Source organism: Hyalella azteca, unplaced genomic scaffold (genome assembly GCF_000764305.2).
Source record: "Hyalella azteca isolate HAZT.00-mixed unplaced genomic scaffold, Hazt_2.0.2 contig15124, whole genome shotgun sequence".
In the NCBI taxonomy this organism is placed as follows: Eukaryota; Metazoa; Arthropoda; class Malacostraca; order Amphipoda; family Hyalellidae; genus Hyalella; species Hyalella azteca.
Genome location: NW_025944985.1, coordinates 172,503 through 244,591, shown reverse-complemented (window position 1 = coordinate 244,591; position 72,089 = coordinate 172,503). Strand labels below are relative to the sequence as shown.

Below are 72,089 nucleotides of genomic sequence, written 5' to 3'. Positions count from 1 at the left end.
AAGAAATCCAATATATAGAAGCAAACTAAGCTCTATCGCCGACGCCAAACTCACGTTCGGTGTTTCAAACTCCTCGTAAAGTTGGCTTAACAAGAAGAGGTCGAGTGTGTGTCTTACAGATGAACGTGACCTGATGCCATCGCGTCTTCGGCGACATTGCTTTTATCGCAGCCTGGCGCCCCGCGATCGTACAAACGCCAACACTTCGCACTTATTTCCTCCATCGCTGATTTGTACAGGTGATTTAGAAATGAACTACGGAGGTTCTTGACTGCTTGACTGTCGCCACACAGAGAAATGAACGAGATTTGACCAAATCGCAGTGCACTTTTCACCCTTTTTTGGGACATTCAGACCCAGTTTGACTCGATAAACGGCGTACCAGTTCTCTTTGCTTGTGCTCTGAGCAAAAAAGTGTGTCGCTATTTGCACAATTTTACCCATTCATTCCTGGGCACACACTGCTTCAACCTCATCATAGAAGAGATAAAAATAGAATAAAAGTACCTTGCGATTTATGCTATATAAAAAGCATTTATTATGGCCTAACTATGACTCTTCATCCGTCTATGATATAAATTGAACAATTTCTGCATATAAAAAATCACTTTTATTCAAGGCAGCAGCATCGGTAGTTGCGAAGGCTCAGAGTTGCAGTTCAAGCTAAAAATTTCAACACTTTACCTATTCACACTTGTCCATGAGATTACCCCCGACAGGGAAATGAGGAGGCAGGAGGCAGGAGGCAGGAGGCAGGAGGCAGGAGGCAGGAGGCAGTCTGCCTGTATCGCCGCGATCGCAGCTGCAGTATCGCGCCATCGGCCGCCTCCCTTATCGCCAGCAGAGGCAGGCTGTTACCCTCCCCTCTCTAGGGGGCGGGGGCGGCTAGGGGGTGGAGGTGACGTTATCTGCACCCCCTGATGTGGGGGTGATGGAGGGGGGAAGGGGGATGACGTGATGGGGGTGAAGAGGGTAGGAGACGGAACAGGAGTGCGTGGTGACCGAGGCTACGAATACTGGAATTAACTATAGACGTTTCAGGAGAACGAGAAAATGGCGAGAAGGCAAGAAGAAGGCAAAAAAGGCGAGAAGAAAGCAAAAAGTGGACGAGAAGAAGAGAAAAGGAGGGCAAGAAGAGAGCAAAAAGTAGGTAAGAAAAGGGCGAGAAGAAGGCGAGAAGAGGGTAAGAGGAGGGTAAGAAGAGAGCAACAAGAAGACAAGAATAAGACCAGAAAAGAGCAAGAAGAGCAGCACAAGACAGAGAGAAGGATCAGCAGGATCGCAGCAGGGATCAGTTGCCGCTGTTATCAGGGGCGTATCAGGATTAGGGCTCGAGATAAGAGACCCGCGAGTCTCGTGTTGATGTTGCAGTTCTTATCGAGACGCGAGACATGCACCTACACATGCCCTGGGCTCTCATGCCCTACATACCCAGCACTCTCCCACACAAACATTGTATGCAATGTATATATATTCTCTAGTTTGATGCCCAAGCATACGCTATATGCATAATATATTCATGCCCCAAGCATACACTATATGCATAATCACAATATGTAAAATCATGCCTAAAGCATACACTATGTACACGTGTCCAAAGCATTCACTATTTACACACATAACATTCAACAATTCCATCTATAACATATCAACAATAATATCCCTAGTGTCAACCATCTTACTCATTTTTTTGATATATTGATGACAAATTAGTTGTACAATACAGTAATGTATTCTAAATTCTGCCATGTTTTTATTGCTTGAAAATCTAATTATTTTTTTAAGATACTAAGATCGATACTCATCAGTTTTTCTCCTGTTTTTATTTTATTATTATTTTGACTTCTATCGCATGATAGAAGAATCTATGATGACTAACCGCTTCAAGTTTGCAATTTTCGAGTAGCGTATTTCATCCACAAGGATGTACTACACCGATTCCTGTAGTTCTAATGACACGCTAAAGTTGAAATAAAAGCTATTATTTCCACATCGTAAACTAATCTCGTAAAATATCCATTGGCTGATATTCACATAATTTAACGACACAATAAATAAAAAAGCTATGAGTTGTTTCACTGTACAGGCCTTAAATTACCGAGTTTTTATCTCAGTAAATGGATGTGTTGAACGTATCCATAATTCGTGGTCTGTAGTTCAGCTCCCACTCGACCTACCTAAAGATTAAATAAAAAACATGACTCGGATTAAATAAAAAGATTAAATAAAAAACATGACTCTAGTTTATATCGGTGATGCTTATCACAGTAATTAAGCATGAGGCAGCTCCACAAGTGCCGTACTGTCCGCAGTTGCGCCGCCTGTCTCTTTTAAATGGCATCTATTTTATGACTTTATTCTTCGCTAAAAAACTTGCACTTCAGTTCGCAGGCACACCTTCTGCTAACTGTGCGAGAGCGCACTCAGAGACATCAGTGTGATATTGTCCTAATATCGAGGCAACTTGTGATATTTTGTGGGTCATCCTTACCTAATTCTGTCCGGCAAACGAGTGTTTCAGAGCTGCGTGCGGAAAGTGTGTCAATATATGCACAATTTGACACATTAATTCTTCTGGGTGAACGAACTTTATCTTGTGCGGTGTCCAAATGTGGCTTTTTGCCACCGAAGTCTTGATTTATAAGAGAATAAGATTACGATATTCAGGATCAAAGATTTAAGACGGTATAATTTCTTGTTGCTATGGATATTCTTCAGATATTTAATTTGCTGGAACATTGAAGACAAGACGAATTAAGGTTAACTAGAAGTCTTGATTTTAAAGTATCCCATGAGTTATGAGACAATAATGTCGAGCCAATAATGTCTTAGAGTAATAATGTCTTAGAGTAATAATGTCTTAGAGTCAATAATTTCTCTATTTGCTCGGTCTGTTCGTCAAACAATTCATTTTTTCAGGATGCCAAAGACGAGAAGGATTCAAGTTGGTTTTTAGCAGTCAGTTAGGAGTGCGATTCAGGTGGAGAAGAGAAAGAAACTTCATACAAATTTTGAAAAAGTTTGAATAAAATGGCTTGTGATTATTTTATTTTCGAGTAACCATTTTACTGCACAAATGATTTAATGTGAATTTGTTGAATATACCGAACGAGTGAAAACAGTAAATGGTTAAATGGTCAAAAATGGTTAAAAAAAAGGTTCAAAATTATGCAACGGATACTTACTAGTTAGTAGTAATGATCGTTATTACAAATTACAGCGCGTGAAGAGTCCTAGCCAAAAAAGTCAATCAACCACAACTTTCCATAATATAAGACTATTGATCAAATAACATAATGTGTATACCATCCAATAACTTATTTATGTGAACACCAACGAGTTGAGATAAGAAGAGCTCGTTTGATCTCGGTTCAGCCTTCATTATTCACCAGAGTAACTGGTTCAGAGATAATAGTGATCCCTCATCATCAGACTATGGTTCAGAGCCTAATGTACTGCTGGGACGAGCTTATCAGGATTTATCTTCATCTGATAGAGCCTCCTACACATAGTCCGCCGGTGCTCTGCTCTCGCCAGTCATATTCCAGTCCGGTATTAATATCGTCTCGAGAAAATGTTCTATCGAACACGTAAATTCCCGCCTAATGGGACGCTATGTATACCGAATTGATGACAAGGTATCTCTGCCTAAACTTGGTAAAAACGTAGTCGTTTCTGCAGTCGCACTCAAAGAAATGAGTGCGACATTTGATTAGGTCTTTTCTGGAAAATTTTCATACAGATGTCTTAATTCTATTGCACAAAAAATTATAAATTCCACTTCGTATTTTGATAAATTGATTGGATTTAACATTCTTATTCAGATCCAATGATAAAGATCGGTTGAAGCCTGACTGAACCTTACGTATTCGATTAAACAACATGGAGCTACAGTGAATCATTCTAAATAATGTGGAATTTAAATAGTTTTCCAGTTAGTTGAATTTAATAGAGAACAAACTTGTCTCTTCTCATACAACTTCAAAAAAATATTCAGGTCGCCATTGCAAGTGAATAATTAAAAGAAGTATTCATGAAATATCTAAAACACATCTCCAATTTTAATACAGGTTTTTACCAATAAAGTTTTAATATATTTTTTTACGAATATTCCAGGCATTCGTCATAAGTTGAATCTTACAATTTTTGCATTTTTTAATGTACGTTTCATTCGTCATGCGTCGAATCTTTCCATTTCATTAGTTCGATGTAATCGGACGTGGTCTGATAGCTTATCTCGGACGTGGTCTGATAGCTTATCACATCTGGCGAGGGCTCCTAAAGCTCCCTCTAATCTCCCAGCCAATCGCTGCTCATTATTTTTATCGGTCGAAGCCATCTGCCTGGCAAAGCTTATCGGTCGAAACCATCTGGCGAAGTACGCTTATCAGTTGCAGCTATCGCCAGCCTGGCCTTATCTTATCGCGCTCGAGCTGCAGCCCTCACTCTGGCCCTCTCTCCCTCACTCTACCCTCCCTCACTCTACCCTCTCTAACATGGCTCACGCTATCGCTAAAAAAATTTCTTTTCTCAATGAGATTTATCAAGTCAGGCGCTGCTTGCTGCAGGCGCACGGAAACGAGGAGTCAGAGATAAAAATTCGTCTCAATCACGATTTTTTTTCTGACGTTCGATAGTTTCACAACTCGAACATTTTAAAGCTCAGAAATACAATAGTTACAAAAAATGAAAAGAAAAATCAAATGAAAAATGAACATGTAATTCCTTGGCAGATGCATTTTCACTTGAGATTGATACATGGAAAAAAATATACCTCAGTACTCACTGCAGTGAGTGGCAGAGAGCGCATTTTCTCGTCGACGAAAACGTGAAGTCACGGACGGACAGACAGACGGACGGACAGACGGACAAACATGACGAGCACAATAGCGCCTTTTTCCATAAATGAGAAAATGCGCTAAAAAAAGAAAGAAAAAAACAAATTAAAAATGAACATTTAATTCCATGGCAAGCCTTTTCACTTGAGAGCGATACAAGGAAAAAAAGCGAATGGATTTGAAATTTCTTACTATTTCTTGCACATCTTTCATTCAAATATGCTTCTCATATAATTTCAAATAAGGGACGTCTAATTACGTTATTCACTCCATATAATTTCGCTTGCTAATGAATTATAAGAAGAACCGGTCTGGATATGAAGAAAACATTATAAATTAAAGTAATTATCTTGGAAACGATCGCAGCAACTCTTATCGCCCAAACCGATAACATTCATTTCTAAATATCATGTAGCAATTATATATTAGCAATAAATAAATATATTTTAATTAATGCATACAGGTGAAGTACGACAAGTATAGAAACAGAACGTATAAGACTTTGTAACACAAGAACTTCGTTATCTACGGTCTATGGAGGACATGTTTACGACGTCACATTTTGATATGTTGAACTTACGCGAGATTATCGCCGCGTGTAATCCTTTTATCCCATTAACAAATCTACATTACTTATGAAGGAACACCCGCTGTGATCGCCACAACAAAAAAGAATGCCGGGCAAACCTGCGTCCGGAGCGCGGGTGTCCAAACTTACTGAGTGAAAGTGGACACTTTTACACTTAGAATTTTCAGTGTAAGACGGATCACAATTTACACCCAACTATCCGTCCGCAAATGTTTAGATCTGATTTAAAATTCATAAATGAAGATTATAATTTGCTATGGATCAATTGGTACTATAGGGATTACTAGAGTGAATATAATAACTGGCTTTTATTCTCTGTGATTCAGATGAGAACAAAGTAGCCCAAGGGTTGTAAAGTTTTTACGTGTCATCAGATCGCTCCTACTGATCAACAACTCAAAATAATTGACCAGTTGTTTACAATAAACATGAGCAGTGTAGATGATTAAAAATGATGATGCTTGTATCATCAAATAATCAGGGCAACAGAAAACGAGCAAACTGTCATTCACAAGAAAAAAAACAGCTAGGATAATTTTAAAAGTCAAAATGAAGTTAGGAGTAAATGGAGTCAAAGAGATGTATGGAAGAATCGATTTGAAATGTGAAAGAGTAAATCAGTAAAAAACCAAGGAAGTATGGCACATGAGGGTAGAAGAATTAAAGATTTTGAGACGAAGAGAGGCTATAAGAGTGACAAATACAAGGCCTGGGTTGCGACACCCCTTACTTTCAGTGGATTGCTCATAATCAATTTTTTTATCAATTTTGTCATCAGTTGTTAACGTTATCAGTTTTGCTATACGTGGGAGTGGCGGGCGATAAGGTATGTCCCTCCTGGGAGGAGGGACATATCTCGCGATCTCTTTTAATATTATAATATGAAGAACATCAGCACAATATTTGCCATCGCGTGACGTTGGAACTGAAAATCAAATTTGCTTTGTAATTACGAAATTATTCAAGACGTGATAAATACAAACTTTGAAAAAAGTTTGAATGAAATGGCTTGTAAATATTTTATTTTTGAGTAACCATTTTATTGCACAAATGATGTAATGTGGATTTGTTGAATAACGAACGAGTGAAAACAGTAAATGGTTAAATTAATAAAAATGGTTTGTACTAGACATGATGTTTTAGAATGCATTGTATTAGACATGGGAAATCTGTGCCAGGTGGTCAAGTGTTTTATATTTTGGGAAATTTTTAGAAATGCTCTAAAATTTTGTACACAATTTTTTTTCCCTGAAGTCATCCTTTGCATTGAAAAATCTGATAAATTAATAATGAAATTAACATTTCATACTGATTCTGATTTTCAAAAGTAAGTGATAAATGCCATGAAGAAGGGCTAAGGAGAAGAGTAAAGGTGGAGGGGTTGGCAGTAGTGTGGGGAAAGGGAGTTGGGGGAGGGAATGATAAAGTGGATGATAGCGGCCCAAAGTGATGCGGGAGCGCGATAACGACGGAAGATGAAACAGCTCGATAATGGAGCTGATGAAGGCGAGGATAACAGGAGAATGAAACCAAAGGATGAATAAATTGCACGACAGACGCAACGTAAAAAGGACAAGACGTACGGCAGTGGCAACGCAAAACTCGATTGCGATGCCAGGTATCAGAGAGCGTTTAAGTTTCTAGGGTACGTACATAACATGATTTAAAAAAAATGATTTCATCACTAGCGTAACTAGAAGCAAGCTCAAATATCTAAGGAAATTCGTTTCCTAATTTTCGTCAAGTGATTGTGCGTTGGTTTCGCAATTAGTAGAACTAATGAAAATGAAGAAGTCTTAATAATTTCATTTTTAAAATATATTAATATATACGAGTATATAGAGCGCGCCTCCTACACGTGTGACGCAATATGTATATACCTCATTTTTCCACAATGACGAATTGTTGTGGTTACCAACTGAGATTATGTGCAGTAATGTGCAGCATTGAAATTGTCAGGTCATTCTGTATGGAATTCAGCTTAATAGTTTACATATCGATTATTTACAGCTGAGTTTAAGTTTCAAGTTATTTTATAGCAATGATTCGCAAACTTTTTGCAATGGAGTAGCGGATCGAAGTCCTGTAGAGTCGAAGAGTAACACCATGCAACTAACGTATAGCAGAAATGATGCACATCAGTCAACCATTTATTGTTATTGCATAACATGTAGCTTGATTTACTAACAATTTAACAATTTGTTCACGTTTGTAACCTTGGGCCGCTGAGGCCAGGTTGGTGGCTTGTGGCAACTGCTGCAAATTCGTGCCATATTATCTTGTGTGCAAGCTACTTTGGTATATAACTTTTTTTGTGCGTAAAAATTCTAAGCGGTAAATATTAAACGGTTAGCAAATTTGAAAGTGCAATCGATTCACATTTCAATTGAATAGATAACCGTATAGAATGCAGCTCTAGTTACCGGAGGGTTATTTGAATGCTATGCAAATTAAAAGAAGGTTTTGTGAATGAAATTCAAATTGCAGCAAGGCTTTGATTTTACATCTTCGGTTGCGAGGATGTTGCAACAATGCAGATCCGGTTGTGCTAAAATTTTCAAAACGCTGCACCGGTTGGATGAAGGTTAAGAGAATGCAGCCCTGGTAACATGACTGCTAGCTGATTAAGCTCCAAAGTTCTATCTCGCGAGAAGCTATAGAAGAGGCTGTGTTAGTCTCGAGCTATTTTGTGTGCGATATCATCAGTGTAACTGGCCGCGATAACGAGCTGTTAGGAAATAGAAAATGTTTAGATGGCGCCACTGACACTAACGACGTTGTCCGCGCTGAGCAATGTAGCTGAGCCGAGCCTCTCCCGCCCGCAGCCGATGGCGTCGCGAAGGCCGGTGGGGAGATAACATTGTTGAAAATATAGTAAAATCTGGAAGATTTTTAATAGCAGTCGTGCCTATTATATGTATTTTCAGACTATATAAATATTAAGTACATGTGCTGATCGAAGATATTCTGCAATGCACTTTCTTCTGGTACGAATAGGAATTGATACCTGCTTTGTTTTCTTCAACAGGTCAACAAGAAAATTCAACCCTTGAACATATAAACAGGGATCATTGTGAAATATCAGGTACATAATGAAAAAATGCATTGTTTTATTTTTAGTTCTTGTTTCACGTCAAATCTGATGAAATTTTTAACTGGAATTGATTCAGAGATTTTATAGATGGGAATTTTAATTTTATGTCCAAATTTTGGCAGGCCAATACGGCCAAGCGCCAAAAGTACTTCTCAGCGCATTATTATCGGGCTATATAATATACGTTATCATCTGACACAAAGATAACACAAGTCGATTCCCACGCATCATTTTCTCGTCGTCGCTGTATGATCGATGACCATCACCAGGCGTCGCTTTTACGTTGACGTTTTTCATGTTTTTCTTATTAAGAAGATGCAGGCGGCAGCGTCCACGCCATCATACCTTCGACACCAAAATCGGCGTTCCGACGCAACAGATTGAATTGGCGTCGCTGTTATCGAGTCTGCCGGTCCATAAATTCGCTCTATCTCTGAAATTGATGTCACCAAAATGATGGAAGCCGCGGCAAAAAGTCTATCCCGCTGCTGACCACGGCGGTAATGATGGTCAGGAAAATGGGTCGCGACTGACCGCTGATATCGGAAATACTGCCATCGTATCACCGCCCCAGCGGCCGCTAACTTACAAGCTCTGCGCGCGCATAAGCGGCGAATGTCGACTGTACGGCCTATGCATGCAATCAAGTATTGTACTGTATTGTGTGTACTCAACCAATAATTGTACTATATCAGACATTATCATCAAATATTGTACTATAATAATTTATACCTGACCAATCAGATATTAGCATCAAAGACTATATACTAATTCAAACATTGTATACTAATCAAACATTAGTGTAGTTAGGCAGAAGTTCTTCATTTATACAGGTTTGATTGAAGACCAGAGCATACTTTTTATTAAAAATGTTCTTATTGTTTTTTCAATATGCCAAACGAAGTTTCTTGCTGGTGCTTGGAGATCAACAAGCATGCAGATTACCAAATGACATTTCACTGGAATGCGACGTTTCGAATATATATCAATATTCATGAACAAACAGATGAAGAGTTATTACAACGCTTAAAGTTGAAATTTGGACACGAGATAAGTTCCTACAAAAAGTATCGTAGATACAGTTCAAGATCGAAAATTGAATTAACCCGAGAATAATTTCAACGTCCTGACGAAGTCAGCAGTTTGCAAATTGATAGCAGGAGACTCATCCTTGATGATGATCGGAGAGCCTCCGCTATCGAGTCCCGTAGCGTCGTTGATAATGTCATTTGGTGTCAAAAATGACATTTGGTAATCTGCTTTTTGATCTCTAAGCACTAGCAAGAAATATAGTTCGGCTTATTAAAAAAAAATGAGAAAATTTTAAATGAAAAGTATGCTCATGCAGATCTTCAATCAAACCTGCATAATCAAGCATTGTATACTAATCAAACATTTCATTCAACCAAACATTTCATTCAATCAAACATTTCATTCAATCAAACATTTCATTCAATCAAACATTTCATTCAATCAAACATTTTATTCAATCAAACATTTCATTCAATCAAACATTTTATTCAATCAAACATTTCATTCAATCAAACCATTCATTCAATCAAACATTTTATTCAACCAAACTTTTCATTCAAACATTTCATTCAATCAAGCATTAAATTAAATCAGACACTTTACTAAATTACACATTGTACCAAATCAATGTAATTGTCAAAAATCAAGCATTTGTTTATAAAAATTTTACTAAATAGAGAATTGTGCGCGAATAGAATATAGTACTACATATATCAAACAGTATACTTAACTACTTATGTAATAAAAGAGAAGCAGTTAGCATGAAAATATCCTCTTAATAACGAAAATTGCCATTTCTCTAGCCAATCGGGATTTACTTTAAATGAACGCGTCATGGACGTGTCTTGGTTTTCTATATATATATTTTTTGAGGTAAAATTCTCGTCATTACTTCCATGCCATTGTCTAGATAATTATTTTGTGCTAAATGTAATAATAAGCAAAAAAATGTGAATGATACGCATAAACGTAACACATTTATAATACGCACGTAGCGAGATATTACTCTTATTCATATGTAAAAAATCTTGTTAAACGAAAAGAATATTTAAATGACTAACATTGATCCTAATAATCAAACATTTCATGCAGAAAGTAGCGGAACTCAATAAAGCATGTTTTTTTAGTGGAAAAGTTCATAGTTTAATCAGTGCCTCCTAAAAAAACACTTATATAGCTATATATGTAACATATCTTACAAAAAAAAACAAAATATAGTTAGTCAACTATAAATACTCTTTCGATTTGAATCACTCATCATCATCGGAGGTTCCATTTTCTCACACAAAACCAACACATTCAAATTTATTCAGATTTAAAGAATTTTATGAAAACATCATAAATCTTCATTTTCCTTATACCTACATAAAACTGATATTCTGATAATGAGGATAGGATAGGAAAATTATTCACAATTAAAACAAGCTTTTCCGAAGGAGAAAACTTTATACGGTTGTCGGTGGGTACCGGAAATTATTATATGTTCTCGTGCACGAAAATTTTGGACAAATAACTAATGGCATTATCGGTCCATTATTGTTTATTTGTGATGAAAATTAATAATGGTTTCTAATGCAATTTTTAATATGGTCATCTGTACAGATAATTTTTCATTTATTTGAGATTAACTTTAAAGTAGTAAAAGGAATAATTGGGAGTCACTTCCAGGTTCAATTGCGGAAATTGAGACAACATTGTGAGTGACTTGGAGGAAAATTTCATGTACTTTATATTCTTATGGTGAATAACTAGTCTTTTTAATCCAGTTATTTCATGTACTATATATTCTTATGGTGAATAACTAGTCTTTTTAATCCAGTTTGCTAACACGTACAATATCTGACTGAGTTGTTATCAACAATTTTCATACACCACATCTATTGAAGATTTGAGTCATAATTAACCATGAAAAACCCTTATATTAAGGTTTTAAAACCATGAAAACCCCTTATATTATGGTAACTATGATATTATGAAGAACGTTTATTCACGGTAGCACATTCATACAGTGAAAAGTAATTTTTGACTCACGTTATGAATTGACTCGACATTTAAATAAGAAATGGAAGATTACCGTGGGCGTGTCATACATCAAATAGATCTGGGCACTCGGCATTTAGCTGCGGCGAAGAGGTCGAGTTTCTATTCAGCTGTGACAATCATACGTCCCATAATCCCCTGCGTACCGAGATTGTTCCTAAGCTTCAGCCATTGTTGGTGCAGCGGTAAGCTTTTGAAGGGCAGCCATAAGGAACTAGAGTAAATACCTTCTGCGTGATTGGTGGAGAACAAACTCAAGGGATGGGTGGTCTTTAACCCTTCACTGCTCGATATTCAACGTCAAAGTAACAGTGATATTCGTACCAGCGTCCTGGTATGAGGCTGGTCGGTGTCACTTGAGGTGGCCTTTATATGTTTGCACAATTATTCTGATAAGGATTCCTAAGCCGCTTAGCTGTTTGAATGTTGACGATGACTGAATCATTGCCTAAAGAAGTAAACAATTATCTTTTTTTATTACGCCTCAGTATTTCTTGCAGCATTTCAAATATATATTTTTTGAAGGTATAATAGTAATTAAATTGAGGAGACAGGAAGGTGATACAGCTCCATAAAGGCACAGTAAAGCACAATAGAGCTGTATCTAAATCTTACTACGTGGAAGACGTGAAATTCGCCGAGAACGCAGTGCCACTCGTCATAATAATAAAATATGCCATTTACAACAAATACATCATGAAATCGTATATGTGAATGTGATAGCAAACCCTCTTGAGATTTTGGTCAGAGGGTAAACCCCCTTACCAAAAATTAACTAACTAGGATACACAACCGCCACACTAGCAAAACCTGACACATTTGCCTGAAAATGCACTCAAGTTCACAAGACGCAGCCACTGCCAAGACGGCACGAACAAGAAGACCTCGCGCGCCGCAATATCAACAACACAAAAGACGAGCCAGCGTCGGAGGAGCCTTGCGAGTACACATATCTGATGGGCAGTCCATCCGCAGTTTATGATGAAGCTTATCGGACGAGCTATCCAAGCAACCCTGTCAAAAAGGGCGCCAAACTAAAAGGCATCTCAGGGTTGTAATAAATCATTAAGGAAAAAAGCTCAACTGGCAAGTCCATGGACCGCAGAGGAGATAAGGCCCCTGCAGAATGTAAAGGAAGGAGAGATAACCTACCGGGCTGGCACTATCAGCTTCACTTATCTGCAGTATTTAGTTTCTTCCTTAAAAATGACTACAATGATACGCATATACAACCACAAACGCTGTTTAGGTGGTTGTACGCTCAGGACCGCGCTAAATTGAATAGAAGTTTTAAGTGTCGAGACTGACAATGAGACTCCTTCTAAAGGCAACGCTTTGTTTGATTATCTTTTAAAAAGTTCATGCCAGTAAATTGTGACCCGTTCTTTGCATATGTGAACATGTGGGCCAGTCTTTCGCTAACTCTCCATGGTTTGTTAGGGTCTTAATCCTAGAGAAAAATATTTCAATTCTAGAATAAATTTCAGTGTCTAGTCGTTAAAATAGCAGTAAAATTGCTCTCTAAAATTTAAACTCCATTTTTGTTTAGCAAAAATTACTCAAGCGATGGCTCAATATTGCTTGGCATGTTTGAAATTAAACGTTCCCTAATTGGCAATAAACCTGCGATTTTTCACGACGATTGACACAAAAAAAGCTTCACCAGGTTTGAAATTTTACCTCATGAAACTCCAAACAAAAACCCTCTATTCGAACCATATAAATAAATATCATTGATGTAAATTCAAGTACCATATGCTTGACCAAACTTGAGGGATGGATAATAAAACCATTCGATGATTTAATGTGATTATATTGTGATCATCCCGCATGAAGTGCGCTGCAATGGCTCCGCCCATAGCTATTTACGGCGCATTAAAAAATAAAGATAATAGCATGGGAATGCGAGACGCGCCAATTGGATTGCAGGCGATAATTACGTGCAGGAATTGGAAAGCTGCAGTCAAGGAGGCTTGTCTTGATGGGCTGCAGCACTAAGAAAAATGCATGGGTCATATATATATTGTGCAAACAGTGACACACTTTCCGAACGTAGCACTGATCCGTTTTTTTCCGAGCTAAATTAGGCTAGGATGACCTACAAAAAATTATAAGTGCTTCGTAATTTGGACAATGTCACGCTCACGACATTGACAATGGACGAGTATGGTGTATGCAGAAGACACTTTGACCAGTACTAAAAGTGTACAAGTACATTATAACTTCTGTCCGCAATGCGATCTGTTAGACGTTAATAATAAATAATCTGGCAGGGCAATGTTGTTCATAAAAGCGGTCTTTGATTGGGGTTATTATTGACAGACGAACGTATGTCTGCAATCTCCTGTACAAGCCTTGAGTGAGAACACACGTTCCTTTCCAGCAAACATTCATGATCCAATCTGTTAATAGGTAGTTTAACCTTACCCTCTGGCAGGAATGGAAAGGAATTTCCTCGTTATTCTTACACTTATCCCGAGTCCAGGAAATTGTTCATATGAATCCACAAGAACATTTATGGATCGTAAAAATTTCTCGTTGCAGTATAGCTACAAGCAGTAAGCGGATCCACTGCGCGTGCCATACCGGGAAATAATTCTTAAAGTAAATTCAAATATTTTGGTGACGTTTGTTACTGCAATAGATAATAATTTAGTGACTTTTCCTATATAAAAACCTCGGCTACAATTTGTGTTTAGTAAGGCATGGGATGGACGCACTTAAATCACAAACATGGGGTGAGGTATTGATGACTTACAATAGATGATAAATTTTTTATTGATAGCCGCTCGGATTGCAGACGAGGAAAATGGTCATAGTTCCTGATATTTTATTCATTGACTTTCTTCTATGTTAAAAGATTAAAATCGGAGCTTCCATTAAGATGATGAAATATAACCACATCCTAACCTGCTGCTGCAGCAATAGATTATACTACGGGATTTATACCAACCGCTTTTAAATCGCATAAGAATCCCATAAGTTACACAGAACGCAATTGCATGATGCACCTCAGATTTGAAGCGAGATAACCAAAAGAGAAAATTGGCTTAACTGACGCATACAATTTGCTGCATGAATTTAACTGCGTTGCCCACCTGTACGTCAAGAACTGCATGGTGAAAGGCCGCTAAAATTTGCATGAACTCTCAGGCAGCTCACAGCTCTGATGATTCATGCTCAGTGTTGCACGAGTGCAGATATGATCTCTATTATTATAGTTTTTGAGAACGAGATAAGGATGGCATGTCACTATTTGTGATGCAGCGTTCTTAGCCCTGAAGAACAACATGAGCCTCCGATGGACCTGTTGCTTTCGTCTCAGCGATCAACACCTCGAGAATACTAATCCTAGAGCAACAAGCCAGTATTGTTTGATCGTCAAATGTTTCAGGGCTGCAGATTCCATCAGAAACACCGATAGAGGAAAAAACAAACATGAATTAGAGCGATGTTATCCAGCTGTAAGTAGTAGCGGCAGCTCCAGAGGAAAAGAGCATATTGGCTTCTTGGCTCGGCACCAGGCAACTCCTGCGCCTCTTAGGTAGGTAGATCTCTCGGTTGCAAGACTGCCTATTTGCCTTTATGATTTAGGGTGAAGACCAAGCAGTTATGGACCAAAGATGAGCGAGATTAGCGGTCTCGCTGTTAACGAGGTGCTCTGAAACTCGCCCAAGCATCGCGGCTGAAGAGAAGATGCCAGCCTCGCTGATCTGTATCTGAATCTTAGCGACTTTCAAAGACGGAGATGACCAGGGGGCGACTAAATGAGTGCCGGTGAGAACATGCTAGCCTTTGTTTGAAAATAAATTAAATTAACGATGATGTCCTCGGACATCTCACAAAAATTAACGTCTCAAATCATCATGACTGGCAAACATCGACTGAAAATTTACTATTTTTTTAACGGAAAACATGCTTTCATTCAAGTGGTGGGAAAATCTGGACGCATTTCGGATGGAAATAAAAATAAAATAAAGAACTTGTGGCTCTCAGCAATCCGTAGCTCAATTTCTGTGGGATGGAATTGCACCTCAACTTCTAACCGTATTAATTGCTAGTATAACGTTCCGTTGAGTTAAACGCAAAGTATTAACCATTATTGCTCATTAATATGTATGATTTACAGTTGAAACGTGTCTCAATAAGAAGTATTCAAGCCAATTTCAACGGAAAACATCTAGAAATAAAATACGTACAGAATGTAAAGTGGGGTTTAAATTTCAGTGCAGATAACCGATGTGAGGATTTAGAGAGCGCTGTTTTGTAGGCTTCATGTCGTCGAGAACACGTCTCGTAAGCTGTCATCACTGGCAGATATAATCTGAGCAGCAACACACATCCTTCTGGTGCTTTTTTGCATCTGCACACAGCGTGAAATTACAGACTTCGTGCCGCTCTTTTCTTAACTAGCCATACACGAATAAAAGCGCTTATTTTGAATGACGTTTGCGAACAGTTGACGCCGTGAGAGAACTGTAAAGTACTGAGTTTGATTTAAGTTTGCTAACAGTTGACTACTTACGAATTAACACACACTGCTTTTGAATGAACTCGTGCACGTGTTAACTTAACGTATACGTATGCATACAAACGTACACGTTCAAGAACCATGAAAAACATAGGTGAATGCTATATGTTTTTCGGCTAATATGTAATCGTAAATGCTTACTAGAACTGCATTTGAGCTTTTTTTCGGAGGAATGTATACAGAAGTTTTACCAAACGCCGCTCAAGAATGTTGTTAGTTGAACATTGTAACAAATTTCAGAAAGTGTCTATGAATATAACTCAATTAAAAAACCCTGCTTCTATAAGCATTTTCTTAAATTACGCTTGAGTCGAATGATACTAACGAATGATCGAATGATACATTCACGTAACAATGTGCAGATAATGTTAAAGAAGAATGTATGTAAACATATTCAAGAAGACTATTTTTTGAGGTGCATACTAGTTGAAAATCTATAATATTTATTCAAGAGATCGTATAATAAATCCTGAACCGATTTCTAAATTGGCCACTCGACCAGTTATGAAATCAGATTTGTGAGGCAATAGCGGCCACGATTATCCATCCTCTCAGTCAAACGTCATTTCAAGAGCGACTTTCTCACCTCATAACGCCAAATTTAGAGCCTATAACATTCAAATGAATCGGCATCTTTGGTAGGTCCTTCTGCTCTTAAAATCTCCCCATGTTTTTATTGCTTTGGGTCAGGCGAGAAATATCGCCGGGGCTCAGGATTGTAGGATGTCAGTACCCTAATTTAAGGGATAGTGATGTGGACCTGCCAAACGTACGTTAATTCAGCACCAATAAGTGATAACTATGACACTTGCTAGCACGCTCCTTCACACACGCAAACATCAGTGATCTTAATCTACGTACATTGTTCACTATTTCTACGCACTCGGAAGATTCTTCAGTTTACCTGAATATTTCCGACTGTAAGAAGATAGCTTCTGCTCATGCATGACCGACAAGATGATACGTGATAGAGACTTAATTTTTGTTCAACCTGACACCGTGTGTTTCGATGACAGCAACGTTTGGTGTCGGCCTCACCAATGATCTTCTTTTTAGCTTGTGGTAGGAGTTAAGCATCGATTGGTCTGTTCCTTTCAAGAACACGAGAACGGCGTACATGAGAAGACTCAATCTTGAATTTCGATCAGCATTGGCACCTTTGAACAAGTGAGCTCGAGCTTGGTTTACACGCCAGCATGATGGCCGCAGGCATCGACTGATGCTTGCCATATTGGCTTTGATCGAAGATTAACGAGAACTCAGTCTACCGTGTAATGGACACCTTATATCCAGCGGCTTTTGGCTAAGGTAATATCTTGACAAACGAATTGAGTTCTTCCATAGTTGCGGATAGCTTGTGCCATTCATTTGTATTTATCTTAATTCCTCACGTCATCCGGTTGAGGGTTCAAGAGTTTTTCGCAAATGAGGCATTATTTTTACTGTAATTTCAATCATGCCAGCATGATATCTCGATTTTCTCCGTCACCAGTAGAACATTATTCAATCTTGTTTCCTCTTGCCAACGAATTTCAATGAAAAAATTTTCTTGGATCTGCTCCCAACAAACTAGACCGTCAAGCCAAACTTTGATTTGTAGATAGTATACTATATACTTTACTAGAACCTGCTAACACGTTCGAATTTCTTCACGGTCACCATTCCAATTACGTAATAATAGTGATCCGTCAGTTATACACTCAAAGGGACGGTATTGTGTGAACAACGCACAAGTTGTCCAACGCCGAGACTAATCGAGACCATCTACAAAACCAAGAACCCCGGTAAAAACGTGCTATCTGGCATCCCATCAGCGGGGCCACGATACCATCAGATCGCTCTAGGTCCCAGCCGCGGCTGAGTTGGCTGCGGCAGCGAGAGGAAGATAAGATCTCGGCCAGAGTCGGGTTGGCGAGATACCATCTACTCGCACCCTGTCCTGCTTACATAGATGGGCTAAATCTGCGCATTCTCAGTCTACGTTTGTTCCTCTACTTATAATAATGAACGCGAAAACATGCAACCACATAACATTATCGCTTGGTACATAGATTGATTGTATGGTGTCGTTTAAAGTCTGTCAATTTCCACCGTCATACAGGGTCATTTGCCGACACTCATTATCGGCTCATCTGTTTAAACGTTTGCTGTTCTTTAGCAACAGTAGTGGTGGTATAGTTACGACCATGATCTTTGCAGAGTTTCCAGTCATTGACAAGTGTCGTCATTACCTCAAGATCAGGATTGTCTCAAGATCACGGTGGCATTTTGATTGGCAACAAAAATCTGTAACTCCATAGTATCGATCTTTACGCTATAGTGTCTATTTCATCGGATTTTGTTCCACAAACTCATCATAAACGTCGTAAATCAAAGGCGGTTGTAATCGTCACATACTTGTTTTTTTTTTTTGTTGCTCGGAAAAAATCTTCATTTCTATTTACGTTTTGGTTGGCTAAATGAATACTAAGTATTTTCTCATCTTCCGTGTCTTATAATTCTTCTTCCCGAAAGTTACTTCCGGAAGAAACACCCCTTCTGATATTTAAATTATATAACAAATAGCTTAAATGGACGTATTCTGACCTCTCAGGTTCTTGTTAATTACTTCAAGAATTTGTAGATTTTTTATCCAGTCTTGTATGGTCATTTGGTGCGGTTGGTTGCGTGCCGCCCCATAGCTGCTAACAAGCCAGGCACCGAGTCTAATGGCAGAGCAAACACTCCAGCCGGCTGTAGTTTCCCCTATAGTTTACCCGTACGCACCGTGGCTTCAATCACGATACTGTGTTACGTTGCATCTTCTTTAGCGTTATTTTTTAACCTGGTGATGAAAATTACATGCACCAAGTTTTCCTATTGCGGTTTATACGTATATCTGATGAACTGCGATTGAGCTAATTCACCTCACTTTTTCGATTCAATTCCTCAATTTCAACCAGCCGTAGGACCAGCCTCCATGAAGCGGGAAATTATAATTAGGTATTTAGAAGGATATCAAGGTTTAGTGGCGGTTAACCTCGTTTTTATTCGAAAGAATCATATAAGTATGTTCCTTAAAATGTAGACCGTATAATTGAAAATAATTTTTAGATGTATTCGAAATGATATAGCTAGATATTCATGTTATCAATATTATCAGAACCATGAGATTTTTACACTACAAGACAAATATTAATTCATCATGACAAATTTCAAGTCTATTTAAATTCAATTTGGTGCACTATTTATTCGTGAAATTTAATCTGCGCGTTTCGTTAAAGACATGCTCTGCATGATCCAATACCATTTGAAGAAACGTATGCAAATCAATATTTATGATAATGATTGATAATAAATAAATTCTGGCACTTTATAGGCCATAAAACTTCCATCATTCTTTTGAAGTTATTGATATTATTATTTTATTCTATTAATTTATCAAATGACTGCGAGAAATTCACAACCCTCGTTATAACCAAAACAAACCTTTGTTGATCAGCGCTGTTTAGTGGAAGGCAACCTGGCATTGAATACGTTCATAGTTACGAGCTCACTTGACAAGCTCTGGAAATAACTAGCAATCAGTCTGTTCTTCTTTGGAAGTGAGCAGAAGACGACGCAGCAAACGAACAAAGAAGAGCCGGGCTGAGAACGCAAAGTGGGTATCGAGTATCTCTTGCATCTTGACGTCTCTTCGTCAGATAACGAAGAAAGACGTGTTCCGATGTTACCAATGAGGAGCATGCATGTTCTGACGTCCATCCGTCCCTAGTGCAGCGACCAACTCGCATGTCCCACCGTGGCTGCTGGATGTGCTTATGTTCGTTTCAGCCACGCACGGCTTCTGGCATCGACACAATGATTGCAGGTTGAGTGTTAGTTTACAGGAACGACGTTCGGCATGCCATCGGCTGGCTGACTCCAATCTAGGCGGAGCATCACTGGATGTATCTTAGCCACGTTATGGCGCTTATTTTGTGCGATTTAATAAGCGATATATTTTTTTCTTGTCTCGATCTAACGAATTAGCAGCTTTATCCTCAATCACACTGTACATTTGATAATTTAAGTAATTGATTATGCCCATTCATCAAGAACAGACGTCCAACAGGAGTCGCTGTTTCACTGCATCCCCCAAATAACCGCTAAGTACCCCAAGAATAGTTCAATATCCGCAAAATATCTTCTAGATCTCCATTGTCACCAATTATTACTCTATAGTACCCGAGCCTTATGCATTACATTAATGTGTCTCAGGTTGCTCCAACGATAACCCTACAGTCCATCCCTCACCAAATCCCCGCAACCCTATCTTCCAATTCCCTATAGTCCCCTCCACGTCACCCTTCCCCCATACTCATCACCTCCGTAGAGATAAGATCGTGGCCCCACCGCTCATGCAAGTCATAGGTTCTCGCTCGCCCTCTGCTTATTTCCATATCTTCGAGAGGTCTAAACGAACTGCAAAGCTGCCACGTCTCGTCTACACCCTTATTAAAATGATAATCTGCCTCTAGCTCCGCTGCCTCTGCGCTGCTGATAAGGAGCCTTCTTTCTGCCTCTTCTTAATGTGATCATCACTTGACGCCTTCAGTGTCAGGAGCAGCTCATTCTTGCCGAGTTGGTCTGGGTGATGACAGCTTCCCTAATCATATGCAAATTTTCGTCCAATCGTAACGCCATTCCATCTTAACAAGGCTATAACACTGCCTAGGTGAGTGACGCAAGGTTCAGAAGCTCTGGGTCATGGGATTCAAGTTTACAAATAACACAGATCAAAAGCTTTGAAACAATAAAAAATAAAGGTCTGAGCTGTTGAAATTTGTCAAGAGAAAGTAAATTCTTTTAGTATCAATTATAGCCGCTTAAATTTAGCATGCGAAATTTAAAATTTATGATATATATTGAACTTTATCATGCATTAATTAGATCCTGTTATTCACAGCTACTTTGTATCCAGAAAAACTCCTCTATATTTTGAGAGGGGAAAAACACATAAATTTCGTAATTTAAAATCGTTAAGAAATTTCCCATTATCTATTTTAATCCTGCATTTTTCATAGCAAATCGATAGGACTAAAACTCGTCATAAGATAGGAGGTGAGAAGAGTACAATGAGCATCGTTCTTCTGTTATGTCGCTTGTAAGTCATCATAGAATGGCGTCGGTCGAAGCAAAAACCGCTAGCATTTTCCTAACTCAGCCAGAGCAGGGATCTAATGAAATCAGCGCTCAGGACGCGAGCTATGATTGATATTGGCCGATATGCCCGTTTGCGAAGGTGTTAATGGCAGTGCCTGTCGTAAAGCGTTCTCAGAGTTGTAGCTAAGTCCCTGTAACTGAGTCTTATCTACAGGGCGTCCCGACACTGCACCACGAACGCTCGCCCCCTTGTGTAAACTCGCTCCTCTGACGTCGTTCACAAAACATGAGTTGCGTGCCACCATTCAAACGAGACTCTGATGGATTGTAGTGCAGGCGTTAACTCTGTGCTAATATTTAAATAAAATAATTCATGCGATTTGCCCCATTCTCCGCCTAACGGAGCGAGCTGCTTGGAGCATAAAGACATGAGGCAGAATTCTCCTAAATCTTGCTGGCGGCAACGCCTACATTGTGAATCAGTTTCGTCATCGCATTTGTGATTTAAGACTCGATGCGCTTGGTAAGCATATCTCAACTCGAGCCTTATTGTGTGTCAACTCGCTTTTATAGGTACCCACAAAATCAAGAATGCGACTTAACAAAAAGTTTCCGTATGTTCATCCGTTGGACTGGTGAATATAATGATTATACATCTCAATGCCCTGACTCACGTTTTGCTGGAATAAAAACTTTTGAGAACACACTGAAATCATCTAGTGGTAAAAGCAATGTTAATGTGTATTCCCTGCATTTTCAAGTACACCATTCATCATGACAAGATGAATTCATGAGAACCAAGTTACTTTACTTCCACGTATACCCCAAATCTTGATGCGGCCAAAGGATGAACGTCGATCATGAACAAGAGTGGACCGCTCATATGTTCGACACGAGTCGTTCGCCTTTGTTTTGACGCTGCATGTAAACTCGCTTGTCTTGTCTTTTTAAGCCTTCAATATGCGAAGAGATAAGCTTGAGAGACCGAAGCGCCCTCTTCTCACCTCGTTGGAGGAGTTCATCACATCAGCGAGCTCATTGAGTCTCCAGCGTTGCAGAGGTTGCCGCGAGAAAATGACGGTCTTGAGCTGAACGGCCAAAGGTTCTAATCTGATAAGACGCTGTTTACGTTCCTTGTGGTCATAAGTCTTCGGAACAAATCGGTTCGCACCTACCACGCCAGAAGATAGCAAAATAAGCCCGATTCAATATTCGAAACGAGCCAAGTGCTGAAGTGTCGAGAGCTCTGTACGTTCAACACTTCATGCATATGCGTCGACATAATTTAATGTCGTGTCTAACAGAGATGCGAAAAAATTCGCACGAACATCTGTTCTTATCGCTAGCTGAACCATTTTCTTTTTCCTCCGTAGTCAGGCGTTCAGGATCTTTACGGCATCTGATTATGTTACGGAATTGAGCGGGAAAAAGTTCATTATCAAGTGCTTGAATTTTTACGATATACTTTACTGAATAATGTCGAATAAAGTTTAAAACTATTATGCCTTTGCAGTTAAAACTATAAAGAAAGTAATTTTGTCAGAAATTCACTTCATCGTTTTTCATTTCTTGTCGCAGCGAAAACAATTCATTCCTGTTCAGTTGAATCTACCATTCTCTTAAGATATAAAATCGAAATCTCTGGCATTATTTATAATTAGGTCTGGATGCATATTATACGTATTTATACGTATTAGAAACGTTATATATGAAAGTGCATGTGAACTGTTCACATAATTCATGTCTCGTTGGAAGAAGGAAGAATAAAATTTGTTTACCGCTTAGCTCTAAGCCTCATTCAATTAGAAATAAACCATGCAGTAAATGGCGACAAAAGATATGCTAAAACATTCACTAATCACTATTCAATCTTGGTGAAGCTAGTGGCAGGATCGGCCGGGGCTCGGATCATTACTCTCCTGACATTGAAGTCTCCAATTACTTAACAGAGAATCTGGTTCAACTTTTGATACAAAAGTGACATTAAATTTGATGCAAGCTATACTCGTGGTTACGGTCGTCATCTCCATCAAGAACTGGTGTTAAGTCCATGAGGTTACATAGAAATACGACTTCAGCTACATTTGAAATCGATTAGGGTATGATACATCTTTCGACAACACAATATGAGCGAACTGGAAATCCCTAACACTCTATTTCGTCCAAGATCCACTCGACGATGACGCAAATTACGAACGTCATGACATATTTAAGCTAAACAATTTCGGAATTCAAACCTAATTACAGAGTATAAATATGAGATTATTGGAAATCATGATAAAATCAGGCCTTTCTATGCTTTATAAAATCTAGGGCAGACTATATTCTAGCGTAAGTGGTAGTTTAAAAAAATTACGTTTAAATTGATGAAGATAAATGTTACGAGACGAATGAAAATACGTTAACATTTAGAAATTATTTTGACAATTCAACAATTAACACGTAAGAAATCTGAAAAAAATGCTCATTGATCATTGCTTAATTTTGGATATTCTGTGGCACTAGTATTATCTCTCAAGAAATAGCATTTCATTAAGCTATTTATAAGTAAAACATGTTTTAATTATTTCAAGGAAGAGTTCCCTTCATGTCAGTAGTAAGAATTTTTCGTTTTGAAAGGTATCAACCCCATGCAAAACTCGATCCCTTGTAAAAATGTATTCACAGTTAACACGTGCATGAGTCTGGTTTAGAACGTAAGCGTACTAACTTATGCTGAAAAGGGAGTAAATGACGAACTAACTTACTAATAATCGTACTAATTATCAAACTAACCAAAAAAAAAGAACAAAAGACGGCAACCCCAAGCAGCAGCCAAACTCCGACCACTCTCCTCACCACGCTCGGCCGCCCGCTCGTATGTCAGCCGAGCTAGCAGTTCTTGTTAACACCTCGGACCGCTAATTGTACGTTATACAACGACCCTATGAGCCGGACTCTGCTTGCCTTTTGGGCCCCGCTCGTTCGTAGGCAACCGGCTTGGAACACCTGTAATTAACCTGTCCTACCTGCTAAATCGCACCCATACACGGCACGGGAAGCGTTACTCAGATTAGTCGCGGTAGGGAACCACTCGTGCATGTGACCCTGCAATCTCGCTCATGGAAACTTATTGGTTCACTAATCGATGACTTTAAGGTGGCGTCAATGCTCCTAGAGCTACTCTAAGCGCATTCAAGTGTTCAATAAATTCTCACCCTTGGCTGGGACACACAAGAATGCGGGAAACGTGGATCTGGCGCGATTTCAAATATTTTCTCTGCTAGAAAGTCGTTGAGCACATAACAGAGGAGTGTAGAATTTCTGCAGAGCATCCCTTGCTGCCACGGAAGACAGAAACAATGAAATTATGAAACAAATAATGCTTTATTCCTTATTGGTCCTTGCGAAGAGAAAAAAAAAGAGAGGCGCAACAGGTTGAACTCGACGCTCATTGACTTTACGATAGGTTGCTTTTGACGAGCAAACGTTGTACTCAGTCCAGACAACGCGGTACCTAAAATTAAAAAGTTTTAGGGCTTTGTTATTTGTTATTTTTGTTTAAATTAACCTTTTTGCATGAACGTTAAACTGAGATTTGTACTGAAGAAACATGGGTTGGGATTCCAGCAAACCTTTCAACACGTACTGCGTTTAGTTCGTGGAAGCAATGCTGACGGAACTTTTCCAAAAAGATATCCAAATTACATTAAATTTAGAAATCAAACATGAAATCATTTCAACATGCTTTCCTGTCGCCACTGCAACCTGTCATGTCTACTCATCTTGTAATTATGATTTACAATACAACACTATAATTTTTTCAGCGTTACGTATTAATTGCGTTGCTATAATACAACAAACTAGTTGTCGTAAAACCGCCAACATGTTGCCAGCATGCTGCAATTATTCTGCCATCGCTGCCATCGTGCCACCGCCATTCCAGCATAACACTTTCATCATGTTGCTATGAACTGATCCCGTCAAGACTCATGCGTCATGACCCATCATCACATGCTTCATCACAACCGGTATCAGCGCGCGCCTCCATCATTTGAAGTTTATCGGTGCCTGCGATCCATTGTCGGCATTAATTCTTCTCTCTCCCTCACCTATGCTCTATTATCACCCAATTACCGGACCCCATTGACCTTCACCCTATCGCTACATCCATCGCACTATCGATATACAGTCGTCATTAGTGCTCTGAACGCCATGCATTTTGTCTGAGCTCTTATTAACAAATTTCGCTTACAGCTAGTGCGGGGTGGAGAAACCACATTCAAATTAGAAATTTGTGTGTTTCCAATTTTCATATCACTTCCTGGAAATTCAGTATTGCAAACTTTAATGGTTTTAAGCTAAAGGTATTTTTATTAATTCCTACTTCACCAATTGCATGCTTCACAAAGTGCACTCCATCGCCGTCTAAGTTTCATTTTCTCTTTGACTTCATTCGCCACACTGCCAATGAAGATTCGTAATCAAAGATATTGACGTTCTAGCGTCTCTATTCAAATATCTTCCATCTCGCTACCATCCTAACTAATGACTATTATATTCGGGCAAATGTTGCGTTCTTTAGGGGCTGCTCCACTTCTTTGCATAATTTACATACGCAGCTACCCATTTACGACGCATGCTACTTTATCTTATCTCTCTGGCCACGTCCTACACAAGCTATAGGACTGCGCAATCCGATATCACTGCGTGCTTTACTGCGCAACCACAAACCGATCAACCGTAATCGGTTTTACACTAAAATTGATCACTGATAACTCTAATGCTTATAAAAGAACAACCTTAGAGTCATAAATTGCATAAGTGTATGGAGGTAACCAATGGATTTAATGGATTTAGCCTGATTTATCGGCTTGGTGGCATTGATCTGTTTCGTGGCATTCATTCATCGGCTCGGTGACATTCATTCTTTGCTCAGTGTCATTCATTCATCTGCTCAGTGTCATTCATCCATCGGCTCAGTGGAATTCATTCATGGACTCGTGGAATTCATTCATGGACTCGTGGCATTCAATCATCGGCATTCATCATTGGTTCAGTGGCATTTATTCATCGGCTCTGTGGCATTCATTCATCTCTGTGAAATTCAATTCATTCATCGGCTTCGTGGCATTCATTCATCGACTCCTTGGTATTTAATCATTAGCTCTGTGGCATTCATTCATCGGCTCTGTGGCATTCATTCACCGGCTCTGTGGCATTCATTCACCGGCTCTGTGGCATTCATTCACCGGCTCTGTGGCATTCATTCACCGGCTCTATCGGCTCTTTGGCATTCATTCATCGGCTCTGCGGCATTCTTTCATAGCTCCGTGGCATTCATTAATGGCATCGTGGCATTCATTCATCGACTCAGTCGCATTCATTCATCGACTCAGTCGCATTCATTCATATCTTCGTAACATTCATTCATCGGCTCTGCGGTATTCATTCATGGCTTCGTGACATTCATTCATCGGCTCAGTCGCATTCATTCATATCTTTGTGACATTCATTCATCGGCTCAGTCGCATTCATTCATATATTCGTGACATTCATTCATCGGCTCCGTGGCATTTAACGGCTCAGTCGCATTCGCAGACTTCAGGGCATATTATTTACAAATTACAAAATTAAGATAAACAATCCTAACCTCAAAGTGACATCGCTCGACGTTCAGGTTTCAAATAAGGAAGAGATATGATATTATTTTAATTCTGACTAATTAATTTGCATAGTTTTTGTAACAGTTTTATTTATATTTGATCACAATAGGGCAGAAATCTATTATTTTCCACAATGGGATCTAGAGAGGAGTTCTTTTACTGGATTAAATGGTAGTTTTTCATCAAAGAAAAACATTTCCATTTAGTTCCTTGTCTAAAATTATATGGTAAAATGAATACATCCGTTGACTGTATCGGCCGCATTTTAACTATTCAACAAGACGCAAGCTGATATCAGTCAGCTGATCATTAATTTAAAAAAAACATAAAAAGAATAAAAATCAAACGGGCATCAAAGCTCACAAAATATCATGAGTCACACAAAGTATATTATACGGTTTAATTCAGTTCACTAATTCTTAGTCGAACTTCACTTTGTGTTTATGCTGCCCTGGCCTTCGACTCCTCTCCTACGTCTCGGTCGACAGAATACATGAACCGAATGACGGACATCCGCCATCGAAGTTTCGAAACTTACCAAGTTCCAGCGATCGATTCCAGATTATCTTGTAACTTTTCTAAAATTGTTTGGTAATCTTTCAAATTTAAGGTTTAATTCATTCATCGTGAACTCAAAATGAATGATAAAAAGATATATAAACAATAAGGTATCTTAAACGCATATATAATAATTTGTTTATATTTATTAATTTGTATCCACAACTTCCTTCCATTTATTTTATTTCCGAATCAAAATAAATTCTTATTTGCTCTCAGAAAATTACGTATCCTTGTTAGAAATCAAGATTTCGCGCAACTCACGAATTCGAAATTTCTTCCCATAAAATAAGTATATCATTAATACAATAAAATTTATATTTTTCGCTTCTAGAAATGATACGTCTTACAATTTTAAACAGAATTATACCTTATCATTAAAATCGAATTGCCTCATCCCTTCATCAATAAAATTTAAGTCAAATTCTTTTTTGGACGCTTCCTAACATTACAAGCTCACTCACTCATTAACAGTTCTTCTCATTTCAAATTTACATCTCCTTACAGTCGACTGGGAACTGTACTTTCTTTTCAATGAAAATCATTAATTAAATTTTCCTTAAATTAGCAGTTCGCAATATGAATTAAAATGCAAATAAAGACAGACTAGTTGTGATCTTACCAGTGAACAAATAGTAAAAGCAAAAAATTTGTCATCTTTGTTAACAAAATTTAATGTCAAAGCTTCAGGCTACATCAAGATAACTTTAGCTAAAATTCTGAGTTGAGGACAATAACAGATTCAAATTATTGTTTAGCCGCGACCTAAAGTTAAGATTTTCCACGGCCACGCTTGAAAAATAAATGTAGCTAAAACGCAGCAATTCAACACTGAGGGGACGATAAACGGTAAACCATTATACGAGAAATTAAATATCACTGCTAACCATTACATTATTACTTTAAAATTACATTCTTTTACCGTTAGTAGGCAGAGAGTCAACTTGTGCTGTGAAATTTCAATTATTAGTCACAAATTTTGAATGCACCATTAGCCGCAATAGGGTAATATTACATCGATAATGTGCATACATATAGGCTATGAAAGGTACAGTTAAGAAAGCAAGTGACAATATACAAGAACTCTGAATTTTTACCAGATGTCAGTGTAACAGCTTTAATTCAATTATCCTCTTTGATGTGTGCAATTCTATTATACTCGTATTATTTAAGCCGGCCGCAGTGCCGCGTCTCCCGAAGCTTGACGCCGGCAAGGCAGCGTCGGCCAGCACTGCTCTGCTCCTGCCCTGATCAGAAGATACCGCGCCAGACGTACAACCGCCCCCACCCTGAGCATCCCACACCCCTTCTTCTCGGGCAAGATTTAATTTAGATAAACGTAAAAAACTAGAGCCTCGAGACGAGGTGCTGATAGCTCTAGCCCGTTTCTGCTGATAGCCCTCCACTCTGCATGCTATTGTTAAAAAGTGCCGACTCCCGAGACAGCTTATGAGATCTGAAGGTCCTTCTCGACGCATTCGAAGGCGACACTCAGACTTCATGCTTAGCATGTCGCCCAGCAGTCTTTAGTCTTTGCTAGCTCCAGTACTTAGCTTGTATTTCCTAACTCTGTATTGTTACGTTATATTTATGATATTTATCAATCATATACGTATACGCCTGACGAGTTTAATTGCCATGGATTCTTTGCTAGCTGCAGTACTTAGCTTGTATTTACTGACTCTGTATTGTTATATTATAGTTATGATATTCATCAACAGTCAAATTCGTATACGCATGACGAGTTCGCCATGGAGTCTCTGCTATCTGCACTGGCTATTACGTAGATTGTATTTACTATCTCTATTGTTATGTTACAATTCTGACAATCTTTAACACTCACATACGCATATGCAAATCGAGTTCCGGTATCGTGAGCCTTTGTTGTGCCTGTATTTATAAGCTTCTGAGCTCTTGGATTAAAATTAATTAGTAAAGCTGTCAATAATAACTGCGTTGGAAATAATAATAACTTCTGAAAACATAAATAACTTCGTGTTTTCCGCACTTTTATCACGTCCTAATACTACGCGCATTTGCGAGCTCTTTCCCTGATCGCAAGCCTTATCCAAAATGCGCACTTCTACGGCACTTCGTGTTTTTAAATGAACGTGATCTTGCCACACCAAACGCTCAGTGAATATAATTGTATTTGTTGGCTACAGTTCCCAGAGTTTACGTCACATCCTCTAATCCTTTGTATGCAGCGTATCTAGTATCATAGCAAGCCACTCTGTTTATGAAGATCTTCCATTAACAAAATAATCCGCTCAGTGCCGAAAAAAAAGCGAATCAAACAATACCAAAAACAGATTTGTGTTTGCAAAACGTATGACACGTTTAAATCTTTTATAGAGCAATGCTAAACACAGGCACAGAAAAGCTACAAATTGCAGCAGATCACGTGGATTAAGTACAGTGAATTTGATAAAAAAGAAGCATCAGCAAAACACGCACAAAGCTCCCTGCGTGCAACGGTCTTTCGTTGAGCTAAAATAGATTATTTTCATAAAGAACGCAAGCTTTTCGAGCTCAAAAATGAAATTATTTTGTCTCTATTTCCGTTGAGGATATTTGTTTTAATTTCTAATTCTATATTATACCGATGGATTCATTCATTGATGTAGTTTACTTTTTAAATGGAGGTAATCATGTAATTGGTAATTGCTTAAAATTTCTGTTAGAGTGAGCATATTAATCGAAATCCATCGTAGTCCTGAAAAGGAAAAACTTGTGAGTTATTTGCGTAAAATATTGAATTTCTTGACTTGAATAGATATTATAGCTCTAACTATCTAATAATAATAATAATACATTTTTAATTAACGAAGATTTTTACTTTATTCTCATGGCAATAATTATGAACAATTTTTTTAGAGCATTCAGACACTTGCTCAGACGCCGACAACTGGAGTGTCAGTAAATGGCAGGAACGCGTGCGTAATCTACAGGCTCAGCTTAACTGTTTCGTTTAAAATCTAATAGTATATCTACTGTATAATTTATAGGTTATATTTTAAATTACAAAATCAAAATTCGAAAGCCCCTAAGTCGAAAATTAAGAATTCAAGACTTGGATTCTGAATACTTTGCTCCAGGAATCGGAATTCAAAAACGCCTAATTAGTATCCTTAATTCATAATCAACAGGCCGCATTAATATCGTCCTGCTGCAATCTCATCTATAAAGAAATTATTGTTAAGATTCAATAGAGTTTCCGAGGCGCAAGATACCGCGGTAAAACTACGCGGAAACTTGAATCTTAGGCCAAAGTAGTCGGTGCCAAACATTGACGTGTTTACGCGCGCACGAACGTGTTTTGATCGTGTTCTTAACGTCTACGAGAAAACACTGCAGCTCGAAATGATCGCAGATAACACGCTGCAGTATGTGAGACGGCGTGATTGATAACACGCTACAGTTTATCAGAGTGTATGATTGATGATAACACGCTGCGGTATGTGAGCGTGTGATTGCTGATAACATGCTACAGTCTATCAGAGCGTATGATTAATGATAATACGCTACGGTATGTGAGCGTGTGATAGATGAAATCACGCTGCGTTATGCGAGACCGTGTGATTGATAACACGCTGCTGTTTGTTACAGCGTGTTAGAAATCATCTATGATAATATCCCCTAAGGGAAAATAACACAACCTATGCTCAATATTATAACGGTATTAAAGTATAACAAAAGCAACGTAATTCCTTAAAAATGTTTCTGCCTCCTCCAAAAGCAACTCAACAGGAAGGGAAAAATTGTATTAGTGTTGAAAATTACCAAGCTATCAATGGGTAATTAGTCCGCCATGGTAGTTACTTTAATGCGAATAATTATCTACGAAGTCCCAATTTAAATAAAACTAAAATTTTAGGTTTTGTGTTGCTTAACGTTATTATTTATCTCACAGGTAGTTTTCTATGAGAAATATCGCCTACTAAAATAGTGGGATTCATATAACTTACGCGAACGGGACAGATATTTCAATCGCTTAATTATTAAAGTTGATCAACCGGGATGCGGCTCAGAAGACATACGAAACTATTAAAAAATATTTAAGACTGGGAAACATTGTCCGAGTATTCCATAAATGCAAGAGCATTGAGGAGAAGAAAGATTGTGAGAAGGAAGCTTGAGTAGGAAAAGCAAGCTAGAGTAGGAGAAGGAAGCTAGAGTAGGAGAAAGAAGTTGGAGTAGGAGAAGGAAACCAGAGCAGGAGAAGGAAGCCAGATTAGGAAAAGAAAGCTTAGGTATGAGAGGGAAGCTACAGTAGGAGAAGGATGATAGAATATCAGAAAGAAGCTAAAGCATGAGAAGGAAACTAGAGTAGAAGATGGAGGCTAGAGTAGGCGAAGGAAGCCGGAATAGGAGAAGGAAGTTAGACTAGGAGAGGGAAGATAGAGTAGAAAAAAGAAGCTAACGTATGAAAAGGAAACTAGAGTAGGAGATGAAAGCTAGAGTAGGAGAAGGAAGCCAGAGTAGGAGAAGGAAGTTATAGACTAGGAGAAGGAAGATAAGTAGCAAAATGAAGCTAAAGTAGAAGGAAGATCTTGCTGCTGAAGATCCCCTTCAGCAGAAAAAAGCTATAAAGTAGGAGGAGGAAGATAGAGTAGCAGAAAGAAGCTAATGTAGGAGAAGGAAGTTAGACTAGGAGAAGGAAGATAGAGTAGCAAAAAGAAGCAAAAGTAGGAGAAGGAAGATAGAGTAGCAGAAAGAAGCAAAAGTAGGAGAAGGAAGATAGAGTAGCAGAAAGAAGCTAAAGTAGGAGAAGGAAGATAGAGTAGCAGAAAGATGCTAAAGTAGGAGAAGGAGCTGTCGATATCAACTTGGACTGTTGGAAAAAACTCGGAGCTCGCAGCATGCTAGAAAACCTTGGGGCTGATTTTAATATTAGATAAGGCGAGATGGAGGCTGATACGAGGGCGAAAATGGCAGGCGATAGCAGGGATACGTCCGTGCTGATATGAGCTGATGATGTGGCTGATGATGTAACGTGATGTGATGATGTGATATGTTGTGATGATGTGCTGTGTTGTGATGATGTAACGTGATGTGATGATGTGCTCTGTTGTGATGTTGTGCTGTAAGGTGATGCGGTGTGATGATGTGACCTGAGGCTGGATGTGCTGTGTGCTGCGATGTGCTGTGCGGTTTGATGAGCTGTTTGTTGATGCGGTGTGCTGTACTATGTTGTGATGGTGTCGTAAGGTGTGTTGTGTTGATGTGCTGAGAAGTATGATGTGCTGTGTGGTGATAGTGCGTCACGTGGTAGTGATGTGTCATGCTGTGATGATGTGTTGTGCGAGTTGATGTGCTATGTGATGATGTGTAGTGGTGTAATGTGTTGCTTGCTGACGATGTGTCGTGTGGCTGGGATGTGTGGTGTAGTATCCCGCGAACGCAGATTGCTAGCATCGATAATTCTTCACTATTTTACTTCAATTAATTTAGTTTAAATAAAAAATTCGCGACTTTTTTATTGCTTTATTTTAACCCGTTGGATCTTGGACACATTCGAAACAGGAAAATATACGTATTGATCATCGCGCTGTTTTCTGAAAATTTTACGGAGCCATTTTTGGAATTTCTGAACCATTTTTGAAAACAATCGTGCACTATAAGGAGTTTATAAGTATAGCCTCGTGCGTCTCATGTGTTTAAAATGAGTTCGAATCGCGAGCTGGTTTCCTTCATGGACTTGGATCTAAGCCAACCCTAATAGCGTGGCTTCACATTAATGCAGATAGAGTAAATATCTTTCCATAAGCGCTTTGTATGATCATTTTTTGGTCAACCTATTCTTTGGTACACATGACTCAATTACGTACGAAAAAAGATTGAAGATATGAAAAAATGACTGAAAAGCCTTGAATTTATTTATAAATTTATAACTTCCAAATAAGTTGTATTAGTTAGGTGAATCAGCGTCGCTTGATACGGTAAATTCGAATCGCTAAGCTCCAGCACTTCTTTACGGCAACTTTAACCGATTAATAAATAATGCGAAACCGTCCGATTACATATTGAAACATCGTTGCCACTTACTTGAAGAATATGAATGTAATTGCAAATTATAACCGTGAAGAACTTAACCCCTTGAAAAATGTAGGAATAAATATATTTTTTAATGCGGAAATTATAATAGATTTCATCAAGGAGATTGTATATAACCCTCTGTCTGTCCATCCAGTTTCAATACGCTAGCGGTTGCCATGTTCCGCTCACGTTTCTCGAGTATCGATTTTTCCAATTTTTATAGACATAATGCAAGACAAATAGGTACTGATAGTACATATTTGAATCTGTCATTGCTAATTCTAGCATTCCTAACATGTTAACAGCACTCTGAAAACTGAATGGGAAATAATGTCCTAATACAGTAGTGACCCTTTGTAACACAGCTCGAGCACGGTTACGCCTTTTACCGGGTCAAAATGTGTCAGGATAACCCATGGTTGAATTAATACAATATATTAATTCAACCATTAGGATAACCCACACAAGTGCATCGCTATTCGATCAGCCAGAGACTCACTAGTTTCTGTTGGTGCAATGATGTGAATAGGACGAGCAGGTTACGTGGTGTTTTCTGTCCAAGGGTGAAGAACATTTTCACGGTGTGGCTAGCTTACATAATGTATTTAAAAATTGCGTTTTTACTTGACAATTATAAATATTACTTACCAGTCATTACTAATTCATAGATATGTATACACATATATGTGATGCGATCCTAGCTTTTTGATGCACGCAGTTACGCACCGGTCACTAAAACAACATTCTCAGCGAGAAATTACTTTTTTATATTACATAAGGCTGTCTTTGTACCGGAAATCTGGCAGCCAATCGTAATGTTTGTTCAATTAACACACAGTCTGCTTTTCACGGACAATAATAATTCTTTCATAGTTTAGCGAAGGTAATTGTGAGTAACTATGAGTTCCAAGCGTTTATCCAGATTTCACATCCGCGAATCAGCTGACTTCACAACAATTTAAAACAACAATTATTCAATTGTTCAATTTTGAAGGAAATTTTTTACATGGTAGGCCCGAAAACCTGGTGCACCCAAATAAAAAATTAAGATAGAAAATCGATAAAAATTATGAAACGCATTATTGAAAATTGAAGCATTAATACAAAGCATTATGAATTATGATGAGAGCCAATTAAGAGTTTGATAATATCAAAAATAGCTTGTACGCGTATGTCTGGTTGCACAATGATTTGTATCGGACATACGTGCAGAAACTATGTTTGAAATTATGAAACTGTGAATATTTATTGGCTCCCATCATGATTCATAGTGCTTTGTATAAATGCTTCAATTTTCAATTATGTGTTCCATTATTGCTATTGATTTTTATATTTGTTTTTTTTTCCCATATCCAATTAATAAGATTCATAGAAAAATACATTGAATTTATGAAAATACGTTATTTTCGTATCATGTTTTAACCTCTAGAAGGTTCACGAATTCATTTTTATAAGAGTGAACTTGTCGACGAAATTTACAAAATTGCGACCACACACTCACCTGCGCTCACTAGAGAGTTTCAAAATAGTGCGTGACACAGAGTTTATGCCATTCATGATTCTGGTGAAGCATTGCGAAGAGGGTGACCTCAGAGTTGTTAATGATCGATCCACACCATTTACGATTCTGGAGTCAGGTTTTTATGAGGAATGCAGGTGGTCTGTGAGTTGTAAATGATTGATCTACTTCGCCATTCATGATTCTGATGTCACGTTTGAATTGAGAATGAAGGCTTAAGGCTCAATGCTTTTAACTAGAATTATTGATAAAAATTCTGGTATTACGCGGCACTGCATTGATCCGATAACGCTGGCCGTAGGCGCATCTCTCTCAATTCAAAAAATAAATGTTAAGACCCTGAAATTAACAAAGAAGATGCCGAATGAAAGATATTTCCCTGGGTCGCACTGCTTCATTCAATATCATACATATAGCCTTGGTAACTCGCATAAGCAACGATCTAAGACAAACTTTGAACTCAAAATCAGAAAAATTACATCCCCGGGGGGGATGTAAGTTTTTCTGACGACAAAATGACTCAAGGACTGAGCCACAGGCTGCATTGTACTTCTGTATTTTACTTGGTTGCGTGAAAGACAGAATCAAGTTGTTCTTAAAGCTGGTTATATTTATTCAAAATTCGAGTACGGATAAAATATAAAACAGGATCGATCGGCATCGCTCCTTCTCATGTGTTGCGGACGGTCATGCGATGCCTGCTTGGACCCTTCAGCATCAAAGCGAGGGCGTTCAGTGTCAAAACGTAAGGTATTCAGCGGCTAATTGAGGGCATTCAGTGACGAAGCAAGATCATTAAAGTGGCAAAACGAGAGCATTCAGTGGCGAAGCATAAGTATTCAGCAGGAAAGCGAGAGAATTCAGCGGCAAAGCGAAACCATTCAGCGATAAAGCGAGAACATTCAGCGACAGAGCGGAACATTCAGCGGCAAAGCGTGAACATTCAGCGGCAAAATTAGAGATCGTACAGTGGCTAAGCCAAAGAAGTCGGCGCCAGAGCGAAGGCATTGAATGGAATGAATGAGTTAATGAATGAATTAACGAATGAATGGATGCCTCGCCAGAATGTGAATGGCGCAAAGCTATAATAAAATTTGAAGCGAAATTTTTCACCTTCACGACTCTAAACATTTTCTGCTCATAAACGGTCCCGAAAATCCATAATCAGCCGGATATTTCCATTACGGAGAATTATTTCATTCATTGTATAATCAATAAGAATGTATTAAATTTATGATAACTCTGCTACATAGTCTCACCTCATGCCACGACGACAGACGAGTTGCAGCTAGGCGGAGCTTCGCAGTTATGAATGAAGAGTCAAATTTCTTCGGCTTCTTTGCTTGATCTTTTGCAGACGCTTAATAATACTGATACTTAATACCGATTAATAAAGTTTTGGTCACTTCTACATGATACCACTTCACGTCACATTCATGAACGTCATTCATCACTGCGTTCAGAATGTCACACATTTAATTCCAAACGAGCATGTGCAAAGATGTTTTATGCTATAAATATTTCAATCTGAAAGTATAAAGCATGAATTAAAAGCTATTTACTTATGTTTATTAACGTTCTTAGACTTAATTCGCCATAAAACGAGATAAATTTTTATTGACCTGCGTTAGTGAAAATCTGGCGTAAACTATGAGTTAATTTGTTTAAAATCCATGATATTTTCCAACCGTTCAATCATTTCTGCACTTTTCCAAACAAATATCGCTATCGTGTTTGGGAATTTCCAAGTTCCAAACAATGTCATTCAATTCAATGTAAAATATAATAAAAATCTTAATTTTTAGAATGATCCAGTCCAGCATAATGGAGAAACCCGCTTGCCGACGCCACCAGTTGTCAATTTTTCATCGCGACTAATCCACTCTACTTTAGATTTAATTTTTGAACCAATTGTTTGTAGATGCCTACATTACATAGTTATTTTATCGGAGGCTTCCAAAGATTCCGAAGTTATAGAGACGTCATGGCACCAGGAAAATTGACAAGAATAAAACTAACGTGTAGGGAAGGATGCAAACGAGGGTAGCGAAGGAAGCAAACGAGGGTAGCGAAGGATGCAAACGAGGGTAGCGAAGGAAGCAAACGAGGGTAGCTAAGGAAGCAAACGAGGGTAGCTAAGGAAGCAAACGAGGGTAGCGAATGAAGCAAACGAGGGTAGCGAAGGAAGCAAACGAGGGTAGGTAGCTAAGGAAGCAAACGAGGGTAGCGAAGGAAGCAAACGAGCGTAGCGAATGAAGCAAACGAGGGTAGCGAAGGAAGCAAACGAGGGTAGTGATGGAAGCAAAAGAGGGGAGCAAAGGAAGCAAACGAGGGAAGCGAAGGAAGCAAACGAGGGTAGCGAAGGAAGCAAACGAGGGTAGCAAAGGAAGCAAACGAGGGTAGCTATGGAGGCCGCCGCTCCCATTGAGGTCCCGGAGACCGCGGCGGCCGAGGTACGGACGCGACGAGGGCAGCGGAGGAACTGTTGCTGTTCCCTCGCCGCAACTGTCGTCGCGGGCCTACGCGCGCGCTGACGTGCAGCTGCAGGCTCTCGTCCTCGGTCCTTTGATGACCAATTGACGACAATCTGCGCGGGATGCGACGGCCGGCGTCCTGCGACGTGCGCTACGTCACCCACTGCCCGTCAGACGGCGGGTGACGTGAGGTGCGTTACGTCGCCCGGTGTCCATCAGACTGTGGGTGACGTGAGGTGCGGTCACGTCACCCGGTGCCCGTCAGACGGCGGGTGACGTGAGGTGCGGTCACGTTGCCCGGTGCCCATGAGACGGCGGGTGACGTTGGATGCGTTACGAAACGTGACGTTTTCCCGGAAACTCTCAATATTTACGTCATAATGGAGAGAGTAACTGATGGCCGTCGGTACACAGAATCACTGTAGCCATTTTCGGATAACCTCACACAACTGCAACAACTGCAACAACTGCAACAACTGCAACAACTGCAACAACTGCAACAACAGCATCAAATGCAACAACTGCAACAACTGCAACAACAGCATCAAATGCAACAACTGCAACAACAGCATCAAATGCAACAACTGCAACAACTGCAACAACAGCATCAAATGCAACAACTGCAACAACAGCATCAAATGCAACAACTGCAACAACTGCAACAACAGCATCAAATGCAACAACTGCAACAACAGCATCAAATGCAACAACTGCAACAACTGCAACAACAGCATCAAATGCAACAACTGCAACAACAGCATCAAATGCAACAACTGCAACAACTGCAACAACAGCATCAAATGCAACAACTGCAACAACAGCATCAAATGCAACAACTGCAACAACTGCAACAACAGCATCAAATGNGCACGACGCAACATCAGAGTTGCACGACGCAACATCAGAGTTGCACGACGCAACATCAGAGTTGCACGACGCAACATCAGAGTTGCACGACACATCATCAGAGTTGCACGGCGCAACATCAGAGTTACACGACGCAACATCAAAGTTGCACTACGCAACATCAGAGTTGCACGACGCAACATCAGAGTTGCACGACGCAACACGCGCCATAATATTGGACGCGGCTGGACGGAGGTCTTATCTCGCAGCCCAGGGCGGCTTGCTCCAGAGGCTGCGAGTGTCTGATAGCAGCACCTTTGTTGACCCTACGGGGCGCCGCCCCCCGCCCCTCCGTCCCGGCGGACCCTTACGGGGGCGCCGCCCCTCCCCCTCTCGCTGGACCCCTCCGGGGTGCAAACCGCCCGCCCCCCCCTCTACGTGGACCCATGCGAAGGTTCTACTGGCGAGTGTCCCTCACTCTCTCTGCCCGTTTCTCACTCTCCCTGCCCGTCCCTCGTCCCTCACTCTCCCTGCCCGTCCCTCACTCTCCCTGTCCGTCCCTCACTCTCCCTGCCCGTCCTTCACTCTCCCTGCCCGTCCCTCGTCCCTCACTCTCCCTGCCCGTCCCTCACTCTCCCTTCCCGCCCCTCACTCTCCCTGCCCGTTCCTCACTCTCCCTGCCCGTCCCTCACTCTCCCTGTCCGTCCCTCACTCTCCCTGCCCGTCCCTCACTCTCCCAGCCCGTCATTCACTCTCAGTTCACATCCCTCACTCCTGTTGGAGGCTCATACGTTCACTAATCACCATTCAATAATTTCGCAGCTTAATGCTTGAAAACGAATGATGTTCTTGATATATCCTATCGCCTCATCCACGGCTTATCGCTTCATTCCTGTTAAATCTTAATGAATATGATAAAAAGGAAGGCATGCTTGATCCTGTCCACCCTCGGCAAAAACTTCGACTTTTTATAATTTTATCAAAGTTTTTCTTGGCCTGTTCGCCATGCATTAAAGAGATCAGGAGCTCCTGAGTATGCATATCAAGGCAGGAGTTTTTTGCAAGGAGCGTCGCGTCTGTTGAGTGGTTTACCGGTGTCCGGTTTATCGAGTTATCGGGATCACGGCTGAGGAGTTTCAAGCCACCCTTGTAGCCGACGGTGAGGCGGGCTGCAGGCGTTACGAGAGCGGCAAGGGCGTGCCAAAGCCGTGATTACAACCAAGATTGTGGGCGCGGAGGACGTGGGTCATTGTCTGTCGTCGCTGCGATAGCTTCTACATCGTCACCTTAACTGCCTAATTGAAGATCATTAGCTTATAACCGGCGTGCCGTTCCATGAATGTATTAACTACTGAAAAGATGGATTTAAAACTCATTTGGTCTGGAAATTCAGATCATATATATCTTGATTCTTAGCCTTGGATAGTTATTTTTGAATTGCTGCATAACTTGAAGTTGTAAGCTCATTAGCTTATAACCGGCGTAGCGCTTCATATGGATCGTATATTAACTACTAAAAAGATGGATTTAAAACTCATTTGGTCTGATAATTCAGGTAATATATGTCTTGATTATCAGCCTTGAATAGTTATTTTTGAATTGATGCATAACTTGAAGTTGTGTTATACGGGATAAGCATGAGATTAAATTTAACGCAGTATTTAATTTCCCGATGGATATCGAAAATATATCGAGCAATTCCATACCTATAGCAAAGAGGAAAGTCGATCGAATAGCTTCAGTGGCGCGAGGATTGCGTAAGATAAATATAAATCCTAATAAAATAAGACTCAAATTTTAGAAACGCATGATAGATATTGACGCGCCGTTTAACTATCACACCTTATTTAGTTTCAACATATAGATGAAAATTTAGAATCTTCAAATACTCAAAAACTGTATCATTGATTGAACACAATGTGCATGATTACGTAAATATTTCACAATAAGTTTAACGGATGAAGGCAGGAGTATAGCTTCTCACAATGGAATTCGTAACCCTTTAAGCTTTAAACCTTAACCCTTAACCTTTATTTGTTGTCTGTATTATTTATCGCTGACTTGCATTAACATTAAATAATCTTATTGCGCGCGTCGTAACCGAATGTATACCTCAGACCTCTGGGTTACTCGGGAATTACTAGCGCGTATCAAGTTTTCATTAAATAACTACACTCATTTAGTCCAGAGATGAACTTCTATTCGAGTTTTTGTCTTTCAATTTTATCAAACAATCATTTACTTTAGATATAAATACTTTCGCTTGACTAAAATTTCGTGGTTCACACCAAACTCATTTATTTCAAGGATAAGCTTCCACTTAACTCCTAATGTTTTAGGGTTTACATCAAACAATCCCTCGTGTTCGTAACGTCTGCAAACCACGCCGATAACAGCACAACCTTTACATTATAGCACAATCAGCTGCCGATTTTCGTGGGCGCGTTTTTCCTTCCGTTAAAAAGCCAATTTATTGAGTGATAAGATCAAGTAAGCTGATTTAGGGAACTGGAGTCCGTAAAGCACCCTGAGCCGATGCTGAATTTAGATACATTAAGCCTATATCTGATTGTACTTATGTTGCTCAACAGAGGTCCCGTAAGCCAATATACTGAACGTATATACTCATGGTACGAACAATTTGAAGAGACCTGGTGATCGTCTGAAACTACAGCCGCACCCACGCCTGTCGAGTGAGCGGGGGGAGTATCGATGGATTTCTCTGACCCTGCTATTTTGCAGAGAAAAAATTACAGCAAACGAGAATCTGATTTCCGAATTTAGTAACGTCAATCAATTTCTTACAATTCTATTCTAAAACAGCTAAGGCAATAATTAACCTCTGCAAATATTGTGCTTGCAATTGAACCCATCTTTGGAACGATGCTTAGTGTTGAAGAAAAAAAGCGTACATATGATACGCTCCCGAGGACACTCCTGCACGAAGGATCTAATAATTTATTCCATAATTTATGGCGTATTCGACAAGCCTTAGAATTTATGAACGAAGAGCAAATATCTTGCGCATGCGCAGAGCACACGTCTCTCTCAATCGCACGCAGCTTTGGACTGTGGCTCATCATGCACCTGATAGTATCAGGCTTCCTTCAAAACACCTTTCACTTCTTCACGATAATTAATGTGAAGCCAATGCAGCATATCAGCACGAAGGGATCTAGACAGTGATCCGTCCCTTGGAACACTAGAGTCGTCCAAAGGACATAAATTGTTCCTATCCTACGCATAAATCTTGAGAAAGGCTTCTCCCATGAACAAGCCACCTCGGAGTTCAAGCTAGATTGTCGGAAAATGAACTGGGTTTTGGCTGAGGCAAGTGTCACTAGCTTGTAGCATGATCGTATTAGCATAGGAAATTTGGCTGCTATTGAGCTAAACAAAACAGCTGATTAGGAACACTCAAGTGCAAGAGAAATTGCTCAAGATTTTATCAGTAGTAGGAAACGGCGTCGCAGCCAGCGACCACACGCAGCGGACTCTCAGGTGTCGTCTGCCTCCTGAAAAATCTCCAGCATTCCGCAAATTTCTGAAAAGTTTTCGATGGAGAACTTCAAACTTCCTGAATGTTTGTTTAATGGAAGGCTGACATTATGCATTATTATTGTATGTTTCTTACATTATTTTGCATTGATCTATATGGGATAGGTGATTTTAGTTATTCAAGTTCAACCGCCTGTTTGTAGGCTCAGAGATTCTCCAGTAATTTGTCGTCACGCAATTAACTGACTTGTGTCTGGGTCACTAAAATGCTTAGCCTCGGATGCTTGCAAGACGTTATATTCAGCAGTAGCACGCTCAACTAAAATGCCTGTGACGGAAGTTCACTGAATCATCCATCGAAATTTTGTACCCTATCGAGAAAGACTCGTTGCGTTAGTAAATATTAATGTTAAATTTGAAAAGTACTAATTTCAAAACAACAATTTCAAACGATATTTTTAGCTACCACCAAGAGATACAAGCAAAAATTTCCTACCAAATAGCAATCATTTGGCACGCTAATATCTTTGATCTCCGAGCTCAAGTTACTGCACGAGTGGTTGACCCATGGAGGGTGTTTTTAAGCGTTAGCGAGCGGCCATTTTGGATGCTATCGCTGTTATCGCTGCGCAACGATAGCAAGACAATTACGGAGGGAGTGCGTTAAATAGAGATAAGTGCTTCGCTCGAGAAGGTTCTGTCTGCCAGACGGGCTTGATAACGATTCACCTCTTATATATACCTGCCTCCTCGGCGCCTATATACGGCCTTCTGTCGCAAGGGGATACTATGTTATAAATATTTCTTTATGTAACTTGCCTGCCTCTATGCCAGCCTCCACCTCAGTTTCTTCAGTGGCATTACAATATGTAACTTTCGACTATAGAACTTGAATATTATTTTTTTCACTTGTGTCAGCTCTACTTCTTCTATGACAGTGATGGTACAGACTTCAATGTGAAATTTTTATTGTTGTATCTTGAGCAATGAAGTCAGTCAGCTTTTCACATCTTGCATTCTTGTTCTTCGACAGGAACATGTAGAAGAAAAACGTTTGAATAAATTACATCTTGAGTGGCAGTTCCTGATGCATTACAAAACACTCTCTAAGGAGGAGTTTTAACGCAAAAAAAATACTACAAACTTGGAATGAATTACTAAAAATCAACGGAAAATACATTACTTTTGTCAGTCTTGAACAGGATGAGACATCGCGGTAAAACGGGAGCAATGGTAAAGTGGCTAAAAAAGAAGCAACTGGTTTAAAGGAGGCATGTGACCAAAAAGAGCAAGTGACCAAACAGGAGCAAGTGGTTAAAAAGGGCAAGTAGCCACAAGGGAACAAATAGTTAAAGAGGGTATAAGTTGTCGAGAGGGAGCAAGCAGTTTAGTTTAAAGGGGGAAAGTAGTCGAAAGGGAGCAAGTGGTGAAAGGAGCAAGGCATTCCTGGTAGCAAAAGGTTAAAAGAGGCGAGTGGAAAAAATGGTACAAAGGTTTAAAAGGGGCGAGTGGCTAAATGAGAACAAGTGGTTAAATCAGTGGGCAAGTAGTAGAAAGGAAGCATGCAAGTGTTTAGAGGTGACAAGTAGCATAAATAACTTGAATAACGTATTCAAGATCTGGTTCAGTTCAATCCTATTTCACGATTTTGTTGCGTCGTCGCAGAATATATAGTCATGACATGAATTAAATATATTGACGAAGATTTCAATAATTTTGAACGCTCGTTCACAAAGAAACCGAATTACTGTACTTTCGTCGTCCAAACTTACGGTCGACTTGTAGGACTACAAGTCACGACCAGCCAAGCAGTCTTGCATTTTTGTTTTTATAAGGAAACTTCATCTGGAAAGTTTAAGTGTACATTTTTCTCCAGTTTTCGCTGGAGGCGTTGCGATAAAAACAAGTCTGCTCTGAAATCGTCGCAGTCTTCGCACGATAGGCATTGATCTTGTGGCATAATTCGCATGTATCACCAGATTATCGGGCAGCGGTGATACATTTCACCTTTGTTGAGTGCGCGTGATCTGATTCTGAGGTAACGGCGCTTTATGCGCACCTCATGCGCATGTCTGCTATAACTCGGGTGATGGCGAGATTTACGCGCAATAAATGACTTTTTGATCGAAGAAGTTCGCCGTACAAAAGACATAGACATTTGAAAAACCGTGAGAACATTCCGTATTAGCGAAGGAAATATTATATCATTGAGTGTAGCCGTCCGTATTAAGTGGGAAATATCTCAATGATTATACGGATTATTTGCAATAACAACATAGGTCCAGAAAAAAATATTCCAGTTTAACAGCAAAATAAAAAACAAGATAAATCCATAAACATAGCTAAAATTTATGACTTACACGCAGACGTGGATTTCAACGCAGCCAATCGATCTTTGTTGGATTAAATTCACGACAAAATTTAGTGCCGTTTTCTGCTGCTGTTTTCGGGGGCTTGTGTTTGAACTTTCTCTCGTAGTTGGCGATTCTGAGGGTTGAGCCAAGCTGCTTGACCTTCTGAAAGCTTCCCGATAAGATGGCTGTTGATTTCTTTGAGAGGACTGCAGTAAAATGCGAGGGCAAAACTCAGTGCTCCACTGCTAGACGTCCATCAACGCTTCAACCTTGTTCTGTTCCTTGATAACAGGAAAAAACACATTCCAAATATCGAACGCCAAACAGTACTTCAATGAAAATTGTGTTTTCGCTGAATATTTTTATTTATGATCGTAAATTTATACGGATAGTTTAAAAGATTAGAATTCAATTCACTGATTTCAAAATGTACGTATTGGAAATTGCGTGTTGATCGTAAATTCCTACCGTCCAATGAATGTCCCGAAATTCGCTTGTTCCACGAATGCCAACAAAATTGAACACATTATGTATGATGGATACACGATGTATGATGGCAACACGATGTATGATGGCAACACGATGTATGATGGCAGCACGATGTATGATGGCAACACGATGTATGATGGCAACACTATGTATTATGGCAACACGATGTATGATGGCAACACGATGTATGATGGCAACACGATGTATGGTGGCAACACGATGTATGATGGCATCACGATGTATGATGGCATCACGATGTATGATGGCAACACGATGTATATATGATGGCAACACGATGTATGATGGCAACACGATGTATGACGGCAACACGATGTAGGATGGCAACACGATGTATGATGGCAACACGATGTATATATGATAGCAACACGATGCATGATGGCAACACGATGTATGATGGATACACGATGTATGATGGCAACACGATGTATGATGGCAACACGATGTATGATGGCAACACGATGTGTGAGGGCAACACGGTGTATGATGGCTACACGATGTATGATGTCAACACGATGTATTATGGCAACAAGATGTATGATGGCAACAAGATGTATGATGGCAACACGATACTGAAGTGCGCAGGCTCCACTAAACGGTCGTAGCTATACCAGCCTACGTGGATAACCGCGGACGATGAATATTGGGCTTTCCTAAATTACATATGAAAGTCAGAGGTGAAAATAGAACAAATTTAGATTTTCATTCATCCTTACCGACCTTACGGAATTTGATTGTACTTGGGAAAATTACATAACATAATTTTCCTAATTGCTAATTAGGAAAATTCTTAATTGTAATTAGGAAAATTATATAACATAACTTTCCTTTATGCTGTAAAACATAAATTTTACAACATAAATTCTTCTTATATGTTAAATCCCATCGCAAAGACGAACAAATTCTCGCAGTGCTACACTTTTACTGCTAACAGTTTTCGTAATTAAACTTTAGTATTAGAATTACATCGAAATAATCATGTTTCTTCGTGCTAGCCATTGCTTTAATGGCGTACAAAGGAGCAAACTAAACGGAACAGAAAGTTCATGTCTATCCCGCGTGCAAAAATAAGGAAGATAATTTCCCCCTGCATTATAATCTTGTTTTTTAGCAGCAAATCGACGACGTTCAGTGACTGATTGGAGGAGAGCTGATGGTGGTCGCGATTGTGCCAAGGCAAGACTGAGCACCGTATCAAAGCCGTCATTATTCTTCGATCGAATGTGGCTTCGGAGGTCATATTGAGCTCACTTGACTTCTTTGCTTGTGTTTACAGAGAGAAAAATACCGTTAAATTATAGAGCCAAACATGTACAGCGACGAAGTTGCCAGATTTGTGAACAAGATAAGTGGTTTGCTGTCTCCAAAACTTCTCGAATTTACACGCGCAATCAAGTTGGGGTTCGCAAGCCTCGCTGATGCGTATCACACTCCAGAGTGTAGAGCGACAATGAATTGAAATCTGTAGAGTAATGAAGCAACGCGTCAGTCCTGTGACGATAAGAGTATTGTCATTTAGAAAGACTGCATAAAAGCGGTATCATCCTCGACGAGACGGCCCCTTATCATGACGGACTTCAAGCCTAAGTCGTTTTTCTTGCAGAGTTTGATGGTTATCGTGGACTGGTAAGCCACACTATAGCATGTATTGCTCCGCCAGCTTTTGCGCAACGATGGATGCGAGTCTAGAGTGAACAAGAATATATTTTATTTGGTGGACATGCCGTGGATTTAGACATGGATTCACGCAGTCATGGATCCATCGGAAACGTGATGCGAGTCTTGAGTGAACAAAAATATATTTACTTAGTTATCAATCCGTGGATTTAGACATGTATTCACGCGAACATGACACGAATCCGCGTGGATTTCGATATGAATTCACGAGAACATGGACATGAATCCGCATGGATTTAGACATGGATTCACGCGAACATGGACACGAATCCGCATGGATTTAGATATGAATTCCCGAGAACATAGACATGAATTCACACGGATTTAGACATAGATTCACGCGGGCATCAGAGTTGAAATTATCATCAAGTGCAGCTCTTCATCTATGTCATTTACTCACTATTTTCATTGCACGTAAACAGGTCTAATTCTAAAACGATCCATGTTTACCAAAAAGTCCTTATTTCTGTGCAATCATGAAAGACGACCGAAACTAGACATAATTGAACATCAAATAGAAATATATAGTATTTAATAAATACTATATAATATACATACAACACTAAACATGAATCATTCTTGCTGCAAAGTAACTGGTCAGTTTAAACAAATAAGTTAGACCTCTCCTACCGCTCCTTGAAGAAAAAATGAATGAAAATAATAAAAATTTATAAGCCAGCAGTGATGCATCTGGTGATGCTAAAATTACAACCCGTTAATTTTGCATCTGATGGCACCAAGAAACGTAGTTCATAGTTCAAAAAATCGGAGAATTTGTTAAGTTAAATTCATGAGCAGTGGTAGATGCGCGTTCCAGGGCTGCATGCACGTACCTCGCCGTAAAATCATACCGGATATTTTTTATGTACCGAGAGAACGTGCCTGGTATGTACCATGTAACTGGCCCGTAAGAACATAACGGTCCGATAAGAACGTACGACGTATGTACGACGTATGGACCCATAAGAAAGTACGACGTATCTGGGCCGTTAGAACGTACTTGTATGTACGACGTACCTAGCTGGCCGTAAGAACGTACTTGGCTGTGGTGGTACGCACGTAAAAGAAGTACGTACGTTCGTACCTGAGATGTACGCATAATTGGTACGTGAACACAGAATCTGTGCTCCATTTATGCAGGTACTTGGGACAAACAGGCGTGCCGTTTCTATTTATTTATTGGTTGTTCTCCTTCAGCCCAGACTAGCTTAATTATCTGAACCATCTCACCCTCTGCCATTATTTAAAAAATAATTAATACGGAGAGAGGATATTTTTCATAATTTAATAGACTTCTATCACGTAGTCGTGCAGTCTCCAACAGCCAAACAAATGTGGAAACTTCATACATATATTATATATTATATTAATTTCAGGATTTCTCGCAAACTTGCAATCGGAAATATTGCACGGTCCAACGCTCTGCCTACGAACTCCATCAAGAGCTTAACTATCCTCTAATTCAGGTTACGATTATTGGCGTCACAGGCAGAGCAACAGTTCATAATTTGGAAGCAGGATTAGCCTTGAGAGGATTTAGAGATCCGGAGCTCCAGGCCTATCCTAACAAAAGTTACAATTTCATTTCGAGCGCCAAGCAGTCTGCAGGATCTGCTAGGACTCCGCCACCAGCTATCGTCGCAGGATGTTCGAGGCGTTCGCTGTGAAATTAGATCCCGAGCTCATCGAGCCCGGGGGATTTTGCTTCATCTTCTGCAGCACCATGATAGCTTCGTTTGCTGGGAGAGTTAAAGCAAAACTCGACGGCTTTGTTGAATTACCAAAGTGCCTATATATAATATTACTATGGCTGTATTAATCTCTTCGTAAATAAAACGTAATTACGGCTCTGGCTTTGTGATTTTGACTGTTGAAGGTACATAATGTATCAAATGATACGTTCAAGTGGAAATTATCGTTGAATTGATTAAATTTCTGAAAGGATTGATCAGTTGCGAAAATCACAAATTATATTGAAAATCATGAGACTAAAATCCTATGTCAAGAATCAAGCACTGCCGTAAAAGACCAACAAGACGTTCGTAAAATTATATTAACCTTTAACTGTTAAGTTAATGTGATAAGTGTCAATTTAAGCGCAGAAGTCGATTTTAGCATATCGTTGTATGGGAACTGAGGAAGAACACTTGAAGGAAACGTCTTGGCAGAGTTAGACTTTATGCGTGCGGTGATGTGGAGCATCTTAGAAGAAATCTTCCACTAGCCTTCTTCGGCGTATCTCAAAACACTATCTCACTCTCTCCGTATGAGGTTAGAGCAGATGCATGCCATTGCTATGTCTGTGGTCTTCAAGATCAAATCAATAGAAGTTACCTATCAGTGACCCCATCTCTCAACACTTCGTTCCACACGAAACCTTTCCAGGTTGAAATTACCAAATGTTGCTCGAGCGCTTGTTTCGATGGCTGATTGAGATCGAGCAAAGTATATAGAGGCGCACCCAAAGCTGGCGTGATGCTGAGCGCTTGTCTTCAGATTTATCATGATATGGTAGCTAACAGAGCCGCGAGACGTACGGCCGAACCAAATCATAGCTAGCCAAGAAACTCGTAAAGAAAGACCGATTCTCGGCGTGATAACTGTTCTCGAGCCAGCTTTGCTGATCACCAAGATAATGCTCGTCCAACGCTTCTGTTCTTCTCCTTCTCGAAGCCAAGGGAAAATTTCACACTGACTCGTCGATGTGTGCGCTGGGAATTTGGTTGAAACTGTTCCTAATGAGAGGGTGGAGCTCAATATGATGTGGCCCTTGCGGCCTTTACGCGGGGTCCCGAAACTGATGAAGGTCTGGTATTCCAAAGTGGCGAACCGTTCGTGATATCATGACCCCTTGTCAGCCCAACTATGAAGATCTTTCTTATGGCATCTTTGTGACATAGAAGATCTTTCATAATATCTTAGTGGTTTTTAAGATATTTCACAGTATCTTTGAGACAGAGATCTTTCTTAGGATCTTTGGGACAAAGAACTTTCTTCGTATCTTTTGGAAAAAGATCTTTCTTAGTATCTTAGTGACTAAAGAGATTTTTTAATTACATGGGGGAGGAAACATATCATCTGATGAAACATATCAGATGAATAGTTGACTTATAATAATTGTTTTAAAGACTAATATGCGCTGCTGCGCTTAAACTGGTATTTGAGACGAGTTCCGAACTTCAAGTGGCTTACGAAGTGCCGGATTCGTGCACATTAACCCTGATGTAAATCTTAAGCTAATCGGAGACGACCACCGTACAATTTTCCTAGGGGGTATATGCCTAGGTAGATAATGTCCTGCAGCAGATCTGTGATAAGCGACAGGGCTTCTATTCTTTGTTAAGTAACTTTGCAACCCAAAACGCATCAGCTCTCCCGCAACAAAGGAACACAGCATCGATAAGTGAAGGCTTATCGTCCCCGACATAAGTGTTCGGCAAGAGTAATTCGTCTCGGCAGATACACATTTCCAGCTACAGGATCAGACCACGACTCTTCAATGGACAATTACCATTCAAAAGAGACTCGCTCGAGATATCTGCAAGGTAATTTGTTCATTGGTCTTGTGATGAACACGAACTTTCTTTAAGCTTACGACTGTTGACGTGGACAAACTTAGTTCTACTCTCATGGGTTAGAGTTAGATGATACATTTGAATGATGTTGATGAGTTTAACGCGAACTAATAAATTAGTCAACATTAAAGAAATTTAATCGTAAATAGATTTTATAGCCCGGGCCCCGATTACGAATTATACGCATTGAATGTGATGGAAGTCCGATTAACTTTACTTTTCTTTCATTTTTCTCGCATTTTTAATCCTAAAATTCGGAAGCTCAGACGTGGAATAGAAGGCTCAGCAGCGGGTAAGCTAACGGCTTGGAGTTGCAGACTAATGTCTGCTAACTAAAGTTCTAATGTTATTCTTACCTAACTAGATAATATACTTGAGCGGTGAAGGGTTAAGCAGCGTATGGCTGAGCAATAAATGTATTTGTGCACATAAATTGGAGCAACAAGGGCGAGGACATGGCAGAGCTGAGCTACACCGAGCTCGACTGCCCTATTAGAGGCCGAGTTATCAGTGCAACTCGCTCGTTAATGGTCTTTCTCTTTAGTGTCTGTCGCTCGAAAATAAACCTAAGGGACATTCGTCTTCAAGAGTTCGAGATTAGCTTTAAACACCTGCTCTTGATTAGAGTTATGTCTCGGTGATAAGAATAACGTATATCACTGGGATGAGTTCGACATTGTAATTCTGGGGCGCTCACCGATGCCATGAGTAATTAATAAATTTATTTTTGCTTTTATCGTCATACATGAACAACTTTCGCGATGGGGGTCATCGTTTTTCGTCGTTCTCGAAGTGGTCAATTTTCAACTTGCTTATTCGTTTTACAACTAACGTCTTCTGCAGAGTCATCCTTCGTCAAAGTTCGGTCGTAAACCGAAAATAATTTTCAATTAAGAATCCACTTTACACATCGACGTTCAAGTTCAACAGGGCACAGGCACTGCCTAGCAGGCACCCGCGTTGATCTGACCGCCGTGGCTGGCTTTCAATTTACGTTAACGAATACAAACGTGCAGCACGACAGCTGTCTGGCCTAGCGTTGTGACGGCGAGATGACCCGATGAGGCCAGCCTGAGCCTCAGCAGACTTTGTTGCTGTCGTGTGAGCCTCAGCAGACTTTGCTGCTGTCGTGTGAGCCTCAGCAGACTTTGTTGCTGCCGTGTGAGCCTCAGCAGACTTTGCTGCTGTCGTGTGAGCCTCAGCAGACTTTGTTGCTGCCGTGTGAGCCTCAGCAGACTTTGCTGCTGCAGTGTGAGCCTCAGCAGACTTTTCTGCTGCAGTGTGAGCCTCAGCAGACTTTGTTGCTGCCGTGTGAGCCTCAGCAGACTTTTCTGCTGTCGTGTGAGACTCAGCAGACTTTGTTGCTGCCGTGTGAGCCTCAGCAGACTTTGCTGCTGCCGTTTGAGCCTCAGCAGGCTTTGTTGCTGCCGTAGGAGCCTCAGCAGACTTTGCTGAGGTCGTGTGAGGCTCAGCAGACTTTGATGCTGCCGTGTGAGCCTCAGCAGACTTTACTGCTGTCGTGTGAGCCTAAGCAGACTTTGCTGCTGTCGTGTGAGCCTCAGCAGACTTTGCTGCTGTCGTGTGAGCCTCAGCAGACTTTGCTGCTGCCGTGTGAGCCTCAGCAGACTTTGCTGCTGCCGTGTGAGCCTCAGCAGACTTTGTTGCTGCCGTGTGAGCCTCAGCAGACTCTGTTACTGCCGTGTGAGCCTCAGCAGACTCTGTTACTGCCGTGTGAGCCTCAGCAGACTTTGTTGCTGCCGTGTGAGCCTCAGCAGACTTTAATTGTTGCCGTGTGAGACTCAGCAGACTTTGTTGCTGCCGTGTGAGCCTCAGCAGACTTTGTTGCTGCCGTGTGAGCCTCAGCAGGCTTTGTTGCTGCCGTGTGAGCCTCAGCAGGCTTTGTTGCTGCCGTAGGAGCCTCAGCAGACTTTGCTGAGGTCGTGTGAGCCTCAGCAGACTTTGTTGCTGCCGTTCAGAAAACGGTGTCGCAATAAAGCAAGGAAGGCAGGGAAGTAGGCTTGAGAACAAAGATGTTAAGCTAGGTTAGGTTTGGCCAAGATAATTCCATTGGATACTTTAATATAGAAATTATAATTATTTTATTATTTTATTAAAATTCACGATAATAATTACCGGCAGAGGTAGGAATGATCGCTTCGAGCTAGTTATTGTCGTTCTGAACCTTATTGAAAAATCTCTGATACAAAGCTAATGTATAATTATTTTTTGGGCTCGGCTTAGTCCTTCAGGGTATTAACGCAATCGATAACAGAAATCCATGATATTCTCCACTAATTGGGGGAAAACTCTAGAAAAATCATGCAAAATTAAGCATCTTCCATTTAAAATATAAGCCACTCAGTCAGATCACCGCATGCACAAAATAAATTGAAATAAAATATATCTTGACAGAAGATTCAATGAAATCAATAGAGATATAGATAACACTCAAAATTGCTCTGACATTATGAAACATAAGGTGATTTTGTCAGATTCTAAAAGAATTTTTTCTCGCATATTCACCTTCGTTTCAGGAACCTAAAAGAAATTTGTCAGCTGTCATTCTGATCATTGTCGCCCTATTGAACAAAATTAGGTAAACAATTGCGGTAGGAATAGCATGGCGATGGATTAAACGAGTGTGAGCGAAGGGTTAATGAGGAGGTCTCGTGGTCATTTCTCAGAGCTTATCAGCGATGCTCATCTTATCTCGAGCTGACAATTGCGGGGCCAACAAAGTGTGGCGATGAATGCCTTCAACGCTCGCCTGACACGTCCGCTTGACAGAGACTTTTGTATTCGTCATCTCGGGACGTGTGAGATCATCGTCTTGTGTTGATCATCTTGAGGCGTGTGTGATCATCGTCTTGTGTTGAATATCTCGAGGCGTGTGTGATCATCGTCTTGTGTTGATCCTGTCGAGGTGTGTGTGATCATCGTCTTGTTTTGATCATATCGAGGCGTGTGTGATCATCGTCTTGTGCTGAGCATCTTGAGGCGTGTGTGATCATCGTCTTGTGCTGATCATCTTGAGGTGTGTGTGATCACCGTCTTGTGTTGATCATGTCGAGGCGTGTGTGTTCGATGTCATAAATAAGTGATCGGTCCCGCTCGATCACAATCATGAAGGGTATAACGATTTGAAAAAAAGCCTCACTTATTTTTCCGAGTGAAGGTTAGCGCAGGGGCACTTCATGGTGTGCGTGCATTATTGTCTGTAGAATATGTAGCAGTCCCAGGCCACGATGAATCGCCGCTTCTGACTACCGCGCATCCGCCCTCATTTGGGCCAGCTGATGACCAATGCAGTTGCTTGCTTCTCGCCGCTTGTATATAGGTATAGTGGTGCAGAGGCAGACGATCAGGAATTATGTCCAAAGTAACAGTCACGTCGTCTCTCGAGTGTCTCCATGGTGAATTAACCTTATCATATATCTTTTTCAAGATATAAAACAGCCTCGGCACCGCCACGGAAAGAAATCAGAAAAATTGATCACAGATCTGTTACGTAGTGGGGGAATCCTGCAGTCTCCTTCTTCTCTCGCTCGCTAGATGTTATGTTCCAATCCTGAAGGTCTCGCTTCCGAAGTTTGGTGCCATTCTGTTCATTATTTCTCGTGTGTACAGAATGAAATACCTCTCCCATCTCCTTTGCAGTAAGTGCGGACCAAGTCGCTGCAACCTCACCCAGTAGTTTAATAAAGGGATGGATCCCTCCATCCCTCCAAAGAGATGGAGCATCCCTCCATCCCTTTGATCATGGAGGTTAAAGTTTGCTGGACCCTTTCCAGTTACAGCACTCCCCCGAGTGTGAACGGGGTCCTGAGCTGGCAGCAGTACTCAAGGATAGGGATTACATGGGCTCTGAAGTGCGGGATAATTTGTTCTTCTTCTCTTGATCCAAACGTCATCCAGATCCACCCCATCTGTAGCCTGCTAATTAAGTGCGAGTCTTTTCGAAAACGTCGTTGAAGCTTTACACAAAAAAATTTCCACTGAATAACACAACCAAACCAACCCCCAACACGTCATCACTACCAATGCAACATCACCTCACCCCCAACACAACATCATCACACATCACCACCCAATCAACAACAGCACAGCACAAACTCACCACCATCACTTCACCACCACCAACACAACACAACACCAACACTCCACCACCATGTAACCACCACCACGTCCCACCACCACGTCACCACCACCATGTCACCACCACCACGTCACCACCACCACGTCACCACCACCACACCATCACCACCACACCACCACCACTACCACGTCACCACCACCACACCATCACCACCACCACCACGCAAGTTCGCACATATCCCGCGTGGCGGCGCTGATAACAAAATTCAATCTGAAACTATTTCAGTATTTTCTTCGGCTGACCGCACAGTGACGGCTTGAGGTGCGGTGGTGGTGATGTGGTGTGGTGGTAGTGAGGGGGTGGTGTTGTGATAGTGGTGGAATGGTGTGGTGGTGTTGGTTGTGTAGGGTAACGTTGATGATGCTGGTGGTGGTTAGAATGAATGCTGGTTAACGGGGGTCAAAAAGAACAATATCGCAACCACGACAGGCGCAAAGATTGGTTATAATTATTTACTATCCATTTTATACTTATTTTGCAGTAATAATCGAAGTAGAAATTCCTTTATTTTCATGCAATACTTCCACAATACGAAACTAAATATAAATAGATCATAAATCAAGCGACCATCTCATGAACTTCCTCTAAACTAAAATATTTATTCTCAGTTTTTATAGTTGCGTGACTCCTCGAACAAATCACGCGCTTTCCACGCGTAAAAATGAAGCTCGAGTGTTTGTATTTTGTGTCGTGCAAACATCCTTGGCATTTTATCGGCAGCGCGATCTCCCTGACCATTGCTAAAGAAAATTTCCCTCGCCAGATTTCCAGAAAAATTCTCTTTTTTGGGCGCCAAAAGCCGCTGTCTTTTTGACGGATATTGAAACGGTATCAGCACATACAGGCGTCCGCCGCCCCGCCGTGACGACCGCACAAAGGACGAGGCTGTCGAGCAGCGACGATGATGACGTGCAGCGCCGGACCTTCGTCTGCAGCAGCGACGATGATGACGTGCAGCGCCGGACCTTCGTCTGCAGCAGCGACGATGATGACGTGCAGCGCCGGACCTTCGTCTGCAGCAGCGACGATGATGACGTGCAGCGCCGGACCTTCGTCTGCAGCAGCGACGATGATGACGTGCAGCGCCGGACCTTCGTCTGCAGCAGCGACGATGATGACGTGCAGCGCCGGACCTTCGTCTGCAGCAGCGACGATGATGACGTGCAGCGCCGGACCTTCGTCTGCAGCAGCGACGATGATGACGTGCAGCGCCGGACCTTCGTCTGCAGCAGCGACGATGATGACGTGCAGCGCCGGACCTTCGTCTGCAGCAGCGACGATGATGACGTGCAGCGCCGGACCTTCGTCTGCAGCAGCGACGATGATGACGTGCAGCGCCGGACCTTCGTCTGCAGCAGCGACGATGATGACGTGCAGCGCCGGACCTTCGTCTGCAGCAGCGACGATGATGACGTGCAGCGCCGGACCTTCGTCTGCAGCAGCGACGATGATGACGTGCAGCGCCGGACCTTCGTCTGCAGCAGCGACGATGATGACGTGCAGCGCCGGACCTTCGTCTGCAGCAGCGACGATGATGACGTGCAGCGCCGGACCTTCGTCTGCAGCAGCGACGATGATGACGTGCAGCGCCGGACCTTCGTCTGCAGCAGCGACGATGATGACGTGCAGCGCCGGACCTTCGTCTGCAGCAGCGACGATGATGACGTGCAGCGCCGGACCTTCGTCTGCAGCAGCGACGATGATGACGTGCAGCGCCGGACNTTATATTATATTATATTATATTATATTATATTATATTATATTATATTATATTATATAATATTATATTATATTATATTATAATTTGACAGCATCATTCGCACATGAGGCAACATTCACCGTGACGAACATTATGTGGACGAAGGATGTGGACGATATTTAGGAAAGGATGTTGGAGTTCTTCGAAGTTTTTTTTATGGTATATTCTTGTAGCTTAGTAGTTACTGCTTCAGTTCACTGCAATCCACTGCATATTCAGCTGATAAGCTTGGATATCACTGCTTCAGTTCACTGCAAGACACTGCAAGTCACTGCAAGGCACTACATGTTCAGCTGCACTGCATGTTCTCCGAGCTAGAGCTCCGAAAGCATCAGGACGAGCGCGTTGCGTTCAAACTTTGGACCAAAAAAGGTCTCCAGGCTCACGCTTGAGCGGCGCTAAATTGTCATGCTGAAGCCCAGGTAGCCATAGCATGAGCACTGGCCAACTAAAGATAAGCCGCAGCTCCATTATAACGCCTCAACCACCGCCTGCAGTCACACCTAAACACCTATTCGCTAGATTCATGTAATGAAACACTGCCATTATGGACGCTTGGTCTTCACCTTCTCGCGTCCCATGAACGCATTCGACATTTTTCCTGCCGTCGGGTTATTCCTTATCTTGATTGACGTGGCCATGAAAAAGCGAGTAATTGAGTCTATTGGCCAAATACAAGCAATGCGCTTTAGTTGTTATTTGATACCGTCATGTAATTACGGGAATTTGCCGATGGTTATCGGATTAAGAAACTGCGAGGAAGCGCATCCTGTGGATGACTTGGGAGGCTAAAAACAGACAAATTGCCACGACTTTGTTTTTTAGATTCGCCTTCTTGAAGTTATGTTTTAATGAAAGAAGAAATAGTGCAGGATACTAAATAGTAATTTAGTAATTGTGTGTAATGATAAAGTCTGCAAATTTCTGTAAGAGATAAAGGTGTTTCAAAATCGACAATAAGAATTATTGGAACAGCGCTTTGGAAAATATGGTTGCTCGTGGTTGCATTTACTTTCTGGTATATGAGTAACATATAACTTATTCACTTACGTTTCTTGATTTCATTGTAGATTAATTGTTGGACTACGTTCAAGCTTTCTCGTATTGTTGTTAAGACGCACCATTCCTTTTCATTCTGTTCACTATTTTCTTCACTAGCCTTCTCTATTTATTCCCTTTACTCGTCAGTCTTTACACGCCTTCAACAATAACCTTCAAACTTCACTTCCTCTGTGACCTTTCTTCCTCCACTCTACGTCGTGCTTTCCCTTCCTTCGTCATCATCCCTCATCCTCTCACCATCATTCCGTCACTCCTTGCCCATTCCCCTCATTTCCATGCCTCCATTCCTATCTTCCCTCACCTTCACATCTTCACTATCGCCCTTCTTCCCAAACCCTTTCCCATCCTTCCATCACTTCCTACTGCACCTCCCCACCCTTCCCTTTCCCTCGTCTTTCCCCTCAGGCTGCGAGGGCTGGCAGGCGCGATAAGGCCTTCCCTCAGATTGCCGCGATAGCTGGCAACAAGAAGCCCTCGTCGCCGCCATTTCTTCCAATTGTCGCCACAATTTGCATGTTGCCTCGTTACGATTTACTGCTCCGACACTTTTTCTTGTTGGATTTTTTAAACTTTGGTGAATAGCGACATTAATGTTGTTATGTACAATAGCGACTTTAACGTTGTTATGCACAATAGCGACATTAACGTTGTTATGCACAATAGCGACTTTAACGTTGTTATGCACAATAGCGACATTAACGTTGTTATGTACAATGGCGACATTAATTAATAGCGACATTATTTAGCGACATTTAGAGAAATTAATGAGGCTAAATAATGTTTCATGTGATGCATCAGGCGAATTTAGAATGTGAAACGCTAAATAAACAGTCAACATCATGTTGCTTGTATACAAATAAAGTTTTGTAACGTTTTTTAAGGTAACAACGTTTTTTGTATTAAAATTAATTCAGAATGCGAAACGCTACGATATAAATAAGCAGTTAACATCATGTTGCTTGTATAAAATGAGGTTTTGTACGGTTATTTTTTACGGTAAAGTAGCGTTTTTTGTGTAAAAATAAATTCAGAATGTGAAACGCTACAATATGAATAAGGAGTGGGCACATACACTAAAATACCTAGTTCTGTTGAAAGCGTTGCTGCATCTTTAATTAATGAATACTAATGGTTGAATTGACAATGTATGATGTTTCCATTTACTAGGTAATTAGAAGTTTACAATTCGAAATTCCTTAGCACATCTGTTAAATTTCCCCCTATATCGGCTTACGGTGGAACTCATTTATTTTTTAACCAAAATTTGCACTTTACATTTCTTTTTTAACAAAATCTGTCGAAATTTCCATCAAATATGTGCCTATGGGCCGACAACAAACTAAGTTAGGGTTATAAGGGAAGGTTTTTTTATTGGGTTTTATCAGATCGAGATGAAAGTTGTGCCAAAACTTAGACGGACTTGCGGTCCCCCTGAGGATAAGAACCTTCTTGCCGGCAGATAAAAACTCTGCGGAAGATAAAAAGTCTGCGGCAGATAAAAACTCTGCGGAAGATAAAAACTCTGCGGCAGATAAAAACTCCGCGGCTGATAAAAACTCTGCGGCAGATAAAAACTCTGTGGCAGATAAAAACTCTGTGGCAGATAAAAACTCTGTGGCAGATAAAAACTCTGTGGAAGATAGAAACTCTGCGGAAGATAAAAACTCTGCGGAAGATAAAAACTCTGCGGAAGATAAAAACTCTGTGGAAGATAAAAACTCTGCGGAAGATAAAAACTCTGTGGAAGATAAAAACTCTGTGGTGATAAAATCTCTGCGGCAGATAAAAACTCTGTGGAAGATAAAAACTCTGCAGCAAATAAAAACTCTGCGGAAGATAAAAACTCTGCGGAAGATAAAAACTCTGCGGTGGATAGAAAAAAATCTCCCGCAGATAAAAAATCTCCCGCCAATCGCGCGCCAGATCATCGCCGGCGCCTATAGGATGCTTATGCCTAAAGCTTACGCATCCATTCACGCAGAGAAATGGCTGAAACTTTGTCTGAATAACGGCTAACTTTTTGCCTTGAGTGAATAATTGTGACCCAGTTTGGCCCGACCATAAGGTGTACCAGTGATACGAACAGAAATTAGGACGCTATATTCGGACAAATATATATATTAGTTTTTCCGAGTCCATGATCGTTGTCAGCATCGTGGCAATGAAATTCCTAAGTGATGTGGCAATGAACTTATAATAATGTATACTATAAGCTTATGCATTCGTTAAAGTCTAAAAAAATGCTACTCCTACCTGAAAAGTCAGGACCACCTTACCGTCTACACGCCAATCGATCCACTAACTTTTCAAAATCATCGTCCTTATATATATACCCGACAATACTGCAAACACTTGGTCCCTTGACCTTAATATGCCGTAAAAAGTCGGTCACATGATAATAATATTCTAATAATAATATAATATATGGAAATTACAAAATGTCAAGAGGAAAATTCATTTAAATTGAACACCGTTTCCAAAGTTTGAATATGGCCGCAGGATGAAATTTTTATCTTTTCAGTGTACCGTTAAACGTTCGGACATAACGCACAGCCTTCAGTCCTCGTATTTGATGGGATGGGATATAACTTCACGCTTTCCTATTCTTAACTTTAAGTCAGTTTTAGATCGTTTAAACCATTCAACTCATACCAATTCCAGGTAAAATTGACATACGAAATGAATGAGTTAGCGCTGTGAATGAACACTTGCGGTTTAAATATCATTTAATACAAATATAATAAAGATTATAGTTATATGGAAGCCATCAATTGAAATGGAATTAACAGGTTACAGTTAGGAAAATGAAAACTGAGAAGCATTGCTAGATTTAAATCTATATGGATCGTTGACTATTTTGAGATTATTAAAAAATTTAATCTACACGAATGCCTTCAAAGTAAGCGTGACTATTCGTATATTCGTACTTGGGGAAGACAAAGTAACCATAGTAGCCATTGACTGACCAAGTGTTAATAATTAGTGTGCATAGTAGTACTACGTAGTAGATTGTACCAGAATAAACTATTTGATATTTCTATTTCCCAGGAATGTACTTTTTGTGCATTCATAATTGCTTTACTCACATCGTGTTGTATTTGGACGAGCCCAAGCTATTCCATAGCAGCATGAACAAGAATATAATGCAGATACAGTGTAGTATTGCAGGAATTAGTAAGAAGTTGTAATGAACATTCATCAGTGTCGAGAAACTGTATTGATCTAAAATTTAATTTGTACGAGGTGATCGTGGGCAAAGATTGTGCACTACGCAGGAGTTCGATTTCTGACGCATCAGGGTCAACGGGACCATAGATACCTTGCAAGATAACACCCAACTCATTCCATTTACTGATGCTGAGAGCGATATGTCTGTTATAAGTCATCTTTTACATACACGTGATGATAGACACGATATGTCTAAAGCTGCAAAACATTTCTGGAGCTGTTCGCCGATGGACGAGATGATAGCGCCGCTGTTCAATGGATAAAACTCAGACTTCTTTCTTAGGACTTGTAGCTCATTTGCATTCGATAGGTCTTAGATATTGAGGCTTCAATTTTGTGACGAACAGATAGGCTTGCCTCTCACTCTTGCTAAGTAATAGAAGGAAATTAGCGTGTAAATGCTTGCTACACGACGCCGCTCCAATATGGTTTGATGGAGTCCGAGAGAAATCGACAAGGCTCCAGACCAATCTGCTCTTCGATGGCAATCTCCCGAGACCATGAAATTCACTTAGAATTTGTAAGCCGGCAAAATGCAAGGTTAATATTTCATTCTGGTATGGTTCTACTTATGCATAACCTAAGCTCGAGAATAATTTTGGTCTGTAACCAATTTTGCTGTAACAAATTATTTTAAACGAGCAATGGATGAAACAGAAACGCCACCCTGGATTCTTTTCTTTTCTTCTTTTTTCTTCTTTGAATTCTTTTAACCCTGGAATTTTAATTCCAATACGAAAATTGGAGAAGTAAAAAGAATGTAGCATATAAGAGGGAAGTAGCTCGGCATTAATTTAAATTACATCATAAATACGTTGAAAAAAATTAAGCATTTAGTTGCGTATGAAAATTATTCTATGAAACAAATTGCCAATGCTAAAGTTGAAACTACATCGTCCGAAACATTCGATAGGCTAGCACCAACAATTCTTGAAGTCCTGCGGCCAATCATAAGTCTTCTTACATTCGTAGTCGAAGTGAACGGATGTAACCTAGTTTTTCATTGGTCGTTCATTGTGGTGAACTCCTGACCTCTGCTTCTAATTGAAAAACTTGAGGGCAAATTAGTGAAATAACAGGCTGAACTCGTTAAAAAAAGAATAATAATTTAAATATTATGTGCATAATTACTTATATTTTACTACTTATTTCAAGGCTGTGTAGTAATGTCAACAATTCCACAGTAAGTCTGCAAAATATTCTGTCGTATGAAGATCTCAGCGCCTGCGTTGCGTAATGATAACCATTGCATTTCTGACATGGCCGATAAATATGCCTATACATATCTTTTAATAGCCTCGCGACACGACATAGGCTGCGCGTTGCCATAGATAAGAACCTGGCTCGATTTCTCTGCGCCGTATCGCGCAGCCTTGATACTCGGCAGCGTAACGAACAGCGATGCAATCATGCACAGGAACTTTGCAACCAATATCGTTATCTTGCTGATATCATCAGCAGGATAATGATATCGTGATATCTTTATCTGAAACACTATTCATGGTAAAACGTCAAATAAAGTTGGGGATTTTCAAGATCGCTAAAGACTCCAAATCTCCCTTGCGATCCTGTTCCAAAATCCATTTCTAACCATGATGATACAAGTATTTTGATAATGCAATTCAAAACAAATATAATAGACTAAATTTATGATGAAATCAAGAAAAACCTAATCAACCCACCTTGATTAATGCGTATACTATCAAACAATAAATAATATAACAGAGCTCACTAACATTCACCTCCACAGCATCAAACACACCATCGAATATTGCACTCGACTGGTAGAGGTCATATCAAAGAGTATTGAAATCCTACAAAGATCCTACAACTTATTTACTAAAACTTATATATTAAAATTACAGATTTCATTTATGTTAATTTCCTCTTCAGTAGAAGTGGATTAAAAAATATACTAACTGAAATATTTCCTAAGATCGATGTTGGATCGAACTTCTAGTACCGATAATATGAATAATTTCACACAATCGTTCCTAAGGCAAATGATAGTAAGTGGAATGATAGCTTCAGAGATTTATTTAATTTATTTAGATGGAACTATTTATAGATGAACGTTGATCAACCAATAATTGTTGGTAGACTTGATGGAGTCGGCAATGGTCTCGGCAAGGGAATCAAGGACATCAGAAAATGCGTCATGCTATCGTCATCGGCACCAAAGAGTTGCAGCTGGTCTTGAACAGATGGAGTGATACTGAAAATAAAAATAAGGGTGCAGGCTGAATACAGGTGAATGAACAAGTAACCGTTTCTAAATTTCAAAGTATCATGTGAGAGTTTAAAACAAATATTAAAATTGAATGTTAACACACCTGAGTTAATTGTGGACTCAGTGTGGTAATACACTTTTTGAAGAGACAGTTCAATGAAAATAGATGAAATCAGATTAAGGAGGATGCTTCAGTTAGGAAATAGTATAGAATAGTTGAAGAGTTTGATTTGAAAGAAGATTAATGAACAAGTGACGGCTTACGTTATTGACAACACAGCTATTTTCAGTGCCGCCATCTTGAACTTTAAGTAAATTGAATTTTAATTGTTGAACGTGATTAAGATCACCATTAATAGAATTAATTGAAACTGAAACATCCAGTTGAAAATAAAGCAAAGCGGTTAGCAACTAAACAAAACGAAAGAAACTCTGGCACACAAACCAAGGAATAGATAAATCGCAGAACAAAGAAGAAATTTAGACTTATGGTTGAATGCTGGTGAAGTATCGGAGGCCGACGACAGGCAGGCTGGAGATAATGAAATTGCGTGTGGCTACGGTGGTGTATCAGTGATTACTCTTATTTGCGGAAACCCAGGTCTGACCTAAATTACCCTAACATTAAACTTACCCTAGACTTATCTTAATATTACCCAAATATAAATTACTACTAAATTCAGTTTAAAGAATAGAAATATGATTAACGGTGGGAAATTTCCCACAATAAGTGATTTTTATAAATTGTTTACAAATAAAACTGTATGTACGATAGATAGCTGAAAAGTGCATATGTTTGATACGCTTTAAGTAAATACCTTGCATATCATTAGTTTGATTAACGTATCTCTGGTACGTGTTCAAGTATTTGACGAAAGAAACTTTTCGTGTCCCTTCCCAACATAGAAAAAAGTCTTCAATTTTTAAAATTTTGTAGAGCTTCTTGCCAGTAATTGTATAATAAATAATTGAACGCGCATTAAAAATGCTCTTTCCTCAATCGGATTTTCACAGTATGCATGAGAATTATTCAAAAGACTTTAAAATAAAGTGATAATTTGGGTAAAAGCAACTAAAGTAACCGTTAAGTTTTCTTATTAAATCTTTCGTGGGTAAGAACGAAAAAAAATATAGGCTAAAAATACTAGAATAATATTATAAAAAATTGGTTTTGGAAAAATTCGATTTCATTCGACAGCGCATCTACTCTAGCCTCCGATTGATGTTTTGATTTTACACGATTGGCAGGTCAATAAAAATGTGCAGTGTCTGTCTATCGTTATCGCGATGTGAAATCTTTGACAGGCATCCAGACGCCATGTGATTATCAACAGAACCTAGCAGGCAGGCATGTCCGAAACTTCAAGTACTACTGAACTGTTTCATGGGTACTTACTTTATTTACTTTAACCATGATATAAGAGACGGACACGCAACGTAGAAGGTTTTTTCCGTCACCGATGGCACCGATAAACGTAAGATGGAGCAGGCAGTGCAGCCATCATCTTCCCGTCTAATGAGGCTTGAGTGAGACGATCTGTCTTCGGGCAACCCGCGTCTGTCCAGGAGCCTTCATAATCGTGCAGAAACTCACAAGACGAGACCTGACCTGTAAATTTTAATGCTTAGTTTCCGTGAGTATAAAACCGCTATGAACACCAGGAAACTAGAAATAGTGTTATTTTAAATATAATATTTTCACGATAACGCGCAGTGTACACACACGATATATTACGTAAGTATTCAGTATACGTTATGTGTTAACTAGGAAGGCAAAGTTACAGTTGATGTATTTTCTCAGTATTTACAGTGATACCTCGACTTGAACTTGATTCGTTCCGTGGCTGGGTTCGTATTAGGAAATGTCCTAATGTAGAAGCATTATTGGTATGTGATTCGTATAAACACAATTTAAATCAAATATTAATTGCACCGAATCGGTTCCTAAGCAGAGAAATGTTTGTATGCGGAGGCTAAAAACCTCGAATCTCCGGTTCTAATCTGTAAAAGTTTGCAAGCAAAGGCGCTCGTAAGTCGAGGCAACACTGTATGTACAAAGTCTTTTAACATTAATTTACAGTCACTACACAAACACAGTAAATTGAAGCACGTGGGCGAGTTTAATATACAATCTTCATTAATATGATTTTATATCGAGGAACAATCACCACAATTAAGTCGCTAAATCCAGACAATTGCTTGAAAACAATTATGGTGATTTAATATTTAATAGATTATTTTACTGTAGATATCAATAGCAGCTGAAATACAAGTCATCGCACTGCATATCGTAGCTATACTGTCACTGTTGAAATTAGTAGGAGCCAATGTTATAGCACTGTAAACGAATATTAATATCCAATGACGATTTTTCACACCATATCGTAATTTGATCGAATGTGCACTGATATTTCAGATGACAAGCATCCATACCAAGTCAAAATTTGAAATTAAGGCTTGTACATCAACGTTTATATTAGTTACAGTTCCTCCCGTCATGATATTTCGAAATGAAAACATCAGTTCATTTCATTTTGTAAAGAAAAAATCTCTATTTATACATCAAGGTAACATATCATGCCCGCCATTCTATTTTATTTTCTAGACAAGGCAATGTCGCAGCTAATTTACTTCAACTTTAAGGAGTAAAGTCCAGTGTTGCGATGGGATTTATTGCAGCCGTTGAATTTGAAGACTAATTACACATCCGGTCCTTCCCATCCGTCAGCTCAGTCAAACTTTTTAGTAAAGCTAATCATGGATGCTTCCACGAACCACGAGACGTTTTTCCCGGAAATTGCTTCATATTCTTTGTCAATTGAGTGAATGTTGTTATAAGTTTGTAATTTTACCCTAAATAACTAAATTTTCCCTGATATCGTTGCGCCCTCGTGCAGGGTGTTTACGCAAGCTACCCGTCGTCACATCAGCGGCAGGATGCCCTGTTATCTGCTAGATATTTCTTATCAGAGGAGCATAAGCAACTCGACTCGCTATCCGGGTCAGGGGATAAAATAGTGGCTTTATCGTACCTCCTTAGCTGTACACTCTACGATCATTCACTTTGTTGTATTAAAATAAAAAATAATTAAATCGTACCTCGTTAGTTCTAAATGATTGCACAGTGTACAGTAAAGGCACGGGCGTCGTATTTTTATAACGATCGCACCTCCTTAACTGTATACACTCTACGATCATTCACTTTTTTATATTAAATCGTACCTAGTTAGTTCTAAATGATTACAAAGTGTACAGTAATGTCAAGTACGTGCGTCGTTGTTGTTAATAACAATCGTACCTCCTTAGCAGTACACTCTACGATCATTCATTTTGTTTTAATAAATCGTACCTGGTTAGTTCTAAATGATTGCACAGTGTACAGTAATGGCACGGGAGTCGTTGTTTTTTTTATAACAATCGTACCTCCGTAAATGTACATTTTGAGATCATTTAGAACTCAAGTTATATTTAATGCTAAAAGGGTGATACTTAAAGATACTGTGACTCATCCTAAGTTCTAAAAAGGTTGTAATAAATGGTTTCTACAATGAAAGTTTCAGAATAAATACAATAGGTTATTTAAGTTTCATCAAATGGCATAGTTGAAAAACCGAATGTAAAAATGTATATTACAACACTCCTCTTTAACTTTACTTCTTGTTTTTCTGTCTGTCTGTCTGTCTGCCACAAATATTATAATCGAAATTTAACACACTTCTACTTATCCTATCGATCTGAAATTTTGCACACTTGCGTAAAGTTGGAGACAATGCATGAATCGAATGTCAAAATAAATAATTTTACAAAATAATTTTTTAGTATTAAAAATTGAAAAAATAATTTTGTCAGCTACAAATCTTATAACTGATATTTGACTCACTTTTACCTGTCTAATTGATCTGAAATTTTGCATACTTGTGTGAAGTCGGTGGCAATGCATGAATCAATTGATAGAATAAATAATTTTGAAAAAAATTATATATTAAAAAAATTGAAATATTAATTTTTAATATTCGAAAATAAAATGAGAATTTCATTGTACATCTTCAACACTGGAGACAATGGATTCTTTAGAAGTGTTGTCTTTAAAAAGTAATTTTTAAAGGTATATTTTTTTCAAGTTATTCTCGCCTTCAAAATGAAGATTTATTAGCTGATACTTCGTGGATATGAGGCAATTTATTTATCGATTAAATTGATTGTTATCTTTTTACAATTACTTCTGTAATTGTTATCCGTATGCTTTTTCTTAATTTGTACATGAATTTTCACATCGTGGTTATACCTATAAGTCAATATTAAATTATTTACGTTATAGATCTCATAACTATTATCCGTAATATTATTATCGTTATAGTTCTTATTACTATTATCCGCAATATTATTATCGTTATAGTTCTTATTACTACCATCCGCAACATCATTATAGTTTTAGTTCCTATAACTATTAACCGCAATATTATTATCGTTTATAGTTCTTATTACTATTAACCGCAATATTATTATCGTTATAGTTCTTATTAATATTACCCGCTATATTATTATCGCTATTGTTCCTATTACTATCATCTGCAATATTATTATCGTTATAGTTCTTATTACTATCATCTGCAATATAATTTTAACGACTGCCATGCGTTGCTGTGGCATGATTTGACTGGCTTTTGATTCATGCCGAAACAAAAATAAATGTAAATAGATCATAAAAAAAGTTGGTAAATGCTTAAGATAAGTTGAGGATCACTGCTTGGAATACTCATTATGGACTCTCGATTAAATATTTTAATAAATCTTAGAGTGAATGTTAAGATGATTCAAAAAATGAAAGTTGAACATTCAACAATTTAAATGCTTATTAAACTTGCAATATTAATTTTGCATAATTAATAACATATTCATTAAATGTTAATCATATACTAATCTATTACCTCAACCCATGATTCATAGGCGGCGTCCGGCACCCAGTTAAATGGATGGATCAAATTGTCCAAATAATGGCCAATTTTCTGCACGTAGCACTGATACACCCTTTTTTTTTGCTCGGCAAATAGGGTTAGGATGACCCACATGAGGGAAAAAGTGCATCACTATTTGACTATGTGCCACTGATTTTTTTGAGTGTATAGCAGAAATCTGCGCCAAACTGTAGAGTCCCGAGGCCGAGATAAGGCTAGATATGGCAGACATTTAATGATGTGTGGAGTTAAGGCTTATCTCGCGCTTATCTCGCGCAGTGTTGGTGCAAACTTTGAAATGAGCGAATGCCACGACAGTGTTGGTTCGTGCAAAGAAGGAGATATCGCTTATCAGCCGCTTATCTCCTAACGAGAGTCCCGCCAAAATGGCCGATATGGACACTGATAACAACACGTGAACTGCCGCCGCGGCCTCGCTTACGACTCTTCACGCACCGAGAAAAACATTTCCGCAAAAAATGTGAATTTAAAAATACAGATAATTTGAATAAAAAATTTTATAAATAATTTCAATTATTTTTGTACATTAAACTTCGAATATTGAATTGATTAAAAATTATAGAAATCGCTGAAAATTTTTACGGCTGGATTCAACTCGAGAAACCAGTTTCAATGCCTAAGAAAAAATTTTTTTTTCCTTATCTTAAACAAAATACGAGTACCTCAATCTTTGATTCATTAATATCTACGCACATATTCATAATTAATCATTATTATTATTTTTAAATTTCTTATTTCAAATCCTAAACAAATTTTATTCTCTCTTCGTCCTCGGCAGCAAGATAAGGAGGTGGGCCGTGCGGGGTATATGGCGCACCATCAGCTGACACTGCGCCGCTGATATGGCGCACCATCGGCTGACACTGTGCCGCTGATATGGCGCACCATCAGCTGACACAGCGCCGCTGATATGGCGCACCATCAGCTGACACAGCGCCGCTGATATGGCGCACCATCAGCTGACACAGCGCCGCTGATATGGCCGCTTTTTACAAATTTACTAAATTTATTGGCTATTTGCTGATTTTTTTTCTCGCTTGCGAATTTCATATATATGCCAGAGCTACTTTGTACCATTTGGCTACACTTTGGTATTGAACCCCAGCAGTTAAAATTCTCAAGAAGGTTGATGCAGCTGTGGTCGGCCACTTGAAGGCGTACAAAGACTTTTTCACAAGCTCGCATTTTTGGAGCCGTAATATTATAACTTTATATAGAGTACCTGTAGCGGCTTAAGTACCTGTAGCGGCTTAAGTACCCGTAGCGGCTTAATTATTGTAGCGGCTTAAGTACCTGTAGCGGCTTAAGTACATGAAGCGGCTTAAGTACTTGTAGCGGCTTAATTAAGTAATTTAGCGGTTTAATTAAATACATGTAACGCCCAAAGTAAGCGTACCGACCTTAGTAAACGCAGCGGCGATTTCTCGTCTGTGATTGGTGGGTTGAGCTTGAAAAGCCGTCAGTTATTGACTGACAGAATTACGAAATCGTAACTATTTCTGATGGTACGGCCTATATGGGCTGTACAGCGTTGGAGAGCTATGACCGAATCCCGTTACGTGTTTGTCATTCAAATCCTTGCAGGTTCGTCACGATTTTCCTTGCGATAACGATTGTTTGTGGGCCCTTGTCATATTTTCTATAGCTTGCTTGTCATCGATGGACAGATCACTCGCGTCAGTCAAGCAATCACGATTGTTTATTGGGCTTTAGCTATTCATTTGTCGAGGTCAATGTCACTGGACGAGGAATCGAAAGGGAAATCTTAGAGTCGGAGTTCTGATTTCTTTTTTTCTCCGACCTCAGTTATTCTTCACATCCTGATTTATTTCTCTGTCCCGGTAGGAACAAGATGCAAGATGATACGACACGTGGATATATAATAATCAGTGAATGGTCAGCCTAAAATTCAGGCAGGAATAACGTTGTGACCATTAATAATCGGGCTTTGCCTTTAACGGTTGTCATGCAGAGCTTGAGTGACGTAGTCGCGCTCACGTCACTTATGTTATGCGTGTTGTAACGATCACAACGATGGCCTGGAAGGTGTCTATGCATCTTTATTTTGTCCTTACGACAGCATATTGAAGTATCTATGGTGTCCAATCGATTGTATAATTCGTACAAAAAATCTCAAATCTCTAGTTTATTTTATTGAAATTCACTTGAACTCCATTAAAAGAATTCTGTGTCACATGAAATGATGCTGCTAAAATATGGCGTTAGCTGCGTTCTGAAATTAATGAAGTGCGTATAAATAACGTTGCTGGAACAGCCTGGTAATGTTTGTTGGGAAAGTGAAACTAAATTTATACTGACACCTCACTGTAATAAAAATGTATCATGCTCGGAAATGTGAAAGTTATTCCTATGGCGCATACTATATCTTCATCCCCACTTACATTGAATAATCGATAGTACAGTTTAACACGCAATGTAATGACCATCACGACGGACTTTAGTGTACCTAATAAAAAACTGACACGCGCACACTTACAAGAATAAAAGTACAGCTTAAAAACACTTTAGTTTCAACACCACAAACTTCACTTTTCATATATATTCTTATACTTTACAGCCACTCACATGTAGCTAAGCGGTACACATTTTACGCAGCACACTTTAGTGTCGTAAAACACATCATTTAGGTCCTTAGTGTCACCAGTACGTATCATCGTAAAGATAGCGGGTATCTCTTGCCCGATTCCTTCTATCCTATACCCAGGGCCACGAGACGAGCCAGGATATTCCCCTTATCCTACGCAGGATAACTCTAAACACTTGGGGATTCTCACTATCGCGCGTCTATCATTGAACATCACCATTGAATTTCAGGAGATTCGTTATACTCATGAATCGCTGAGGCATGAGTCATGCATATTTGTACTCAGGCTTCTCTGTTTTGCAGTTGGTGTCGTAAAAGTTATTTATAATGAATGCTTTATTTTAATTTTAGTTAAACATTCACGCTCAGAGTAAGTATAGAACAAATATTAGTTTATTTAATATATTGCTAATAAACACAACCGCTTTTTGAAGACTGCAGTTTATTGTCCAAGAAATTACAGATCAAGTCATCAAAAAATATATACTGAATAACTGAACATGGATGTTCACCCTCACGAGGACACTCACCCTCACAAGAAGACTCACCCTCACGAGGAGACTCTCCCTCACGAGGAGACTCACCCTCACGAGGAGACTCACCCTCACGAGGAGACTCTCCCTCACGAGGAGACTCTCCCTCACGGGGAGACTCACCCTCACGAGGAGACTCTCCCTCACGAGGAGACTCTCCCTCACGAGGAGACGACTCTCCCTCACGAGGAGACTCACCCTCACGAGGAGACTCTCCCTCACGAGGAGACTCTCCCTCACGAGGAGACTCACCCTCACGGGGAGACTCTCCCTCACGAGGAGACTCACCCTCACGGGGAGACTCACCCTCACGAGAGGACTCGCCCTCACAAGCTTCCATTCACCCATGTTATCACATGATTATTTAATCCGTTAATCAATAAATTCAGTTTTATTTTTATCAATAAATCCAGCCGCTAATTTTTCCGTTCATTCAGCGTCCCACAGTTCATCAAATTTCTTTCCCTATAATAATTTTTCCTATATTTCTTGAGTGCATCATTACTCTAATTGCTGTGACAATTTCAGCAGGTGATTTAATAATATTTTTCTAATAATAAAAATTGATTGTGATGACTAATATTAGAGATGTCACCATCCCGTCATTATCAGTATCTCAGTTATGATAAGAATTCATTGTGTGGCTTATGAGGCGTTGAAATTAAGACTATATAATTAATTTACAATTAACTCTATACAATGGGATGCACTAATTATTCGTTAGCAAGATGAACGTTGTTATTGCTCCGGTCGGATTGCCCGATAACGAGCCTATCCAACCGGATCTACACCGAGAAAACTAACGCCGGATTTGATAAGGCTTGGAATGTCACATGCATAATTATAATAATGCGAGATAATAAAAATAACATGACTTGCAGTAAAGACTCAGAAAAATTTCTAGTTCACATTTGCAATCAACTGAACAGTAAATTGGAGTTTAGAAAGGATGTGTTAAATAAACTATGCAGTGAAGAAACAGAAGATTACTGTACTCAATTTACTGTATTACCTCCTGACTATGATAATTTGTGTGGGAAATTGTCAACACCTATTGTTCGATGTTACTTATAGATCGTCTCGAAATCAAACATCATCATAAAGCAATATGATATTATGTATTTAATCTCACGATATCATTTTGGGGAATTATAATAAACATGTTCATTGATTCATCCAACTGAAGAAATGGTACATAAATTATAAAACTACTAATGAGGATGATGTAAAAAATATTTTATTGCATTATCATTAATCTTCATCACAATGAAACGACCTTAACGTTAATCCATTTCATTGCGTAAACAAAAATAACGTGATAGCGTTCTAGAGTTAAACTTGCAGTCGAGATTGGCACGGCTGCTGCCACGTCACAAGGCCTTCATCGCGACGTTTGGTACGTGTATCAAGCTACCAGCAATTATCCTCATAGCAATCAGACTCAACCAAAGTGAATTCGTGGTCATAAATTGTCAGTTTGTGATCTGCTACCGTCTGACTTGAGCGATTTCCTGTCTCGTGGCCGGGAGAGCGGGCACCTTGAGACACGGTGACACGTCTCTTTTTTTATAGTATAGAAGCACTGCATAGCCTTTGAAGT

General features: G+C 39.7%; 1 protein-coding gene across 1 annotated transcript; it reads right to left on the bottom strand.

Annotated features, from left to right (window-relative positions):
* Positions 1-47,997: 47,997 nt before the first annotated feature.
* LOC108670486 lies at positions 47,998-70,829 on the bottom strand. The gene is made up of 5 exons (XM_018157962.1): positions 70,505-70,829; positions 54,939-55,781; positions 51,718-51,905; positions 50,951-51,467; positions 47,998-48,104 (listed from the first exon to the last, which is right to left on the bottom strand). The coding sequence occupies exons 1-5, from the start codon at positions 70,827-70,829 to the stop codon at positions 47,998-48,000; spliced, it is 1,980 nt and encodes a 659-aa protein (XP_018013451.1).
* Between the last annotated feature and the right edge of the window lie 1,260 nt (positions 70,830-72,089).

Coding starts and splice junctions, on each gene's coding strand:
- LOC108670486 (XM_018157962.1), bottom strand. CDS start 70,829: ATGGAAGCTTGTGAGGGCGAGTCCTCTCGTGAGGGTGAGTCTCCCCGT. Junction 51,906..54,938: donor CGGCGGGGCGGCGGACGCCT/GTATGTGCTGAT, acceptor TCTGAACGGCAG/CAACAAAGTCTGCTGAGGCT. Junction 48,105..50,950: donor AGACAGCTGTCGTGCTGCAC/GTTTGTATTCGT, acceptor TAACTCTCCCAG/CAAACGAAGCTATCATGGTG.